Source organism: Lygodium microphyllum, chromosome 10 (assembly GCF_053477565.2).
Source record: "Lygodium microphyllum isolate KBCC chromosome 10, Lygodium_microphyllum_v1.1.10, whole genome shotgun sequence".
Taxonomy (NCBI): Eukaryota; Viridiplantae; Streptophyta; class Polypodiopsida; order Schizaeales; family Lygodiaceae; genus Lygodium; species Lygodium microphyllum.
This window is the reverse complement of record NC_141144.1, coordinates 101,538,778-101,606,625: the sequence shown is the minus strand read 5'-3', so window position 1 is coordinate 101,606,625 and position 67,848 is coordinate 101,538,778. Positions and strand designations below refer to the sequence as shown.

Below are 67,848 nucleotides of genomic sequence, written 5' to 3'. Positions count from 1 at the left end.
GATGGTACCAAAACAGCGGCAGGGAGTCGTGGACGCCACAGGGGCATCGCGAGGTGCGTAAAAGCAAAAACATGTGCATTCACGCGGGAGGCGAGGTACTTGGCCACACAACAAGACAAAGAAAAAGTAATAACACACAAAGTGTACACCGGAACGAAATTCTGTAACAAGGAAAAATGGGCTGGGCGATGAGGGGAAGATGACGGAAAAGCGCAACAGGGTGTCCAAGGCGAAGTCAGGGCAGTCACATGGGCAAAATGCGAAAATCGAGCCCGAAAATACATACGGGAAGTAATATCGGAGAAGCCGTTCGGCAAAACGCAAAGCAAAAAGAATGAAAAATGGGCAAAATAATGTGCCCGACAAACTTATCACATCAATCCACGAGTCCGACCGAGATAGGAGGCAGTCACATGGGAAAACCAAAAAAAGGGCTCGAAAATTAATACGGGAATAACCGAGTACCAGAACGAAGGGCAATAAAAATGATAAATGTCCGGGGGAAGGGGAGTCACAAGGTTGGCACATCAAAACTCATTTTCGAGGGAATGAAGAGGGATTCACATGCGAAAAACACAAAAAGACGCATGAAAACACATTGAAAAATTAATAACTAAAAATCCAGCGGGCAAAATAGGGTGGAGAAAAAAGGAAAAATGTGGGGAAAGGGTGGCTAGACAAGGCTATCAAATTGAATGGGAATTTCGGTGAAAATAGGTCATATTCACATGAAAAAATGAAAAAAATACGCACGAAAAGGTCCCGAAAATCCGTAAAAAGTATTAACCGATGAACCGTGCATTGGAATGACAGGGTGTAAAAAGAAAAAAATATCATATGGAAGGTGCAAGGCAGGGCTATCATGTCAGATTGTTGTTCCAAAGCAAAAAGGATGTGTTCACATGGAAACACTGCCAATGGACGGAAAATGGTTCAAAAATTAACAATGCAAGAACCATCTAGTGGAACAGGGGTTGGTAAAAAGGAAAAATGGTCAGTTTGAAGGGACGAACAGAGTTGAAAGGTTGGAATTGGGGTTCGATGAACATGGGGTGCATTCTTATGAAAAAACTTCAAAACAAGGGATAAATGGAGAGAGAGAATAAACGGCCCCAAGGGTGGGTTGAAAGTGGATGGGTGGGTAGGGAAGGGACCCCCCAGGGTAAAAGCAGGTCATGGCATAGATGCATGATCAAATTGAGGCATATGTAGGGGGTATGCATCATAGATGCATAGGGACATGTCCCCACACTTAAAACCTTAACAAAACAAGGTAAACTGAACATCAGGGAACTAGGACCACACATCAGACCAAGTGCTGATGTCCCCACACTTAACACATAACTTACACTTGCAATCATAAGGATAAGGTTAGAAAAAATTGGCCCGTTTCACGTATGGGTGAAGGAACTGTCACTACTACAGAAGGGTTCGAGTCAGCTTACTGCAGGAGGTTCTATGGCTCGTCGCTCGAGTGTTCAACCAACATGGCAGGGACCATGTAGCAACACCCAAGGAGGTCGCTGGTTGATAAAGCCTGTCGGGGTAGGTGTCATTGATGAAGGATAGTCACTCAACTCACAGGCACTGAGATGGGATGAGAGAACAGTCACTTGCCCCATAACGTACATCACTCAAAGGAATATTGATGGAAACCCAGATCTCCCACCCAGTTTAGGAATCGACAAGGAGGATGGTGCAAAGGGAGTATGCCAGGGTGCACAATTGATGGTGCATTAGTGCGTCCAACCCTGTTTGGCATAGGTATAAGTAGGAAAGCTAGGGAGCCTTATGGTGTAGTGTACAGAATAGGGTGGTGTGTCTGGTGATGATGGCAGAGACCCATCCCATTGGTGCATAGGGAAATGAAAACGTATATGACTCTAATTGTCGTAACGTCCCTCAATCCTTGTAAAATATTACACGGCGCAGTGAACAGAATCTGAGAAAGAGATAGAGAGTACACAACAGATAATAGGAGAATCAATAAATTCTTTAACTTCAAACAACTGATACAAAGATGGCTCTGTCCACCCGTGCGCTTCCACTGTGTGAAGCTTAGATGGCGATCTAGACAGAAGATAGGTGAAGAGCTTAAGGCTAGCTGGAACAACAACTCTGACTGGGTGAAAGATGAGTGAGAGATGGCTGCGAAGGGGTTTAGCTTTTATAGCCCGCGAAGGTCGTTAGGTCGGCCTGCTGACCGACCTATCATATGAGCCTCCACTAGTCGGCCAGGGAATATTCCAAGAAATATTCCCTTTACCATCGGGCCCACTCCATCTAACCCAAAGATTAGACCCACAACAGTCACCTTTTTGCCATTCGGACACATAGACCTCATCTGATATACAAGTCAGGACTCAACCAATGTCCGGGCTCACATTTGGCTTCTTCTCATAATGGGGGCCTTACAACTTTGAGCACCATGGATCATTGGTAGCACCTAATGAGGGTGGGGCATTGATCATATCTAACACCCCCCCTCAATGTCCACCCATAGGTGAACTATCTCCTCGGCCCAATGCCGAGTCTCTGAAGATGAACTTGAAGCAGATCCTTCGTAAGTGCTTTGGTGAAGATATCTGCTCCATTCTCCTCTGTTGGACAGTAGACCAATTCCACTATCCCATCCTCCATCAAATCACGCACATAGTGATACTGGATCTCTATATGTTTGGTGCGTGCATGAAACACTGGATTTTTGGCAATGGCTATGCAACTTTGATTGTCACATCTCAGCACAGTTGGTTCTTCATCCTGCACTCCCATATGCCATAGAATCCTTCTCAACCATATGGCCTCACATGTAGCAAAACAAGCTGCCTTGTACTCTGCTTCGGTAGAAGACAATGCCACTGTTGGTTGCTTCTTACTAATCCAAGAGAAAATTCCTGAACCCAAAGAGAAACAATAACCAGAAACTGACTTCCTGGAATCAATGTCTCCTACCCAATCTGAGTCACAGTTCCCCACAAGAGAAGTTCCGAAACTGTATGTGATACTATAGTCAAGAGTTTTCTTCAAGTATCTGAGCACCCGCATCCCAGCCTTCCAATGACTCTCATGAGGTTTGTTTGAGAACTTGCTCAAAACACCAACAGCAAAACTGATATCTGGTCTGGTGTTACACAAGTAGATCAGACTGCCGACCAACCTCCTATACCTCCCAATGTCTGCTAGTGCTGATGTATCCTCAACGGATAACTTTGCATTCACCTCCATAGGTGTAGCTATCTCCTTGCACTCGGTCATGCCAAATGCCTTCAAGATCTCCCATGCATACTTCTTCTGAGAGATGAAGATCTTTCCTGGCTCTTGCTAGACTTCAATCCCCAAACAATAGTGCAACAAGCCCAAGTCTGTCATTTCAAACTCAGAACTCAAAGCCTTTTGAGTTTGGTTGATCATATCTTCATAGTCACCTGTAATAAGAAGGTTGTCCACATATAGGACAATCACTACAGACTTTTTACCATCCCTGTAAACATACAAGTTAGCATCTGAGGCACATCTTTTGAAGTTTAGGTTTAAAAAAACCTATCTATCCGCTGGTACCATGCTCTGGGGGCTTGTTTCAGCCCATACAATGCCTTCTTCAGCTTACACACTTTGTTCTCAGAATGGGGGGCCTCAAACCCTGGTGGCTGAGCCACGTACACCTCCTCCTTGAGGTCACCATTTAAGAACGCTGACTTAACATCCATTTGGTACACTAGCCACTTCTTGTGGGCAGCCACTGCAAGTACCGTGTGAATAGTGGTCATTCTGGCAGTTGGGGCAAATGACTCTTGAAAATCAAACCCTTCAACTTGTGAAAATCCTTGGGCAACCAGTCTAGCTTTGTACTTTTCTAAGGTACCATCAGCCTTGTATTTTACCTTCTAGATCCACTTGTGCCAATAACCTTCCGCTTCGCTGGTCGATTCACTAGCTTCCAAGTGTCATTCTTCATTATGCTTCATACTCCGCTTGCATAGCAGCCTTCCATGATGGATCTGCAAGTGCTTCTTCTAAGTCAGTTGGCTCCTTTACTTCTCTCATAATCTCAACCATCAAGGCCATATTGACTATGTGAGCAGAAGCCCTCCTTTGCTCCTCTATTCTCTGAGATCTCCTTGGTCCGTCTGCCTTCTCCTCAATAGATGCAGGCATAGGATTATTGTGGTCATAGAGCTGCTTCACCCAGCGCGGCAATGGCTTTTCCGGTGGGGTGATGTCAGGTTGGTGAACTTTTTCCTCATCATCTGAAGATGATGCTTTCTCCTCCTTAAGGATAGGGATAGCTCTCGGGACAGGTTCATAGTGGACTACTTCTTCGCTTGATGATAAAGTGGAAGAACTTGCCTTCTCCTCCTCCACTGTATGCGGCTCCTCCTTGAACACCACATCACGGCTCGCGATGATCTTCTTTGCCTCTTGGTCATATAATTTGTAAGCCTTCTGCTCATCACTATAACCCAAGAAGATACATTTTCTGCTTTTTAGTTGTAACTTGTTTCTCTTCTCATCTGGAACATGTGCATAACATTCACATCCAAAAATTCTGAAATGTGAGACATATGGTTTCTTACCAATGTAAGCCTCATGAGGTGTTTTTCCCTTGAGAGCCTTTGTATAGCTCCGATTTAGAATGTAGACTGCAATATTAACAGCTTCAGTCCAAAAATGGTTAGGCAATCCTTTGCCCTTTAGCATGCATCTTGCCATCTCCACAATGGTGCGATTCCTGCGTTCCACAACACTGTTCTGCTGAGGTGTGTGAGGCGTCATCAATTGACGCTTGATCCCTTTGCTCTTGCAAAAGCCTTCAAACTCCTTTGAGTTGAACTCACCACCACAATCTGTTCTAAATTTCTTCACACTTTTCTCTGTTTCATTCTCAACAAGTATTAGCCATTCTTTAAACTTACCAAAAGCTTGAGCCTTATCACGAAGGAAGTACACCCACATCTTCCTACTGTAGTCGTCGACAATCAACATAAAATAAGAAGATCCCCCCAAGGCCTGTGTAGGCATCTTACCACACAAGTCAGCATGTACCAACTCTAGAGGAGCCTGTGCTCTATTCTTGCTTTCTTGTGGAAATGCCTTTCTCTGTTGCTTGCCCATCATACAAGCTTCACATGGTTCCTTCAATTCAGTTATTGTAGGTAGGTGAGCAACCATACCTTGCTTTTGCGTCTCCTTCAATACTGCAAATCCGATGTGTTCAAACCTTTCATGCCAAAGCTTACTTGTGCCCACTCCATCGGTGGTTGTAAGAGCACTTAGCTCATACAGGTTGTTCCTTCTTTCTCCTTTGCCAACAATTGTGCCAGCACTATCAATAATTTCTACACCTGTCTTCTTGAACCTCACTTCATGACCAAGATCAGTTATGGCAGCAACTGATAAGAGATTTCTCCTAATTTCGGGAACATACAACACATTTGAAAGCTTTTTGACTTCACCATTTGCAGAAAAAAAAGAAATAGTACCTGTGCCCGCAGCAGGGCATTTAGCATCATTTCCAACCGTCACAGTGATGGATTCTTGTAGAGGCTGCATAGAACTGTATAGACCTTTCTTGTTGGTCATGTGACGGGAGGCCCCACTATCCAACACCCATGAGTCAGTGGTAGATTCTTCTTGCGCCGAGGAGCACACTTCCTCAATGGTCGCCATGAATAATTCCAACTCTGCTTCAGTCGTATTGGTTGTCTCTTTCCCTTTACTTTTAAGGGTACCATTCTTTTCATCTGCCTTCTTGACACGACAATCTGCAATTGCATGTCCTTTCTTCTTGTAGTAGAAGCACTCTCCTTGAAACTTCTTCTTGCCGCCCTTCTTCTTTTTGTCACCATCATTTTTGGTGGAGGAAACACCTTTGCCTTTTGCATTGGCAGAGAATGCAGCATCTCCATTGTTGCTTTCTTCTCGGGCTTTCAGCCTCAACTCCTCCTCCATTAATAATGCACAAAACTCCTCAAAATTCAAAGCTTGAGGTCTCACATGAGTATTAAAGGCAGTTACTAGTCCATCAAACTTTTGTGGATAAATCCGAAGACACCTCCGAGCTAGCTCTTCGCTAGTCTTTTGTATCCCAGTGCCAGCCATCTGGTCGCGCAGATTCTTAATCCGAGTGATGAATGCTTCAACCGTCTCTCCTTCAGCAAACTTCTCCGCTGCTAGTTGATTCTCCAAGTTTTGAATCCTTGTTTGGTTTCGTGTTTCATGCTGACTCCTTAGTACATTCCAAGCCTCTGACGCTTTGGTTGTATGCTGAATCAAAGTCAAAACACAGTCAGAACAGCTTGTAACTAAGGCACACAATGCATCTGCATTCCTTCATTTCCAAGCTCATAGAAGATCTGCATTCGGAGGAATCATCACACTAGGATTTGATGGGTCGGGGGTAGGCTGTGGTTCTGCATCAGTCCCCAGCATAGTCTCCAGAAGCTCATAAGAATCAAGGATAGTTGTAATTTTGAACTTCCACAAGGTGTAGTTTGTACCATCTAACTTGCCTTCGCTGAAGGTTGGTGGACGAATCCTCAATGTTTGAATAGCTGGTACAGCAACACCACCTCCTGCACCGCTTCCAGAAGTCGACATAGTTTCTCTTTACTATTGAAGCCTTTGCCTCTTGCACGCTCTCCGATCTCTAGAGCCCCCTGGGCTCTGATACCATGTAAAATATTACACGGCACAGCGAACAGAATCTGAGAAAGAGATAGAGAGTACACAACAGATAATAGGAGAATCAGTAAATTCTTTAACTTCAAACAACTGATACAAAGACGGCTCTGTCCACCCGTGCGCTTCCACTGTGTGAAGCTTAGATGGTGATCTAGACAGAAGATAGGTGAAGAGCTTAAGGCTAGCTGGAACAACAACTCTGACTGGGTGAAAGATGAGTGAGAGATGGCTGCGAAGGGGTTTAGCTTTTATAGCCCGCGAAGGTCGTTAGGTCGGCCTGCTGACCGACCTACCATATGAGTCTCCACTAGTCGGCCAGGAAATATTCCAGGGAATATTCCCTTTACCATCGGGCCCACTCCGTCTACCCCAAAGATTAGACCCACAACAGTCACCTTTTTGCCACCCGGTCACATAGACCTCATCTGATATACAAGTCAGGACTCAACTAATGTCCGGGCTCACATTTGGCTTCTCCTCATAATGGGGGCCTTACAACTTTGAGCACCATGGATCATTGGTAGCACCTAATGAGGGTGGGGCATTGATCATATCTAACAATCCTCACCTCTCAATAAGTGATTTAGGAAACACCAGTCACACTAAACCCCCCCCTCTGTCTCACACTCTGTTGATAGATATAGGAGGGCATCCCATTCCTAAAACCCATTGATGTTATCCTCATAGTCACTTGTGCAGAGGTTGTATGCCTTGTGTGCATTTGATGGTGCAATTGTGCATCCCACTCTATGCCGGCATACGGTTCAAGAAGGAAGGCTATGGACTCTTATAGTGCAATGCATAGGAACATATAGTGCTTTGTGCATTGAGAGGCCCAACCCGTGCATGCAACAATCCATTCCACATAACTCACCTCTCATTTAAATTGAAGGGAAAGGACTGGAGTCACTTACCCCACCCTCTGTCTCACGCTCACTGATAAATATAGAGGGTAGGCCATACTCATAGCCCATCCTATTAGGATGAAAGATCACATCACTCAATTGTTTGTCGATGAAGATCGTATTGTCTATTATTGTCATCAAGATGTTGAAGATGAGGTGTACCCAGGGAGATAGCCCATATATCTGGTATTGTATATTTTCTAGAGATCATGTCGTCTATGTGAGGGAATCACATGTTCTGTGGGGAGTACAAAGACATCACACCAACGGAGGTGGCTTTGGAATTTCTTCTGGAAAGGTATCTGTTGATGATTCAGCTATCCTAAACTATGCAGTGTTTGTTTGTTTGTTTTTTCTCATATAACAGTTTGTTTGTTTTTTTCTTTTCTTTTCTTTCTTTTTCTTTCTTTTCCTACTCCCGAGGGTGTTTCCACATTTTCTTGAAGAATAGGTTGGCATTACATGGACCTAAGTCCTTTTCTCCCATGATCAATCTATTGTTGTTTTTTTTAAAATAAAGAGAATGGTAGAAATACCGTGTCAGAACTATCTTCACCACCACTGCTAGATCAGACAAGAGGAGAACAGAGTAAGGATGGGAGGTGTCTGGAAGGGGCTAGCAAAAGGATGTCGGCTCATAAGGAAGAGTGTAATGGCTATCAATAGCACAAGGAGAAGGGCAGTGCGACTCCCAAAATGGAAAGGATGGGTCGACTGTGATTGTCAAGATCCCCAAGGAGGGAAGTACTTCTTCAAGGGATAGCCATTGATTAGGAATGGATCATCAGAAGCATCAATTGTCTGGACTTGGATGGAGCCATTCGGATTGTGGCAAGTGCCTTATAAGAATCCATCCATCGTTGTTGAAGCTTGCCTGGAAACGTGCCAAATCGGGAATCATAAGAAAGAACTAAGTCACCTTTCTTGAACTCCTTCTGCTTGATGAAGTTGTCATGATAGACCTTTCTACGAGCTTGTGTGGTTTCTATGCACTGTAGGGCCATCCTGCATATCTCATCAAGACACTCCAAGTGCAAGAGATGGTGTTACAAGGACTCAACGGCATCTCCCAAGCGTTCATTGATGGCCACATGCAGAGAGGGTAGCTCAAGTTCAACGAGAAAGATGGCTTCTATTCCATACACTAACTGGAAAAGGAGTTTGTCCTGTAGCTGCCTTATGGTATATTCTTATGCCTAGAGGGCCTCTGTAAGTTGATCATCCCAATCACGGTGATGTGCAGAAATTGTCCTTATCAGGATCGAGCAGAGGATACGATTGGTGACTTCAACTTGGCCATTGGCTCTGGGGGGGTAAGAGGGGGTGGACTTGTGATGGCAGATCTTATATAGTTCTGTCAACTCTTCCATAATCTTGTTAAGGAAGTGCATACCTCGATCACTTATGAGCTCTAGGGGACTGCCAAAATGAGTGATGATGTTCTCGTAGAGGAACAAGGCTACACTATTACCATCGTCCCGCTTCAGAGCTTTAGCTTCACACCACTTTATTATGTAGTCTGTATAGACCAAGATGTATCTACTCTGCTTCCTTCTGGTTGGCGGATCAATGGGGCCCACAAAATTAGTCCCCCACTTCTTGAACAGCTTTAGGGGAAGAATGGATTGCAAGGGCATGGCATTGGATTTGGTAGCCTTTCCCATTCATTGACAAGCATCACACCCTTTGCACTAATCATAAGCATCCTTATGGAGGGTTGGCCACCAATATCCTGCAAGTAAGGCCTTTCTGGCTATCACTTCTCTTGTGAAGTGTCAACCACATGGCTCGTCATGGCATGCTTTCAATACTATGCCGATTTCTTCTCCTACAACACATCTTCGCAAGACTTTGTCATCGCCTTTCTTGTACAGAGCGCCACCTAACAAGGTATAGGGGGATGATTCCAATAGAAGCTTATTCTTCTCACGGCTCGAGATGCTAGGGGAATATTGTTGGATTGCTAGGAGGTTAGCTATGTCTGTGTACCATGGGATAACTGTGTCGACTACAAACAAGGAAGCATCAAGAAGATCTGGATCATCTTGCTCTTCTTCATCATCACTTTGAGGGATTCATGAAAGGTAATCAGCCAGGACATGAGAGCGACCGGGTTTGGTAACCACTTTAAAGTCAAACTATTGAAATAGAAGAAGCCATCTCATCATTCTTCCCTTTACATTGGCCTTGTTCATCAGGAAGGAAAGAGCTTCATGGTCCACATAGAATTTGAAATGTGTCGACAGCAGATAATGTTGGAACTTCTCCAAAGCAAACACCATTGCTAGACACTCAAGCTCTGTCACTGTGTAGTTTTGCACTCTCTGTCGGTTACTTTCCGACTTGCATAATAGATTGGTAGATCTAACTTAGAGGGGGCCTTTTGGGATAAGAATGCACCTAGGCCTTGAATGATGCATCACTGTAAACATGGAACTCCTTCGTCCAATTAGGAGGCTGCAGGATGGGTGCTTCAATCAAACATTGCTTTAGGGTATTGAATGCCTCGTCACTTCAGTAGTCCATGTAAACTCGGCATCTTTTCTTAGGAGTTTATGTAAAGGGGTTGCCTTTTTCCAAAAGTGTGCAATGAACCTTCTGTAATAGCCCACATGGCCAAGGAATCCCCTCAATTGCTTAAGGTTAGTTGGGGCTGTCAAGGTGACTTTTCAATCTTAGTAGGATCTGTTGCTATCCCTTGTTCAGAGACAATGTGGCCCAAGAGAACTTCTGATGAGATGCCAAAAACACATTTTTCAAGGTTTAGATAAATCCCATACTCTCGGCATCTGTCAAAACATTGCTCTAGGTGTCCCCAATGCTCACGGATTAGGCTATAGACACAGAAGTCATCAAGATACACCTCAATGAAATCATGCAGATGGTTTTGGAAATCAGCCATCATCACTCATTGGAAGGTAGCACGAGCATTACAGAGTCCAAACGGCATCACTCTGTAAGCTAGGTTCCCCATTTTGTTGTGAAGGTTGTTTTGGATTGGTCTTCTTCTATGATTTGAACTTGGTTTTATCTGCTGAATCCATCCAAGAGGGAATAGAGCTCATGGCCTACCCCACTGTGTCCAATAGTTGGTCTATGAAAGGGATAGAGAAATGATCCTTCTTTGTCTTCGAATTCAGCTTTTGAAAATCCACAAATATTCGAAGTTTCATGTTCTTTTTGGGTACTACCACAATGGGCGAAACCCATTCACTATTAGCCATGGGGTAAATGAACTCAGCTTCAAGGAGCTTCAATAATTCAGCCTTCATTAGAGTAGAATAATTGGGATTCATGTGCCTCTATCTTTGCTTCACAAGTTTGGCATCAAGCTCTAGATCGATGTAGTATTGGCATACTGTGGGATCAATGCCCTTTAGATCTTTATATGACCATGCAAACACGTCTAAGTTCTCCTTTAGTAGCTCTTGTAGGACCACTAGTTCTTCTTCTGGAAGATTTAGACCCACTTTTAGGTGACATTCAGTACCATCAATATCTAGGAACATCAATTGCCTTTCACCTTCCACTTCACAGATAAATGTCCCACGAATTGCTTTTGGGTAGAGATCTAACTCCTTTAAGGGAGTTGTCTCATCTTATGATGATGCACTATTGTTGTCTTTTAATGGAGGCTTAGCGCGCTCTTTGGGAGGCTGAAAGGGTATCATTGAGGTTTTGAGTTTGGGTTGGGGTTGAGTTACTTCTTGGTTCGAGAATTCATCTTCTAAAGATGCATCCAAGAACATCACATAACAAGAACTTCCTCTGTTTTGTTTAAACTGCAGGACTGGGGGTTGTTGGCAAGGTGCATCATCATCGTCTTCTTTAAGGAAGGGTATCTTTGGACAACAAGAGCCATGGCCAAAGGAAGGCTTATTTTTCTTAATCCATTTCTTATAAAGGCTTTGCGTATGACATGATTCATGGATCAGTCCAAAGGGTACCACAATCATTCTATCACACAAAAAGGGATCTTCTACTTCTGAGGCTTCAGGAATGTTAGAAACGTCTTCCTCATCTCTACCTTCTGTGAGTAGGATAGATCCTTCTAGCTCACCTTCACAATCTTTGTCTACATTATCACTTTCATCCTCTCTATGTCCTTTTTCTACATCTGTGGGTGTTCTGTAAGAGAAGAAGAAGCTCTCTGTTATGTCCTCTGCTTTTGCTTTTGCTTCTGCTTCTGCTTCTATCTCTGTCTTTGACTCTGCAACTGCCATGTAACACGGAGAATAATACATCCATGCTTCTATTTCACTGTCAGAGTTGATTTTAGAAGTCAATTCGGGTTTAGGAAAGAGCTATTTTCCCATGGACAAAGATTTTGCTTCCTTCAATAGTTGGCTTATAGTGCCCACTGTAAGGGACTGTGCCTCTGTTTTCTTGGGAAAGATCTATTTGACAGCCTCTTTGTCTCCTGATGTACCATCTATTACTTCATTGGAGGAGTCTATTATGACTTCAATGGATATAGATCCATTACCTTTTTGCGATCCATACAACTTCAACACCACTTTATTGGGTCCTTTACCTAGGATTAGGGCTCCTTTGAACCAGTCCATCCTTGCTCTTGCTTCAAAAAGCCAAGGTCTTTCCAACAACTGAGGGTATGAGGTCCCGTAGGAATTTGGTTTGACCACAAAATATGTCGGCCAATAGTCTCTTCCCAAAAGGGTTGTTTTTACGTATTGGAGGATGCCCAATGGTTTGATTCTGCTTTGGTCTCTGTCAATCTGATAAGCCACTGTATAGGTTGCATTCCTTGCAAGCCTAAATCCTTCATTATCACATCCATCATTATGTTTACTGATGAGACTCCATCAATCAATGCATCTGCAATAAAGCACCCTTCAATCCACATGCCAATCTCTAGGGTTCCACGATCCAAGAAGGTGTTAGCCACATCTACTTCCTTCACAGATTCTAAGGCTCTGTTGGACTTTGTTCTTGTTGGGGGAGCAATCCTTAGGCCACGTCTTCTTGTCAAGATGCTTTTGAATCTTTTTCGGCAACTAGGAGACATCATCAGCAACTATCGAAAGGTTAGATTTGGTTTAAAGGTGTCTAGGTCTTTGACCAAATCATACTCTTTGATAGGATCCACAGGCTTTTCCAATTGACTAGGAACACTTTTATCTTCCCTTCTTCTTGTAGAAGTGGAAACATCTGTGCTTCTTCTTCATGAGGAGGTACTTTTGCATTCTCTATTTCCTTGACCTTTGGTCATGTCTCTACAACTGTCTCTGTAGCTCTCTATGGCTCTTCCTTACTCTAGATAGCATTGTTCTCTCTTCCCGAGGAAGGTTGAACTTCATAGTCTTGGTAGAAGGAGCGTTCTCTTTTGGAACTATGGATTCTCCTTTCTTTGCACGCGTTATGGTGGCCACTTCCAATTTCAATAAATTAGAAGTAGGTTCTTGGGTCGTTTGTTGGGTATCAAAAGTAGATTTCACAGGGGCTGGACTTGGACAATCTTTTATAGTTTGGCCTTCTCCTTTGCATGGACTGCATAAAGCCTTATAATCTATAGCTAGGGTTTAGACAATTTGGTGAGATATGACCATTTTCTCCACATCTGTAACATTCCACCTCTGATCTCTGACCATCACCAACAGACTGTCGTCCACTATAACTTTGAGAGGGAAAACTCCTTGGACCAAAATTAGGACCAAACTCCCTAGGCTTCGGCCCAATGTCCTGCGTTGTCATTTTGGATTCCAACAAGTTGAATCTTGTGTCTTCATCTTTCTTTCTTCTTTCGTGCATCTCTTTCAGAGAGCAAATATCCTCTATATGGTTCTTCCTCAAATAGTATGAACAGAAGGCTCCAGGAATGGTTGGTTTTTGAGTACATTCGATGGCTAAATGTCATGCTTGATGGCACTTTTCGCACCATGTATTAGAACGCATCACATCTCTCCCACCTCCCGCAGGAGTGGATATATTGGTGGTATTCACCTTCAGCATCTATAGCTGCTCTGTAATCACATCCATAAGCTCTTTCTTGATACTTGTGACTGAGTTGGATAGGTAGTCCTTCAGATTTTTACCTCTTGGAGTACTTGTTGTAGGGTTTTGGGAAGCTTTTGTAATTACTGCATACACTGGTTGGGTTGATCCAAGAGATCCTTTGTTCTAGTTCTGATTCAAACTTAGGGTTGTTGATTCCAGTGGGTAGAATTCCACTACTGTTGAGTCACCATTGGAGGAACTGTTTGAAGCCACTGTTATTGTGGTTAAACCATCATTTGAGGCAGTCGTTTGCGGCCACTGTGGATTAGGTGCATTGTGCTACGGCATTGTTTGCATCTGGGGGTAGGGGTAGGGGACTGTCTCCGAAACTGCATTTGGTGGATATACCATTCTTGGCATAGGAGGAGGTAAGACTCCTCTTCTTGAGGTCATTGAAAACCTTGCTTCAACTTCGTCATACAGTCTTGCAACTTCCACTACAACTTGCAGATTGACTAGTCTTCTCAATTCCACGAATTTGCAAACTTCTGGTTGTAGGTCTCTGAGGAACACTCCTTTCTGGATGCCCTCATCCAAATGATGATTGGTCCATCTCTTCAAGATGGATTCCATTCGTGAGACAAGCTTCTACTCTTTTTCCAAAGGACTCATGAACTCCTCTCGCATCCACTCTTCAAAACAACCTTCACGCCTGAATTTAGTGAGGAAGGCCAACTTCAAGTTGTCCCATGTGCCAAAAGTTCATGCTGCTTGTCTCTCATACCATTGAAATGTCTCACCCTTGAAAATGGAGGGGAATATTGCTAACCAATGCTCGGGGGTTCTGGCATTGTTAGCTACATATGCTACAATTAACTCTGTTACATGAAGGTCAGAGTCTTCATTGTACTCTCCCTTAAAAATTGGCAATGGAACTACATTTGTTGGCATGTCATCAATATTTCCAAGATGAATTTGACTAGGAAGAGGACCTTGAGTCACCATGGGGACTTCTGTTAAGAGCGTTTTCAAGGCGTCAAAGGAGACTTCTGCTGCAAGCTCATTCTCAGCCTTGATTTTTGCCTTCTCTCTTCTCACATACATCTGGACTTGTTCTAGCACTTGTCTCCTTACGGCATAATTCATGATGAGGGGGTTGGCTCCACTAAGTTGTTACTGCTCCACAGAAGGATAACAGAAGGCTTTAGTCTCTGGAGGACTCTCTTGCTAACATTTCTTCTACTTCCTTCTTCTCTATGTCTCTGAATTCAACTTTCAAACCATTGCAGAGGGGAAGATATTCCACTCTGAAGGTATCAAAAGCCATTCTTCTGAGATCGTTGTTGTGCCATCATCATAATAATGCCAGTTTCTTATGGTTTCAATAGTGTATGTTTTTTAAGAATACTCTGTCTACCAACTTCCAATGGGTTGCTAATTGAACAAACAGGAGATTGTCAGTGCACCAGGCATCCCACGTGTCTTGTTGTTGAGCATCCACAAATAAATTCCAACTCTTTTCTTTCTTGTTTTCGTGAACCTCCACTAACCATGACTCTTGAAGCTTCTTCATGATCTCCCACTTGATGATGTCTGAAAAATTTTCAATAAATGCCAAATCTTCCGTGGATGGTCATTCTCTCTATTTCTGCACTTCAGTTTGTTCCCAAACAATTTGCCACCAAGATGCAAGTTTCTGCTACTTCATCAGGAAGAGGAAATAGTCTACCACATAGAGCCTGCATCATGATGGTAATGTGTTTCCGCCATTGTGGAATGAACTTCTTGTAGAAAGTGGCTTTGGTAATGAGAATCTCCAACTCTTCAGTGGAAGAAGGAACTCTGCAAACATCCGTTGAATTCTTCTCTTCTTGGCAATGCCATTTTCTTCATTTTTAGTCTCTTCTGATGCTTGTTGATGGCAAGTTTCCCCGGCTGCGTACCAAAAACATGGAGCCCTAAGAGAGACTGTCAAGAATCACGTGATTGGGGGATTTTCTTAAGTTGCTGTGCCAAACACACATTGTATACACAAGAGGAAGCTCACTCAAGAACACAATAAGAGAGATGGAGGCCAAAACGTTTTCTTGCTGATTTTTTCTTCTTCTTTCACACACTATACAATGTACACAAAGTATAGATAAGATATAACATAAAGGAAAGTTGCCTTCTAAGTCAAACAGTGCATAACCGACTACACGAATCAACTGGTGCTATATCTTTGCCAGTTATAGATAGGTGTAACAAACTAAATATAATAAGTGATAAGTTAGTGGCCATGTAAGTGTCATAATGACACCAATGTGCTAAGTGTAGACATGCGGACCCATCTAGCCAAGCGGTCCATCATCAATGTCCGCACGTGTTGAGCTTGCCATCTTAACAATCCCCCTCAAGCTCAACTCTATCTCTACAACTCCAAGTAAGCTTCGAAACTTTTGAAGCTTTTCTGCACCCAATGCCTTTGTGAAAATATCAGCTATCTAAAGCTGTGTGCTGATATATACCAACTCAATCTCTCCTGCAAGTACCTTTTCTCTCACAAAGTTGTAGTACACCTCAATGTGTTTTGTCCTAGCATGGAGCACTGGATTCCTAGCTAGCTGTATGCTGCTCATGTTGTCACAATGAATGACAACATGACCACCTCCCTACACGTCCAAATCACCTAATAACTTTTGCAGCTATACCACCTCACATGCTGCCATAGCAACACCATTATACTTAGCCTCTGTACTCAACAAAGCAACTGTAGGTTTCTTTTTGCTACTCCATGTAATTGCTTCACTACCAAGGAAAAACATGTATCCACTAGTAGATCTTCTGTCTAACATGATACGAGCCTAATCTGCATCTGTGTATCCAAAGACATGTACATTCTTACCTACCTCATAAAAAAGTCCATAATGTAAAGTGGACTTCACATATCTCAATATACGTCTAACTGCATCCACTGACAAGAACAATAACATAGCTCAAGTCTGGCCTTGTGACAGTCATATAAATCAAACTCCCTACTATCCTCCTGAACATAGTAGGGTCTTCTATCTCATCCCCAATGTCGGCACTTAACTTTACATTTTGCTCCAATGGTACTGAAAGAGGCTTACATGCTGTCATACCATACTTGGATAACATATCCAAGCCATACTGCCTTTGGGATAGCCGTATACCATCATCACATCTAATCACCTCAATACCAAGAAAGTATCTCAGCTCACCCAAATCTTTCATCTCAAACTTCTTCTTCAAGAAGTCCTTAACTTCAGCAATCCCATTGTCACTGTCACCTATAATAAGCAAGTCATCCACATAGATGACTATGATGACCAAACGTGCATCTCCTTTCTTACATAAAGTAAGTGATCAACATTAGAAATACAAAATTCAATATTGACAATATACTTTCCAATCTTGTCAAACCATGCTCTAGGTTCTTGCTTCAACCCATAGAGTGTCTTCTTTAACATGCACACATATGTGGGATGCTCTAAATCCTCATAACCTGTTGGCTACTCCATATACACTGGGTGATTTATTTTAATGAAAGTAACTAATATTGCTTCTTTTTTTAACCAAACTTATAACCTATATTGGCGTCTTCAATCATTTTTCTAATTAAACTAAAGGTTACTAGGGTTAAACCATACATCACTTTTGGCACTGAAAAGACTTTAACTGCCACTTCTTCTTGCAATTCACCATGCAAGAAGGCATTCTTAACATTCATTTGCTACAAACTCCAACCTTTAGCTGTTGCCAAGGCAATCACACATCTAATAGTTGCCATCCTAGCAACTGGACTGAATGTCTCTTCATAATCTATACCATATGTTTGAGCATAGCCTTTTGCAACCAGCGTAGTCTTATATCTACTAACTGAACCATCTGCATTATGCTTGACTTTGTAAACCCACTTATAGCCAATAGCTTTCTTACCCTTAGGTAAGGGTACTAAATCCCAAGTCTTATTGGCTTATTGGCTTCTAATGGTACCCTTAGGTAAGGGTATCATTAGGTAAGGGTACCAAATCCCAAGTCTTATTGGCTTCTAATGCAACCATCTCCTCATCCATTGCTGCATCCCAATGAGCATGACCAACAACATCCTCAAAAAAAGTGGGCTCAACATCCTCAACTAGTTTCACCATATAAGCATAATGGTAAGCTGCATAACCTTCAAAACCAAAATCTTTTAACAGGGTATCTGACCCTGCTAGATCTACGTACCACTGGATCACTCAATGGAGCCTTTACATTACTATGAGCTCTTTGTACACCTGGTGTCCTGATTGAAGGAATACCAAGCTCATCATCCAAACTCTTTGAACTACTAGAATCTCCATCAAATCCCAAATGACTGGTAGATACATCATTACCATCCAGCACTTTCTTCTTGCCTTTGTCCTTCCCTGCAACACTTATAGATCCACTTGAAGATGTGGGGCCACTCAGTCTCCTAGAACAAGGGCTCACTGTAGGTATAGTACTAGATGATGTTTTTGGTCCACTAAGACTCCGTGATTCTTGTTTTTCTTTTTGCATATAGCTATCCTGATCATTATCATCATCTAATACATCACCAGTAGGTGCATACCAACTGCCCATCTCATTGAAGATAACATTTATGCTCACTCTAAACTCACCTGTGATGACAGGGTTATAACAATGATACCCTTTCTACTCTAAAGAGTACCCAATAAAAATACATTTTTCACCCTTTGGATCAAGCTTCTTCCGTAGCTCATCTGGCACATGAACATATGCAACACATCCAAATACCTTCAAGTGCGATACATCGGGCTTCTTGCCAGTAAAGCATTTTTCACGAGTCATCCCATGAACTGCAGTTGTGGGAGTTCTGTTCATAATGTAGACAATAGTATGGACAACCTCAGACTAAAAATGTTCTGGCATATTCTTTTCAGCCATTAATGCCTGTGTGACTTTTGCAATATGCCTATTTTTTCTTTCTGCAACCCCATTTTATTGTGGGATATACATGCAAGTAAATTGCCTCTTTATCCCATGAGTCCTCAAGAAGCCACTAAACTCATTAGAGAGGTACTCTCCCCCTCCATTTGATCTCAAGCACTTCAGTTTTAAGCATGTTTTTGTTTCAACACCAGCCTTAAAAGATTTAAAGTGCTCAAACACATCACTCTTTTCCTTCATGAAGTATACCCATAACTTCCTTGAACAGTCATCAATAAATGTAACAAAGTATTTGCTACCACCAAGAGATACATTTTGTGTAGGCCCCCAAACATCTCTATGCACTACATCAAGTATTTTTCTACTCACTTCTCCGTCATGCGAGAAGAGTTGTCTTGCTTGCTTACCAAACTGGCATGCTTCACAAACTTTATGCAATTTTGCAACTCTAAATGAAGGCAACCCTGTAACTAATCCTTTGGACTGCATTAATTTCAGCCTGCGTACATTTGCATGTCCAATACTTTTATGTCATATTTCAATATCTGCAACTACTCCTTTTCCTTTAGCATACATAGCAGCATCCATTGCAAGAATTCTAGCATCTAAAGTGAACATTTGGCCAACTCTACTTCCTTTTACGACCAACCTGCACTTATCATTAAATCTTCTACAAAACAACCTTTTGCATTGAATCGGACCTGCAACCCCTTCTCTACCATTTGGCCACAACAGACACTAGATTCTTTGTGATTGATGGCACATGTAATACATCTGTCAAACTCTTTGTCTGGCCATCATACAAGGACAAGGGAACCTTTCCAATGTGTAAAATTGGGTGGCATGAATCATTACCCGTCTGCACATAACCTGGATTTTGTAAGTCCTGCATTTCTCCAAACCATTCAACATGACTGGTCATATGATTAGATACACCTGAATCGACATACCATACATCATCATGTATCCCCTTTCCTGTAACTGCATTCATCATATGATGCATAACAAACATGCGCTCATTTTTGTCTTCATTCTGTTGTGAAGATGATGCATAGTTTCCTTACTGCAATTTACCATTGCAAATATCATCCTTCTTAGCATAGCAATGGGCTGCAATATGGCCTATTTTGCCACAATAATGGCAAACAATAGCAGAATTTCTAGAACCTCTATTCTGCCATCCACCTCTTCCTCTGGAGCTCCCCCTACCTCTAAAGTTTCCTCAGCCTCCTAAAACCTGCATTTCACCAAATTGCTAATTAAACCTATTTTGCTGGTTATCACCAACACGTCCCATACCACGGCCTCTCGAAGAGGATCTACCACGTCCCCTTCCTGAACCTGAGTAAAATGCTTGGACATGTTTACCATTTCTTTCAAACAAATCACCCTGCATATTGATCTCTTCGGTAATCATGAGAGAGATTAGCTCATCAAAATTTGGAAATGGCTTCCATACATATACTAAAGTAACCAACGATTCTCATACCTTCTCATTGTTAAGGCCACTCAAAGTGGATGAAACCAAATCATCATCATCAAGCATTACATCAATCGCTACTAAAGCATCTGCAATGCTTCTCACCTTCAACACATACTCATTGACAGACGTTTTCCCTTTCTTCAAGGCATTCAATTCTTGCTTGAGTTGAATCTTTTGTGCCTTTGTATTTATTGAAAACATGTTCTCAAAAATTGTCCAAGCTGCATGTGAAGTTTCTACATTTCTGATATGTCCCAACATCGTATTATTAATGACTGCAGATAGCCAGTACATCACCTTTTTGTCTTTTGCATTCCATTCTTTCCTTGTTTTTAATTCATACGTAGTTGGAGGGATACCCAACTCTGGCTCCTTTTCTTCACATGAAACAAACTCATAAAGGCCATTTCCAATGAGGAAGTTCATCACACAGGACTTCCATGAAGGGTAGTTGTTCTTGTCGAGCCTCTCAATAATGGGATTTCCACTATTCTCTACCATTATCACAAACAAGGATACAACACAACAAGCTAGTCTTCTGCAATCTTTCACAACACGTGCACAATAATACACCAAGCAATATTTTTCATTGATTTCTCTAGTACATGTAATATACAACCTATTTGCAGATAAACCTTATGTTTGCTTCCTACAAACACCTCAAAAATTACAGATTCGAAATTTGCAACTTGTGCACCCACTTTCGGTCAATACAATTGAAATCACAATGTACCCTGAAACTGTTGTCCGCAACCTTACACAAGAAGAGAGATGGAGGCCAAAACGTTTTCTTGCTGATTTTTTCTTCTTCTTTCACACACTATACAATGTACACAAAGTATAGATAAGACACAACATAAAGGAAAGTGGACTTCTAAGTCAAACAATGCATAACTGACTACACTAATCGACTAGCGCTATATATTTGCCAACTGTAGGTAGATGTAACAAACTAAATATAATAAGTAATAAGTCAATGGCCATGTAAGTGTCATAATGACCACCAACATGCTAAGTGTAGACGTGCAGACCCATCTAGCCAAGCGGTCCATCATCAATGTCCGCATGTGTTGAGCTTGCCATCTCAAGAGAGACACCAAGGAAAAGGGATTTCTATTGCAAGAAAATCTATTTTGTAACATCAACAAGCTTTTTTTTCATTCTTTAGAGAACCACAACAAGGAAAAGAACAAATCTTCATGCAGCATCATAGTAGATATCTCCCACGAATTTAACTTCAACAAAATTCATCATTCTCTTCATTTTCTTCATAGAATTCATCAACTAACAAAGAGAACACAAAAGAAACACCGCTATGAATGGAAATAATCACATATAATTCATCTTCATAGTTTTCTCTCATAGTCTCTTATAGATAGATACATTGTTTGGCATAGAATTGGCTATCTCTAACTCTCTCTTTCTCTATCAATCAATAGTACATCATCTCCTCTCTAAAATACTCAATAATCACTCATAATAATCCTTCTTAGGTCTTGGATGCCCCTTCCAAGACCTAAGAAGGATACCCCTTCCAAGAGGTGTGTTTGACATGAAAGGTCACCAGAGCCGCCACAATGACTCTTCATAGCTCAAGACTGTCACTTCACTCCAGTCTTCTTTTGAGTCTTCAGCAGCTACTTCTTCCACTTCCTTGAGCTCTTTTGAACTTACATTCACCTCTTTTCAAGGCTAGAAAACTTTCCCAAAGCCACACATACATTCCACAGAACACTTACAGAGGCATACAGAACAAAACTAAACAAAAACAGAGCAGGAACAGAGGCTTTATAGAAGCTCATCAAAGGGATACAAAAGATCAACAGAAAACATCAGAACCTCATAACTCATACTAAAACCATTCCAAACTATAAAAAACTATTTAATAAGCTTTCAAAATACCTCAACCTTCATCAATCATCAATCCATGCTTCATATAGAAGAAAATTAGAACAAAACAGAAGCTAAACAAGAGGTATCAAAACCAATCAGAACCTCATAAGAACCTATCAAAACATCACATAACCTCATATTTCCACTGAGAACCATCATGAGCTTCCAAAACATAATCAATATAATTTAAAACACTCTCAAACACTTCCAAAACAACTAATCATCACTCAAAATCCATAAAAAATCAACCATTCAAGCCCCAAAAACAACAAAAATCAACGAAAAAATCTAGTCATTTCAACATTCAACAGTATTAAATATCTTTAATCTTTAATGGACGTTAAGTGTCACCTTTTCATTCTTATTCTCTTGGAAATTGCAAAATCTTATATTTTTGAATTTTCGCACCAAAAGATGCCACTCGTTTGTTCCTCGATGTTCATTTTCTGCACCTCTCTTTCCTATAGTTCCATTTCCTTCTTTGTGATATTGTTGCCCCGTTTAGGGTTCCCTACCAAAATGTTTACCCGTACCTCTTCTAGCAATGCAAGTGCAGCCCCACCATGCAAGTATAAACTTACTATTCAATTAGATGCTGTCTATTCATCTTGGAGGAGTATACACTATTGAGCATTGTTGGACAAGGATGAAGCTAACTGGTTGCGATTACAAGGAAAGATGCATGTAGACTTATGGATGAATGGAAATATTTATCCTCCAGACCCTTCTATAGGTAAACATCCTCCTTTTTACAATATTTACAACTTCATAAGGTATGTTGAAGATGGTTGTGATGGGATTCTTGGCTATTGCATGAGGTTATATTCTACATCTTTTACATTTAGAGAACAAATGCATGAAATGAAGGAAGCATTAACATTGGCACAAGAAACTCTAATAGGATTTAGACAAAGAAAAAAACCACTTAAATATAATGGAATTTTGTAGTCGGGTGAAGAAAAGGAGACTAAATCTTGCAAAGAGATGTGTCTCTAATATTTCAAGTATTAATATTCAAGAGAATGATGAGAGGATTAAGCTTATTAAAGAAACTAAAGAAGGACATTATAAGGATTATAAATCACCTGAAAATGTAGACTTGAGAAGCCAAACTCTGAAAGAGTTAGTGAAAGATTTAAAAGGAACAGTTAAACCAAATGCAATAGTGGAGACATGTGATAGTAAGGGTATCAGTCGTAGAAGTTATCGTGCTCTCTCTAAATTGTGGTTTACAAATCTTAAATGTCAAAATAAGTGCATTTGGTTTGCCTTGGCCTCTTGCAGTTTCAATTGCTAGGATAGCTATGAATTGTAGGATTCCAGATGATTTTGGGGAGTATATCCATATAGAAGGATTTATGCCCTATGAAAAACATTAAACAAATGCACTTTCTGAATACAACACATTTAATAATATTTGGATTGATTTTAAAAGATCCCAGATTGGAATGGTCCATATGTATAAATTTACTGTCCAAGAATGTGGTGGTATTTTGAAGTTTGCACTAAAATTGGATGAAGCACAAATTCAAAAGGGACAAAAGATAGAAAGAGTCAGCATCTGTATCATGAACAGGGCATTAGATTACAGTACCGGTAGGGGGAAATAACAATAGTTTAAGATACAATCCGAGATGGAGCTTTGGTGGATTGGTGTGGCCCAAATACCAACTGAAAGTCATGAAATCTTGAAATGATTATTCTCTCATACATGTATTCTTGATATTATAAAGTCTCAAAGTGAAGGTGAAATGTTGATAGTTGATGGTGTTGGTAGTTTTAATGTTGAACGGCATATGAGTGGTGCTGACTTAAAAACTATCAAGTGTATGTTTGGAGTAAATAATGGGGCCAATGAAAAATATCCTTGTATTTATTGCATGGAGAGTTTGGGATCCAAAGAATGGAGTACTTTGTGGCCAGCAAGAAGAGCGCTGACTCGAAACTCTATAGATTTGAGCAAGTTCAAAACATGGATGGTTTATGGCATCTTATTCTCTCAATCTCTCTAAGGAACATTCATATTTGTACATTACATGCAAATATGAGAATAATTGATAAGTTGCTTAGATTGCATCTTGACTATGCATATTCAATAAAACCAGTATCTTTGTCAGATGACTGCATTGATAAATGTGAGGCTTTACTGTCAAAAATGGGTTTTCATGGAGGTCAAGTTCACCTGAGAAAGGATTCAATAGCCTCAGGGAAAACAAGAGAGGTCTTAACATATGTCTCTATGGGGGGTGCAAAAGCTAGACGAATTCTAAGAAATCATACTGGTAAACAAATGAATGCATTGTGGGAGTACTGGAGAGAGTTGTGTGCAATCATAACAAATGTGGCTAGCACACCACGAATTGCATTCCTACGAATGGAGGTTTGGAGACACCTTGACATATTTTAAAAAATTCTTAGGGAACAAAAGATAACATCTAACTATTTGGAAGAGTATAAACATTCAATTGTGAATCTTTTTCAAGCAATTAAGGAAGCTTGGGGAGAAAAGGATATTACTTTCTACTTGGTAAGATAGACATAAATTTGAACCTTTTTGCTTTGAAAACAAGGTTTAATGATTTAAATCGATTATTGCTTGTTGGGTTGTCACATCATATTCTTCTTATTCATGAACCTTATTTTGTGGAAGAGCAAGGGCCCCTAGCAACTTACAGTAGCCAAGGTATGGAGAAATCTCACTACCAAGCACGCATGTGTTTCTTTTAGAGCAATAGACATGGAGGAGGAACAACAAAAACCAATGCCCTTCAAAAGTTATTCAATTGGTTTTTTCGAAGACAACTTTAAAGATGGAGAACACAATAAATGTGGTGGAATCTAAAATATCGATACTATTTTCAAAATATTATATACATGGCTAGCTTTTAAGATCCTTTACATCCTCGTCCTCCTCAGGCATTTTTCCTCTATAACGTAAAAACTTTCTTCTCTTGTATCCAGCTATGGATTTGATATCTATTTTGTTTGCTGCTAAAACATAAGAGGAGTATGCAAGCAAGTATCCAGCCCTGGAGTTAGAGAAGCCGGGACCATAACCAAATATATCGGATTAACCTTGCTTAAACATAGGGAAAAAGCATTTGATACATCTATAAACTTATCATCATACATTTGAGTATCTAATTTAAGTAAGTCCTCCTTGGAATCATTTTCAACATCCACTATGCCTTTTGCAGCTAAGATGCCTCTGCAAGAACTGCCAAGCAATAATCTTCTCTCAAATTGAAAAGAATTTGGAGATCATATAATAATATGTACTCCTTGTCTTTAATTAGGAAAGTAGGCAAAGATGGAACGATAAGGCTTGATGGAGTGTCAAATGGCTCATCAACCTCTATAGTGGTCTCTTCAATTACTATCTCTGCTTTGAATTCAGCAACATCCAGGTCCTTTGCAACTAATGCTTTCATATGGGTGTCTAGTTGCTCCTCAACATCAACTTCATCTACTCTCTCTTTAAGAAGGCAACAACTAGATAATTTTGAGGTTTCTTTATGCTTTTCATCAGATTTTAAAGGGTATTTCACAAGGACGATTACAATGAATGTAGTAGACTTAAGCATAATCTTGCATTTTTTTGGGTGTAAAGAGCATAACTCGGATGCATAAAATCTATCAAGAGAATGATAACCACATTTCTTGGTAAACAAGGACTTCTCAATGCCTGACCTTCCAACAAGGGTGTGAACATACTCCTTGGAATCCAACTGAACAACAGGATATGCCAACTCTTCAAACTTTGCAAAATCTTCCTTGCAAAAATCATTTGAGAAATTAAGAACTTAATCAAGGTCCCACTATGGATTGAAAATCTCGCTAGCTATTGGATAGAAAGCAATGTCAATATTGTTTTCTACGAGAAAATCCAAAAGCTTCTCAGAGGCTTGTAATTTGAGACAGTCCTAGGATCCTCACAGGAGACTTTGAAGCCTTGCTTGTAACTTCAGTTGTCATTGACATATGAGATGCTATTGAAACATTTAAGGCAATTGACTCCTTTTTCATTGTGGGCTCAAGGACTCTTTTCCTCTTCATAGATGTGGAGGCAGACATGTGTGACATCTCTGTACCAGACATCTTCTTGAGGTACACTAGCTCTACTTTAGACTGCTTGCCTATACGACGTGAGTATCAATGTATAAGCCTTTTAAAGTGCAGCTCTCACTTTGTGTTGGACGAGTAAGGAATACAACATGAATAGAAGCATTTAGGAATCTCTCAAATCTAGCATCGTACCATTTCGGCGAGGGTACGAAAATGCCTTTATCGCTCCCTGTGGAAAGACTGGTGAATACGACGCAATAAGAAGAAAATCAAAACCTTTTTATTTACCTTTTCACACTATTTTGGCAAATTTTACCTTGCAGTTGGACTTTGGGAATGTGCCGAGGCGTGTTGTGGAGGATGACTTTGACGGAAAGGATATGGAAGTTGACTTGAAGGCTGTGGGGTCTGAGATATTGTGGTTTAGCACCAGTAGGCCATTGTCATGATGTTATGAGAACACAGTGTGAAAAAGTATGGAATGCATCATCCAACTTCTTTATTGATCTAGAGAGTCAATGTGATTTGAGTCATTAGTATTAGTGTGAGTTGCATGGATTATCCAAAAATACTAGATTTTTTAATAATTTTAGCCTATATTTGATATTATTTATTATAAAAATTCGAAAAAGTTAAAAAAGCTTCTAGATTAGGATGGCATGCAAAAAGCAAGTTACTTTTTCAACCAGTTAGGGGATTTTCACAAAAAAGACAGATTGACGAAATCGTGCACGTCGCGATCGCTGTAAACAAGCTGAAAACTGCAGATTGAACAGAAAAAAGGAGTGATCGGGGAGATCCATGAGTAGGTGTCCTGAGGTTTTACCCCCCTTTCGGAGCCAACAGAGCCATCAGATTCGGGTTTCGCATAGCAGAGAAAGAGCGGATTTTTCTTATCCACGTTTTTGGTCTACGAAGGAGCTCCAAGAGAACTAATGCCTGGAGATTGCTTCTGAGTAGTGCAAAGATTCCAGGTTCTTTCAATACATATTGATTCAATTCATTGTGATTTGTTTTTATCATGTTTACCACTTGGATATTCTCTATCTTCTCTTCCATCTCCTATCTCTACTTCCTTCTACTTCTGATCCCCGGTGGATTCGACCTTTTGACAAAAACCCCTCCGACATTGGTGAACCCGACGTGAAAGGTCGACACAGAATAAGGAAAGATAAAATGGGAGAACCTTCGAATACAATCTCCAATGATGTTTTGCAACAATTGGTGCAAAATATGAATATGCTTATGCAGGTACAACAACAACAACAAGTGATGCAAGCTTTAGCTCAAACAGAAAGTGTTGTGATAAATGCTTTGCAAGTAGTTGAGTGTGAGGTGAAGTTATTCAATGGCAAAAATGTATCTGCATATGTACATACCTATGCTCAGAAGATGGAATTCTTTGGAGTGGCTCAATCTCCATGGAGCCCGTATTTTGTACGTGTTACTGTTCATGAACTAAAAGCACGGATTACTGAATTATACTTGCAAGATGCATACTGGGTAGCCTTCAAGAAGACACTCAGGGAAGAATTTTACATTGAGGACACCAGTTTGATTACGCGCAAGACTTTTCAGGAGTGGGTTATACAACCCAATAAGGGTCTTGTGGTACAGAATTGTTAAGAGAATTTGAAAGTCGATTTGAGCAATTGGATCTTGCAGAACAGCAAGCTCTTGCAAATCAAAAAATTTAATTGTTTCTAAAGGCAGCTGATCCTGAGCTTCAAGAGAAGCTTGATGATTTGCTGGAGGATCAAACTACAGAGACAGGTTTGAAAATAGAGTGGAGATATGTCAAGGAAGTTGTTACTATGCTTGTGAAGAAGCATAGAAGAAGAGAAAGATTGCATGTCTCTAGCTTGCCCACTGTTACGGGTAAGATAATTGAAGTATCCAGTAAGCCACCCGCTTCTGTGGCTAACCCTATGGCTGCACCTGCTATTGTTCCCTCTATTAAGGAAGATTTCTTAGATGAATTGGTCAAAGGGATGCGGGATCTTCAATTGAAGGTTGCAAAATTGGATGAAAAAGGACAAGAGGAAAGGGGACGGGCAACAGTCCCTAAGCCTGGAAAAAGATGTATGTGGTGTGACAGTTTGCAGCACGAGAGAAAGGATTGTGCTGCCTATCAGGAGGCCTTGGCACGACAGATTATCTTTTGGAAAGATGGCAAGATCCATGCACAAGATGTTGAGATTCAGCAACAATCACACTCACTGACAGCCTCTTTGTATGGAGCTTCAGGGCCAAGGACATGCAGGCTTACCTATCCCATATGCACAGTGGTGCCTACTGCAGTTTCCTACTTTCCTATAAAGCATTGTACTTGCTTCCTTTTCTTAATGCAATGATAGTACTCTTTTCTTTCTGGTAAAGTGTGTGTGTCATTGTCCACAGACAAGATTGTGTTTATGAGTTCAAGTCTCAATCTTGAAACCTAATTCACTTGTGTGACAGTCAGTGTCTAAGTCTATGATTACATGAGTCTTCTTCCCATCTTTGAACCACCATATCCGTGCTCTAGATCCATGTATTTTCACATGGTATCAGAGCACAGTCTAGCTCATTTCACTCCTCTCTCAGCTCCTCTTCACTCAGGTCAGCTCAAGTCCAGCTCAGTCCCAACTAATGAGCTCATTTCTAAACTCTATCTCCACTTGACCTTGTGGCAACCATAGCCAAACCTGCACCCTGCCTCCTTGGAGCTTCTTGATCTCCCTCCACAGTCAATATCTTAACCCACTTTCTTCTGGAGATACATTCATTGACTTAGGGCGCTGCCTCCTGCCACTTCAAACACCAACATTGACCAACCATAGCTCTAGCATTGCTCAGATTTGTGATCGTTGCCATATCTGCGCTCCTGTCTATTCGTACGATCTGATCTCGTCATACACAGTGCCATTCTTCCTGCGACCATAGGGCAAAGGAAGCTTACTATCTAAGCTATCTTCTCACTAGAGGGATCATAAAAAAATCGGGTGTACGCGTTGCAATCTGAGGAAAACCAGTTAGGTCTAGAAGCCCTAGCTCAGGGAAGCCATAGCCATCTTCAACATGAAGCTCTTGAAATTCTTCATTTTCTCTCTCCTGTCACTTAAGTGAGTCCACTGCCACTCTGATATGACTAAATACTAAAGTCCCAGCATCAAATCAAGGAGGGGAGATCTTGAAGAATTTGCCAAATTTGGAAGACTCAAGGAAGAAGATACAAACATAGTGTCCATTGATACTCATCTAGTGCTCTTAGCACTTGTGTCTTGTGACACAACCAACTCTTTTGTTGCTGCAATCTAAGAATTTTGGAGCTGATTTGCTACTGATCTTGCATTCTCAACATGGGAAAAGACTCTCCAAATGCTCGATTCAAAGGAGTCAAGTTTCACACCTGGCAAACCCGCATCAAGCTCATCCTAATGAAGAAGGGTCTCTGGGCAATCACAAATGGCAAAGAAAAGAAACCTCGAGATGCGGACCTTGCAGTTACTTGGTAGAAGAATGATGACAAAGCACAAGCCATCATTAAGTTGGAATTGGATGACAGCTACATCCATCATGTGGATGCCTATGACACATCCCATGACACTTGGGACAAATTGGATACCTTATTTGGTGCATAGTCAAAGTCGTCTAAGTATGGTCTATTGATTGAATTTTTCCTACTTGACATGAAGCCTCATACATCCCTGGCATCCCATCTGAACTACATGGAAAGCCTGCTTACTCAACTTGCAGGGATAAAGCTAAAAATGGATGAAGATATTTGTATTGGTGTCTTGTTAAAAAGTCTGCCTCCTGCCTATGATAATGTATCAACCACTCTAACCAATATGCCTGATCCTCAACTTGTTGATATTAAAGCCTCTCTGCTAGAGGAAGAAAAGAAACTTAAAAGCAAAGAAGAGCCTAGCACTTCAAAGGATGAACAAATGTTATATGTAAACAACAAATGCAAAGGTAAAAAGGAACCGCTCTTCTGTGACTTCTGCAAAAGGACCGGACACATTGAGAAGTTATGTCATGCGAGGTCCCAAAAGGCCTATCTTGCAGCTGTGAAAGAAGAAGAAGACCATGGACCAAAAGATGAAGATGAAGATGAAGATGAAGACCACCAGGATCGGAAGGACAAGCCTCATCAGTCCTTCTACTCTCATTACTCTGATAGACTGTTTTAAAAGCCTTGTATTTCCTTGCCCTAATGCTTCTTGTCATAAACTTTGTAAACTCCTCATGTAACCTGGCACTACAGTCCCTGTACACTTTGTGAGGCCCCTGTTACAGCCTCTGGATGTCCATCATGTTTTGGTGCCTACACTTAGCCTTTTCTGCGACAGCCTCTGGTGTCTACCATGTTTGTGGTGTGCCCACACTTTGCATGTGGTTCTCATTACAGCCTCTACAAAATTTGTGCCTTTCTAGTTGTGATTGAGGAGGGGTGTTGAGATTCAACAATCACACTCACTGACAGCCTCTTTGTATGGAGCTTCAGGGCCAAGGACATGCAGGCTTACCTATCCCATATGCATAGTGGTGCCTACTGCAGTTTCCTACTTTCCTATCAAATATTGTACTTGCTTCCTTTTCTTAATGCAATGATAGTACTCTTTTCTTTCTAGTAAAGTGTGTGTGTCATTGTCCACAGACAAGATTGTGTTTATGAGTTCAAGTCTCAATCTTGAAACCTAATTCACTTGTGTGACAGTTAGTGTCTAAGTCTATGTCTACATGAGTCTTCTTCCCGTCTTTGAACCACCATAGCCATGCTCTAGATCCATGTATTTTCACACAAGAAATGAGATTGCCTCTTGCTTTGAATTTTGGAAAGGGAGGTATGCAGAAGTTGTTGGAAGACTAGGCTGTCTGAAATGCTTATGCAGCAGTACAAGCTTCTACTTTTGGTCTACAATTGGATAGAATGCATGGCCAAGTGATGGTTGGTCCAAAGGCTGAAATATGGACACATGCTTTACATGCAGCTGAAAAGAGAAAGGTCACCGATAGTGAAATGTCTCATGCAGGGCAAGACATTCGTGGCATAACTGGTTGGGAATCATCGGTAGATGCATATTCAGTGTATGCATATTTAGCAAAGGTACAAAACACGGATGTACTTGTGGAAGAAAAACAAAAAAGAGATGAATATATTGTAGGGACATCTAAAAGAATGACAAGAAGAAGTGTGGATCAGCCTAAAGCTGCAAATCAGCCACCTCTCGAGCATGTTATGGAAGAGGTTAGTCAGAAGCAAAAACAGGATAACAAACAAGAGGGCAAAAAGAAGGGCAAGCAGCCAGGATATAAGTTGCAATCTGACATTGAGACAGCCACAGATCTAAAGAAGGTTCTTGAAAAACGGATCTTAAACAGTCGGGTGGAATTTACATTGGGAGAGGTGCTTGCCGTTGCCAAGCGCGAATTTCATGATGAGATCATTGACATAATTAAAAGGAAGCGTCAGTTTCTCGGTGATACCACTAGTGCATTGCTGCAATTTGAAGAGTAAACTGGATTGTTGGGTATTCGGGCTAAATATGAGCATGAAGTAAGTACTGGATTATCTATGCAAGATGCTACTAATCAGTGGACAGCATGTGGAAAAGAGAAGAAAGTGACTGAAGCAACAATATGGAGAAGAGACTCTAGGATTTATTCCTTGAAGTCACCACACAAGAAATCATTGGGCTAGAGCTACCACTGAAACGGTAGTGAAAATAGGGGAGCGTGAAACTCCTTGTGTTGCTTTACTTGACCATGGGTCTGAGATAAATGTCATTGAGCGGGGACTATATGAAAATGGTGCATGGCCTATGGACACTAATCATGGTTGGCGTATGAGGGCTGCAAATAATTCTTCAGGGGAGTTCTATGCTGCATGTCCTAATGTAAAAGTGACGATTGGTGATGTACAAGAAGAGCAACACTTCTTTGTGCAAGATAATTCCTCATATGCAATGATTTTGGGACAGCCCTATATTACGAGTGTGCTTATGGAAACAAAGGTGCTTGATGATGGTTCTACTTATGCAAGAGTCAGAAGCAAGGATGGGAGAAAAGCAGTCCAATTCCTTACTGTTTGTGTTAATCACCCTAGAAATCGTGATACGCTTTGAGAGTCTCCTTTGGTTCCAAATGCAAGGGAATTCAAAGACCTGGATTTTCATTAAGCACTGCTGTAATGCGGGGCTACAATAGTGCTACTTAGAGGGTGTACTTGCCTCTTGATGAAATGAAGCATGTATTTACTATTGGTAATTCTGAGTTTACAGCAAACAGTTCATGTTGGTTTAAGCCTATAGAAGCTATGTGTAGGGCTGAACACATATCTATGAAACGGGCTATTAAGAAACTAAGAGCATTGGGGATGTTAGCTGAAAATGATGGCATTTCAGGCATCTTTTATGGGCTAAATATTAATGACACTATGGCTGAAATTTCAGCAACTATACATGCAAAAAATGAGGCTAAAAACAAAGTGTTGTCAATATGTTCTTTGGATATGTATGATGTTATAGCATTGTTTGCTCAACAAGAAGGATTACAATGGGATGAAGCACTTGTGGAGACAAAGTATAAGGCAGTTGACAAAAAGCTGAAACCAATTGCTTTGCCACTTCCACCAAAGAGTGAGGGTATGTATGAAAAAGTGTCAAGGCAGCCAAGCTTACGGGATCCTAAAGATATAGGTCATCAGTTTACATCTGAAACATTACAAGAATTGAAAGTCGGTGCAGAAGGGTTTCTTATGCGTGCTGCGAGAAACTGTTTTATGCATATGTTGGCTAGACATGGGAAGGCATTTGCATTTCAACCAAGTGAAATAGGCTGTGTGGATCCAAATGTTGTCTCTCCTATGGTCATATTTACTGTGCCACATATACCATGGAACTTGAGGCCTATTCCAGTGCCTAAATCTTACTTGCCAAAGCTAATGGATTTGCTAAATGAAAAGATTCGCATGAAGATCTTGGAGCCTTCTTCAGTCCTGTACTCAAATCGTTGGTTTACTGTGCCCAAAAAGACTGGGGCTTTGAGATTTATTCAAGATATGCAACAGGTCAATAAAGTGACCATAAGAAATGTGGGTGCAGGTCTTGTGGTTGATGAATTTGCAGAGGCTTTTGCAAGGAGAGCGATCTATTCTTTGGGTGATCTTTACTTGGGTTATGATCAGTTTCAGCTTGCAATTGAAAGCAAGGATATCACAACCATGAAAACTCCTTTAGGGTTAGTACGGATGTGTACTCTCCCACAGGGTGAAACAAACTCAGTGGCACACATGACAAATGCTATGAATAAGGTACTCGGGGATTTTATACCACAATTGACTATGCCCTTCTTGGATGATGTTCCAATCAAAGGGTGTGCAGTGGATGAAAAGAATGAAGAGATGGATGCTCATGGATGCAAACAATTTGTTGCAGACCATATTGTGGATTGTGAGAGGATTTTGACACGTCTAAAAGAGGTGCATAAGTCTGTCTTTGGGGTTGAAGAGGTTTTGATTGTTGGGCATATGTGTGGGCCTTATGGGCGAAGGCCATCACCAGTAAAAATAGATAGGATTGATAGAATGCAAGATGTATGCACGAATGTATCAGAGGTGCGTAGATTCTTGGGTGCATGTGTGTTCTATTTGATATGGATTCTTCACTTTGCACATGTAGCCGATGCTTTTTATCAGCTTCTAAGGAAAGGTCAAATTTTTCATTGGGAAAGGAAGCATCAGAAAGCAATGAAGAAATTGAAGCAACTTTTAAAATCTACTCCTACGTTGAGAAAAGCTGACTATTCACATGGAAAGCCTATCATTATTACTGTTGATACAAGCCCAATCAGGATTGGATGGGCAATTGGGCAAGATGATGAGGAAGGGCAAAGATATGCAATACGCTTTGGTGCAAAAGTATCGACTGAACGACAGAGAAGATATCCACAGGTAAAAAGAGAATTATGGAGAATTGTGATAGCCCTTAAATGTGATAAGGAGTATTTTATGGGTGCTCATGTAGTCATTGAGACTGGTTGTTTGCCGGTATTGGGTATGATTACTAGTTGTGCTACCCCGGACATTGCTATGCTCTGGTGGATTGCATACATCAAATCTTTGAACCCTAAATTTCAACATATTGCAGGAAGAGATAACCCAATGGCAGACATGTTATCTCAAGCACGTTATGAGAATGAAGATGGGATGATGGATGAGAAGGAAGAAGATGACTTTCTTATGGCTGAAAATGATGTTGCAAGAGTGAATTTAGCAATGCAAGGTGTTGCTACAACATTAACAGAAGCTTGGACAACAAAGAGAAGACACTTTAGATGTTTTGCATCTTGTGTAGAAGTGTTTCTGGAAGACAAATATGCAGGAGAGTGGCTGAGAATTGGTCAATATCTCAGTACATTAACAAAGAGAGATGAATGATCAGATGAGGATTTTAAGAAGATAAAGAGGAAAGCCTATGGATTTTTCTTAAAAGATGGATACTTATGGAAACATGCTAAAAAGAAACAGGGTATGCCATTGCGAGTTTTGGGTGACAGAGCTTCACAAGTAAAAGTAATGCAAGAATTTCATGAAAGCTTGTGGGATGGTCATAGAGGTGTTTGGGGTACTTTTACAAAAATCAAAGAAAGATATTGGTGGCAGGGTATGTATAAGGATGTTGCTCACTTTGTGGAAATATGTACGACATGTCAAATGTATTCAACTGTGAGACATCGGGATGGATTGCAATCCACATATCCATTGTCTCTTCATTTTAAGTGGGTGGTGGATTTGGTCACAATGCCTATAGGTCTTTGGCAAATGAGGTATCTTGTGCTTGCTCGTGAAGACTTGACTAATCAAGTGGAAGGGAGAGCTCTACGTACTAAGACGACAAATGCCGTATGTACTTTTCTCTTAGAAGAGATATTTTGTCGATATGGCTGTGTGGGAAAAATTACAGCAGATAGGGGTGAGTTGGATGCAGATGAAGCTCATGATTTCTTTCATGGTTGGGGATAAATCTTGCTTTAACTTTAGCCTATAACCCTGAAGAAAATGGCAAAAGTGAAAGAGGTCATCCACCTATTATGAAGGCATTGGCAAAAGCATATGGAGAGAAGATAAAAGAGTGGCCACGATTACTCCCTTATACTTTGTGGGCTGACATACCAACTAATAGTGATGTTACAGGATATATGCCTGCAGAATTGATGTATAATCAAAAACCTATCATACCGATAGAAGAGATGACAGTCACATGGAGTGTGTTACCTTGGGAGGAGGAGTTGAATCAAGAGGAGTTGTTGGCCTTATGCATTAGACAATTGGAAAGAAAGTCAGAAGACATAGAGGCAACAACTACAAAGTTAAGGGCAGCAAGGATACCGAACAAGAAATGGTTTGACAAAAGACATAGACTGAGACCAAGAACCATACAAGATGGGGATTGGGTATTGGTTTATGATAGTAGTTTAGATAACCAGCATAGTGCCATGCGTAAAGTTTCCAAAAGATGGTTTGGACCCTATGTGGTAAGACATGTGTTTGATAATGCTACTTATGCATTAAATGAGCTAGATGGGACAGCCATAAAACTTCTGGTAGTAGGGAAAAGAATCATATTATTCAAAAGGTGGGAATCTACTACCTATGAGTTGCCAGAATTGGAAGAAAATAGTAGCCATGATATAGGGGCTAGCCAGGAAGATATGGAAGAAGAAGAAGTAAAGGATATGGTTGCTGAGGATGAGGACTCAGAATCCGGTGACAACTAGGATTTTGGCACATATCGGAGGATGTGCAAGTTCAGAGGGGGTGGATGTCGTGATGTTATGAGGTCACAGTGTGAAAAAGTATGGAATGCATCATCATCCGACTTCTTTATTGATCTAGAGAGTCAATGTGATCTGAGTCATTAGTATTAGTGTGAGTTGCATGGATTATCCAAAAATACTAGATTTTTGGATCATTTTAACCTATATTTGATATTATTTATTGTAAAAATCCGAAAAAGTTAAAAAAGCTTCTAGATTAGGATGGCATGCAAAAAGCAAGTTGCTTTTTCAGCCAGTTAGGGGATTTTCACAAGGGTGGGTGCTTTCCTCTTGGTTTTCAAGGCACTCTATTTTGGAGTCTTGTATGATACATGGGCACTTGGCGGTGGGGATGTGAGAAAGATTACAAATCTCACTTTAAGCCCAAGTGTAAAAAGACAGATTGACAAATCGCGCGCGTCGCGATCGCTGTAAACAGACTGAAAACTACAGATTAAACTAAAAAAAGAAGGAGTGATCGGGGAGATCCGTGATCAGGCGTCCTAGGGTTTTACCCTCTTTCGGAGCCAACGAAGTCATCAGATTCAGGTTTCGGGCAGCAGAGAAAGAGCGGATTTTTCTGATCCACATTTTTAGTCTGCGAAGGAGCTCCAGGAGAACTAATGCCTGGAGATTGCTTTTGAGTAGTGCAAAGATTCCAGGTTCTTTCAATACATATTGATTCAATTCATTGTGATTTTTTTTTGTTGTGTTTACCACTTGGGTATTCTCTATCTTCTCTTCCATTTCCTATCTATACTTCCTTCTACTTCTGATCCCCGGTGGATTCGACCTTTCGACAAAAACCCCTCCGACACCGTGTTGACTCTATGTCGTAGTGGTCTTATTGACGTGCAAGTTGGGAACACAGAGTATGAACAGAGTGGGTGACGGAGTACGGACGCAAGGGGTGACGCGGAGGTTGGGAACGCGATTATGGATGGAGGGGGTGTCGGTGATGAAGAAGAAGACAGGTTTGGGTTGGAGCTAAGGGGAGAAGGAGATGGAGATGGAGATGGATAGTTCAAATGGGTTCATTAGAGCCGCACGTGGAAGGAGAAGGAGATGAAGATGGAGATGGAGTCGGAAACATTCGACACACAAGGAAATGGGTAAGAAAAGTGCTTGAATAAATTTGGATGGCCTTAAATAAGCACGAGGGGGGGAGAAGGAACACGAACATCAGCACCCGCGAGTATATAAAAACTCTCAGTTGGCACGAACACAAATTCACACCTTACATCACGACTATTGCAAAGCAAAGGAAGCGAAAAACGAGGCATCAACAGAAAAAATGCAAGGCGAAAAAAAGGAAAAGGTGCCCTACAAGAGAGTAGACCTGAAAGAAATCTAAAAGCATGGGAACAACCACCAAGAGTACAAGATGCAACCATGGAAGCCACAAAGTAAGAAGGCACACCTTTAAGTATAAAGGCACGACCAAAACCTCTGTAAAAGAGCGGAGAGCTCTCACCCACCGTGCAATTTGTAAAGGTAGATGGGCAGTAGAAAGGAAGCTAGGAAGATAGGAGAACAATGGAAAAAAGGGCCTAGGGGATGACCACCAAGGGAAAGAGGGCTTTGTATATAAGGTTCAAAAAGTGAATGAGAGATCATTCTTGCCGTGTGGTAGAAAGCTTTTTCTTCTTCTTCTCTTCTCTTTTCTCCTTGCTTGTGCTTAAGTGAGGGAGTATGAAAGAGTGAGGGAGTGAGTGTGTGAGAGTGAGGGATCGAAGAGAAGAAGCTCCCCATCTCCTCCCTTCATCTTCTTCTCTTCTCTTCTCTTCTCTTGTCTCGTGCAGCTATGGAGGATGGAGCTTGACGAAGAGGGAATGAGGTTGCTTGAGCTTGCCTCAAGGATCATGGAGCTACCGATGTGCAAGAGAGAGGAAGGTACTTGATTGAGCATCAAGATAAGCTCACTATAACCCATGGGTAGGGATAGCACGTCAGCTATGTGAGAGGTAGCCATGGCCACTCGGCTTGAAATGCTTGACCAATAAGTGGTCCCTAGGTCTCGGGGGTTGGAGCTAGAGAGCTCTCTTCATTTTGGTTCTATTGTGCTGGGACCAAGGGATTCAAGCTTGAGCGCTTGCGCTCTCCGAATCGAGCATTGAAGTAGGGTTTTTCCCGAACCGGTGCTTAAGGTAGATAGGTAGGAAGCGAGAAGGGGGTGTCTTCAACACCAAATACAAAACGACATGGCCCATTGGCAAAAAAAGTGTTGGAAGAAATCACCATAGCTTTGCCAGAAATTAAAGAAATTTTACAAACTAATTGCCAAAGAGTAGAATTTAGAGAGAAGAGTGCATGAGAGACCAATTGGGTACAATCATCCCCCCATGCATATATTGATTTAAGTTTATTCTTTTAATGCTCAAAATATAAAAGAATGTCAAAAATAGGCTATACATTTCTCTTCCTTGCATGGCTCATCCTTCCCAATTTTTTTCTCCAAGTGTCTTGTTTTTTTTCCCTAAAGATAAGATCTAAACCATCAACCCTAATCTAATCAAAATGTACATCCATAAAATAATAATATCCAAGCTTTTATAAATTAGCTCGCAAACAGTCACAAGCACTTGTATGCATGCAATCATCACACTAAAGCACGTGTATCCATGAAATAATTATGCACTACCTAAGCGCCCACTAAATATTCCTTGCGCACCATAAGTGTTCTTTGACAAAACAATATATTCTTTTAATAATTTACTACACCAAACACAAATCACATTAGTCCCTATCATTTAACTACCAAGTATGAGCAACCAGTGTCATAGATAGACAACGCACAACAAGCTATGGTCACACAACAACTAAACAATATTTAAAAATCCATTTAAAAAAATTTAATTGACATTTAATTTTTCCATAATTATTCGTGTATTTTTTATAGCATGTCAGGAGGTTAAAAAGCAACTTTCCTCAATTGAATAAAATATTTCACAAGTAAATGCAAGGATGGCCAACCACGTGAGAGTGCTCTCTCAATGTAGCAAATCTACACTACAATAATAAGAAGAATAAAAAGATTGATGTATTACTTCAATGTGGTGAATCTGTACATATCCTTAAAAGAAAATAAGATAGCCATGGATTTTCATAAGTCACTACCTCATTGTAATGAATCTATGACCTTTGGACTGTTAATATGATTGTGAATGGTAAACAATGATTAAAGAATCATAAGGAGGGGATAAGGATAATTTATGAATCCAATGGGATTCCTTGACTCAATGATATCTATATTTAACTAAATATTGATGATACTAATTATCAATTCTTATAGTGGTTAAGCCATGGTCTATTATCTTTTCAGAAACTCAAATCTTAGTATTCTTATCATTAAATTTAATGGCTTGATGTTTCTTATTAGCTTGAATAGTGTTTGGGACTGAGATTGTTTAATATGTTTAGTGGCATCGTCTAAAATTTTCTTATGATTAGAAGCCAAAGCATCAACAATAGGATTATCAAAAGCGATAGTAGTCATAGGAGTGGGCAATTTCTTGCCATAGACAATCTCGAAAGGTGCTCGACCAATAACAAAGTGAGGTGTATTATTATAAGCAAATTGTAAGATGGGAAAATATTGATCTCAATTATTAGGTTGGTCAATTGTGTAAGATGAAAGGAGTAGGATAGTGTTGTTAGTAGCCTCGGTCTAGCCATTGCTTTCGGGATGGAAAGCAAAAGTGAAGTCCATTTTAGGATCTAAGTTCTTGAATAAAGCAATCCAAAAATGATTACAAAAGCAATGGTCACAACTAGATAGAAGATTTTGGAAAAAACCATGGTGTGGAAAGATAATGCTAATGAAAAGCTTGGTAGCTTGAGGAGCAATTTAAGTCCTTTTGCATGGAATAAAATAGGCTTGTTTGCTAAACCTATCAACAATGGCCCAAATCATATCATTATGGGCGAAAGTAGTTGGTAAACCAGTGATGAAATCCATGGAAATCCACAGACCATTAATAATGGGTAAAGGCATGAGTAAACCAAATGTTATACCATGATGATATTTAACTCTTTGATAGATAATACATTCAAATACAACTTGAGCTACATTGTCTTTTAAGTTAGGCCAATAGAAAAATTCTTTACAAGCAATTAAGGTAGATTGAATACCTCAATGGTTCATATAGAGCAGGTACACTCTATTTCAATCATAGCCAAGATCCTAAATGGTGTAGATACACTCTATTTCTTTTGAAACTACAAGAATCCATTAACAAATGTATAATCATTGAAGATAAAAAGGTTAAAGTTATGCCATACATTGCAAAAATCAAGATTAGAAGAATAAGTAGAAATCATAGAATCAAAAGGCATTACAACAAATTCACAATATCCAAATTGTGTGCAAAAATCAATTTTAACAATATTAATAGTATCCATTTTAATTTGGTGGTATCTAGATTTTAAATCAATTTTGCTAAATATTGAAGCTCCCTTTAATTTATCTAACAAATCATTAACATAGGGTATCGAATATCAATTTTTAATAGTGACTTTGTTAAGTGTCCTATAGTCAATGCACATGTGGTATGTTTTATTTTTCTTTTCCACGTGAAGTACAGTTGATCCAAAAGGTGATGAGCTAGGACAGATGCATTCTTTGTCTTGAAGTTCAGTGACTTACCATTGAATTTCTTTTTGGAAAAGTGGCCTATACCTATAAGGTGCCTTATGCAAAGGAGAAACTCTAGGAAAAAGTTCTATCTTATGGTCTAACTCTCCTTGAGAAAGTGGCACTTGAGGTGGATAGTAGTCACTGGCAAAACAATCCCTATAGGTAGCCAGAAAATACTTTTTTGATGGTGTAAGAAGTGCAATCTCGGGATTTTCAACCTCAATAATATAAATCATACATGCTTTGCTTTGTTTCCTAAGGACACGCTTGGCATGAGTGTGTGAAATCAAGGGAACTAACTTTAAGTTAGTGTTGCCATGAAAAGTGATATACTCTCTTTGAAAAAGGTTATTGAATGAATGTGGTGGTCAATGTTTGGGTTGTACTGATGGCAAAAAGGCATACCTAATATGATGTTAGAAGACTCTAAAGACGTCACAAGAAAATTATGTTTTTCTTTATAAAAATCCATGGTTATTTTGAGAACTTTAATTGCACGAGTTCCATTATATCTTATTTCTTAAAAAGTAGATTTTACCTTATACAATGATGGGGTCGTTTTTAAATTCGGTCTTCTAATTAGTTTCTTTGAAATAAAATTGTGCGAACTATCGTCATCATGCAAGATAACCACATCAGAATCTTGAACAGTAGCTTTCATCTTTAATAAAGCATGAGGAGAAACATGTGTATCGTCCTTAGCTTTAATTGTTTCCTCTTATTGAAGAGAGTCAGTGGTCTAATTAGGAGCATAATTTGGCACTTCTTCTATGTTCTGTAGTTGGGTAGTGATGTTATTGTTGGTACTTTTGTTGTTGGTGTGGCGGTTGGGTAGTTTAACCTAACAATTTACACAAAGACAGCCAAGATGACCACAATGGTCACAAGTCAATTTAAACTTCTTACATTGTATATTGAGATTTGCATTTTGAAACTTTACCTTGGGTGCTTCAACTTGTTGGTACATAGTGCCATTCAAGGCTCAGTCATCCTCAATGAATAATAAGCTTGTTGTAAGACTATGTGGATGTATAAATCCACAAAGGAAGGTGGCACGTGAAAAAGCTCTACAAATAATACGATTCTTTGAAATATCCTTATGCAAAGTATTTGTAAAGAGGCAAGAGGTCAATAACAAATGGCTATGAAATATCTTAACAAAGAACCCTTCACGGATGAATTTTGGGATGAAGAAGGAGAAATATGTGTGGGAACAATCTTTAAACTAAACCACAAGATAGAATCCTTATGTGCAAACAAAGCCATACCAATTGATTTATTGTCCACCCTTTGTTGCCAGGAACAATGATTGAAGAAGCCTTATTGTGTGATGAAAACAATACTCATGTACCCTTGCACAAGAACAATGCTTAGGAAGGCAATTGTGTTGAAGGCTTAATATTTTTAAGACTTAGTGGAAAGAGGGGATGTGATCTGATGTGCCTCCACCTGCCCCCCCCAACGGGGCCCTTACTCCAATCATGTAAAGTGGCCATTGGCAAAAAGGAAAAACCCCTAAAAGCTTATAATAAGCTTGACTAAGCTTAATAAAAAGAAAATTTATAGTTTTTAGTAGCACAAAATGCAGGCGTTGAATGCTTGATGTAGCATGTTTTTCGAAGCTTGACATGGATTATCCAAAGCCGTGATGATGGCCATGGCTAGTAGATTAAGGATAGAAATAATAATAGTGATTTTAGTGTGATTAAAATAATGATTGCAGATCTTGTGGAAGAACCACCTTAGTGTAGTAAAGAACTTTGATGAATAGATTTGAATAGAACGGGCCTTGAGAAAGAAAAGGCCTTGTGAAAAAAAAGGCTTCAACTAGATCTATTGCACTTACACATGGGAAAGAACAAAAGTGAATTCTCCCATGCTTTAGGCCATAAACTAGCATACAGTATCTTGATTTCATAGTTGTTTGAGTGATGGTTGATGGTGGATGGGGAGAAGACCTTGAAAGTAATGCAAAACCAATCTCATTGAGCTCTCATACCAATGTTGGAAGAAATCACCATAGCTTTGAATCGAGAGAGAAGTTTATTTAATTTTATTACCTTAATTCTTGAAATACACAAGACATCCCAAAAATAGGCCCTACATTTCTCTTCCTTGTATGGCTCATCTTTCCAAAGTGTCTTGTTTTTTCACTAAAGATAAGATCTAAAATATCAATTCTAATCTAATCTAAATATACATCCATAAAATAAGAATTTCCAAGCTTTTATAAATTAGCTTGCAAATAGCCACAAACACTTGTGTGCAAACAATCATCACATTAAAGCACGTGTATCCATCAAATAATTCCGCACTATACTCGAGCACCTACTAAATATTCCTTGCCCACCATAATAAGTGCTCTTCATCGAAATAATCTCTTCTTTTAATCATCTATTATGCCAAACACAATCACATTAGTTCCTTCCATTTAATTACCAAGCATGAGCAACCAACATCATACACATGCATATACATGACAACAAGCTATGGTTATGCAACAATTAAACAATATTGAAAAATCCATGAAAATAATTTTAATCATCATATTATTTTTCCATAATTATTATCGTGATAACAAAAAGAGAGAGGCTAATGATATAATGCGGCGACATGCATTTGCTTTCTATATGAGGTAGCTGCACCCTTGACTCATTGACTAAGTTCACAAATAGATTTGATTGATGTTAGCAATGTGTTTTTAGAAATCATATTTTTTAATACATTCACATTCAATTAGACTTTGGAATTGCAATGCATAGTTTTATTTATTTAGCACCTTACTCTATTTGCTATCGACTTTTGTTTTAAAAATGTGCTCCCAACATAAGCTTTTTGCAGGGGGAAATAAACTGTCATCATATAAGCCTTGCACAATCCACATAGCATAATGTTGTTTTAGTTACAACTATTTGATTAAAAAAAATGAAAATTGAATATCATTTGAACATTGTATTCAAGATAAAAGAAAAGGTGAAGACTCAAAAAAAGCTAGGATGGTCAAAACAAAACATAGTGAGCCAAGCAATTCCTTTGGATTTCTACATTGAAAGATATTCCTATACACAATTGAGAAAACCCAGGTTGCACAAAGTTTCAATAAACATGTTGTATGGACTCATCTCCCTCAATCCAAATATTATACAATGCACAACATGTCACTATGCACTCTAATAGCATGCCAAATGTATCTTTATGTTTCTAATAAATAGTGTTGGATTCAAAGAAACAGGATAGTAGCACAAAAAATAGAACTTGTTTCAACAGACAAATGCTACATCAATGTAAGACCACACATGATTTTTCTAACATGATGATGTCACTTGTAGTTGGACCGAGTTTCTCACCCAAGCACAATAATTGCAGCTTCAAATGTTCCTTTGATATTCACAAGGGTTTTTTAAATTGATCTTTGATTTGCTTACCTAACGACATGTCATTGTATTCTTGATTTCGTGACAATGTGTTTGATTTGCACAAACCTAATATCAATACCGTAGAAAGAACCTAACATGAGAGATAGATTAGTGTAGAATTGAACGATGACACAGGAATTGTCTAAAACAAGGATTTTAGTTGCAACTTGACATTCTACCTCCCCAAGCAACAACAATTGTAGCTTTTTTTTATATTAGCATGTTTTGCAAGAACCCTTTCACAGGATTGACTTATCTATCTAAAAGCATGTCAATTTTTATTTTTGTTTTGAAAAAATAGTGTTTGATTTGTAGGAACATCAGTGTAGTGCAACTGAGATAAGGTTACACAACATATTCTAAAGTTGACATGAGCACACGAGCATAAAAAGATAAACAATAGGTATGTATTTCCATATCATTAATGCATTTTCATGTCATTACGATTCCATTGATTGAAGCATACAAAAGATGTCAAATATTGCAGTAACAATTCAATCATGCTAGTTATTGAAGACTGTGCAATTGATTACAAGTATTGCAACCCATTCCCTTTTTCCAACTCCACAATGTGTTTTCGAAGAATGCTAGGTTCCTATCGAGATTTGAGCTTTTCAACCGTTTGAATGGATGCACACAAGTGCTTAATTGTCAACAATGATTCCCATGAAATTGCATTTGCAAGACAACCAAATTGCACATGATTGCAATGACAATGTGGGCAAATGAGTGCAATGTAGGCAAAGATGGAGCTGCTCTAGTTAGAGTACTTAGCCCTAAACCGCAGACTTTGCATCCAAGAGAGGTGCATACTCATGACTCACTCTTTGCATGTAGAACACTAATTTACTTTGAGGATATGTACAATGAAACCAACCATCGATACTAAGCATGTCCAATTGTTTGTCCTAGATGAAGTGGGTGCAAATTGTCTATGACGGAAGGCATTATTGGAAGCAATGTGTGCATTGTTTCAAGCCCATTACAGAGATTGTAGGCCGTCACAGGTATATGCTCCGCCTAAATTGAATCTGGATTCAACATTCAATGTTTGCACCCTTTTATACTCTCTAAGAGATGATTTGTGCAAGTCATGAGTGCTTGCACTTTATCTTTGCACATTGAAAGCAGAGATAGACCTGATGTTCATGAGAAACATCAGTTGCATCACTTGTAAATATGCTTAGTGCATTGTATTTAGCATCCATTTGAGAGGAGAAGATTAGTCTATGTTAATGTTGCATTCAACTTAGAGGGACAAGAGCACATTGCATTTGCCAAACCCACTAGCAAAGACTTTATCATTCAAATGCTCCTCATGGAGAGCATAAATAAATGGTGCCTTAGCCCTTTCAAAGGAAATGCTTTGTGGGGAGGGGAGGAGGGGTTTTGAATTTTTTTGAAATATTAAAAAAAGGGTGATCACTTTTTTGTGTGGAAAAGCTTCCAACTCTAAACTAATTGCAAAACTGTTTTTGGCAAAAAAACCTCATGGGAATAGCTCTTTGATTTTAAATGCAAAAACCAAAAGCAAATGTCAAAAGCACCAAAGTGAGAGTAAAATCGAAAAAGAAAAATCTAGAAATTTGAGTTTAATGTTTGAAAATATTTGAGAAAATAGGAATAAGAACTCCTAATAATTCAAAAAGAAAGAGGAAAATATAAATAATAAGCCCTCTAATCAGCATCTCATTATAATGAAAAAAAATTGCATTATTACATGTGTAGCTATGTGATATGTTGTAATTATATTTTTTGTTTTTTGTTTTTGGGTTAAAGATGGAAAACATAAGTGTACACCCAAAATTGAATAAAGGCTTATCAAGAAAAGCTTAAATGTTTGTAAGCTTTTAGGCTTTTCAAGTTTGTAAACTACAAAAGCTTTAAAAAGCTTAAAGAAAAGCTTTGAACATTATGAAGCCTTAAGCCTATATAAAAAGGGGAGGGTTAAGCAGTATGGGCCATTTTTTTCATTACGAAATTCATCTCTTATTCGAGGAGAGAGGGAGATCATACACAAGTGTTGGAGACACGTACGTCAATTCCTCGGTCACATCGCATTTGCAAGCTAAAAGATTAGATTCAAATCTTCGTCATTTGTTCTTTTTAGGATTAGTTTAAATAAATTTGTCATTCATCTTTTTGGTATATTAAGGTTAGATTCAAATCTTCGTCATTCGTTCTTTTTAAGATTAGTAAATAGTAGTGAAATGAAAATGAAAGAAAACGATATTTTGAACGTATGGCGAAAACGAAAGCTTAACGAACTTTCGAACGTACTGAAAAAAACGAAAATGTAAAATTTCATTAAACTAGACATTTTGAATAGATAGGGGAATGGCACATTCTCCCATAATTATTTAATTACAAAGAGATTTGTGTCAACTCTTCAGCATGCTATATAACACGTTTTCTCATTTCATTTAGTTTTTTAAAAGGTTTTGCAATATTGTTATTGTTTATTGATCTCATTTATTTATTTTATTAGAATTACTATTAAGAAGAAAAAAATCATCATCCTTGCATGTTGAAAAAAATAAACTATCTTACAAAAAAGAAACTATAAAGTATAGCATGTTTTTTCATGAACAAGTGTACTGCAGTTTTGTGATAAAAACATTACGAAGAAACAAAGTCACGAGGCATCCTTCAGGACTTTTAGAAAAAGGAAAACTACAGCTTCTAGAAAAACATCACTAAAATCGTTTGTTGCAACTTGGTATGACATAGAACTATTCTAAATCATCTTGGGTGACAAAATGTGAAAGTATAATTGGAAGACTAACAATGTGCGCATCCTATGGTATAGTCACAATGTCCATCTACATAATAAATATAAATTACAATGGCTTTCTTATGCACTATTCTCATTCTTGCATACCAACAACACAGAGTTAACATGATGATAACTAAATGTCGACCATGTCCTGTGAAGAAATAGATAAACAAATATGTGGTGTCACTCTTATTAGACTATACAAAACGAATACTCAACGCAAACTGTCATAGCTTCAACTATTGAGCATCATTGATACATCCATCTCGGTTTGCAAAATGACAAGAGCGATTGAGAATGGAACCTTGGACCATCGATTTATTCTCGATAACCCTCTAGTCTCTTGGAATGATAGATTGCTTTCACAACCATCTACTATAATTGACTTGACTACATTCAATACTGCGGATGTGTTTGCTTTTAACATGCTACATAATCCACTGATCCAAAAGTATATGGCTATAGGAGAATATCCACATCCAAGGATAGGGTTTTGCATCCTCAACATGTAATCTATCAAAAAGACTATAGAGCTCCATCGTGAAAGCTTTCCATTTGACCCAATGCTCTGAGCAGATCATGAGAATGAAAGATGCTACAGTTTGCTCGAAAATATAGTCGAGCCAAGTCGATTGACAGGTATACCAAAGAGCCAATCAGCCACGAATTCACATGCATTATATTACAGAATAATAACCGTCTCGTCAAAAGAACAACGACATTCAGGACACATAGATTGCTTGCAAGAACCTCACCTTGCCTAGATATTACCTTAGAAAATACAGTATTTCCGTTCTTATTCCCACTTGGCCATGGTACCTACAACCAAAAGAAATGCGAACATTCAAAATCACGATCGGTGACTCAAACTACATATGCATACATATTCTCCTTTTGACATCTTTGATGTATTTAAACAACGCAAATACTTATCTACAAACGTGCTTTGCTTCGAAACATGACGCATGTCAAAACACCCTTGGTAAAATTGCTATATAACAAACATAAAAGAGCTTCATATAGATCTTCAAAAATCCTCGAGAGCTGGACATGCCAACCTAGTTGCACTTTCCAACAAAAATCAAAATTTTCCCAATTTGTCTTTTGGACGGCGGAGCCAGCAGAATACTTCAAAATCTCTGGTTTTTAGGATGTACGGCAATGCACGTCTTTAGCTGCACTGCGCGGAGAGAGAGAGAGAGAGAGAGAGAGATTATAGCTTCCTTTTAGACGTAAGGGCGACGGCTCCATTGATTCTTCTCTGATCGCAGCCCTGAGGCATTTTCGTCCCTCCTGCGGCAAATGGAGATGGAGGTGCTAGGCATGAACTTCACCTGCATCCTCCTCTCCCTCCAACGTCTTGAGCTGCCTCCCCTGCACGATTGCCTCTTGCCTTTCGTTTCGAAGGCCATCGGGTACACCATAGTCGCTGCTTCAACGGTCGTCAAAGTCCCCCAGGCAAGGTCTCCCATTCCCTCTCCTTCTCCAGTCCATGTGCTTGTCTTTTCCCCCTTCCTTCTTCTCTTTTCTTTTCTTATAAAAAAAAAACCCCCTTTTTACTTCCTTTGATTAAAGGCTTGGTGTCTCCCCCTTAATGTCTCGTGTTGCTGTTGCAGATCTATCTCATCCTCAAGAATCGCAGCGTGAAGGGCCTCAGCCCCGCATCTTTCGAACTTGAGGCAGTCGGCTACACCATTGCTCTGGCATACTGCGTTCACAAAAAGCTCCCATTTTCGACTTATGGAGAGCTTCCTTTCCTGCTTATACAAGGTATCCCCTTGATTACAACATTTCTTTTGACTGTATCATTGATAGATGCGTTTCATTTTCTGCCAGTTATCAAATTGTGGTCACAGGTGCTTTTAGATGTCTGTTGAATCTATCATTGGTAAATGACTTTGGTTATTTGCCAATTGTCGAATTGTGACTACACATGGTTGGGATGTACGTTGAATTTATCATTTGCAAACGACTTTGATTTTCTGCTAATTCTCAAATCGTCATCGTGCATGGTTTTGAATGTGGCATGCAGCCATCATCCTTGTGGCACTTATTTATGGCCATAGCCCATCGTTAGGAGTCAGCAGTTGGATGAAGGCTGGCTTGTATCCCTTCTTCACTCAACACACTTCTTCTGCTTTCATGTTCACCAATTTTGGTTACAAAATCTTATGCTGTTCTTTGTATTATAAGATTTTTGAGGTTGACTTATCTTGAACTTTAAAACAGATATTGTACTTTAGCTCCAACTGTTCTCGCCGGCAACATTGATCCTGTCCTGTTTGAAGCACTTTATGTGAGCCAATCCTGTTTCTTTTCTTCTACAGCTAGTTAGATGTCTTGCTTGTGTCTGGATCATAAGTTTAAAGTCCCTCAAAATAACTGATGTGCATATAAATTTGCACTGGCTGTGTGGCTCTCTGCAGGCATCTCAACATGCGATCTTTTTCTTTTCAAGAGTGCCACAAATCTATAAGAACTTTCGGGTGAGGAAAAGCATTCAGTCTCAGCAGCAAGTGTCCTTGTGTAGTTCCTTTTCTATGAATTGCTGCCTCTGTTTCCTGCAAATAGATGCATTCATTGCAAATTTATGTTATGCACTGTTTTGGCCATCCAATGTTGGGTTTGAGGTACCTGATACAATGTTATAGAAGCATTTTGTGTTTTCACACACAAGCTGTACATGTTTGTTGCTGGTTAACTTCTAGTTGTGATGCATCCTTGTCATGTCTTCCATGTCATGCGTGCTGATATACTTTGTTCTTTGAAGTGTACTGTAGTTAGTGACACGATAAGAAAGCCTTTATAGGGTTAATGTGGATGTGTTAAGATGGTTCATATGGTGCATGTAGACACAAAACCATGGGAGATGATGGGGATAGTATAGTGTGGTCCATTGACGTACATGCTTGGCTTGTAGGGTGGTTACAACGAACCGGTGGTTGGAATGGTTACTTCCTAGTGTGGTTATACTTGATTGGAAAACTAAGTGAAATTGTTGCACAAGAAAACATGCACAATGAGAGGCGCACTCACTTGGACACTCCTGTAAGGAAAGGAAATGTTTGCAACATGATAAGCTCCATTACCAACCAACCAAGGCCTCTTAGAAGACGAGGCAACCACTAAAGAAGGCTCCTCCAATTGAACAATATGAAGGAACACTGACTCATGGGTAACGATTGGAGTAGAGGTAGAAGGCTCGGATGTTTTAGCTCCATCCTTCACTCTTGGACGAAGGTGAGGATACTTCTTTCAACATTTCTCCTCTGGATGTGTCCCCTTCCCACAGTATGGGCATTTAGGCTTCTCCGAACCGGAGTCAAAGGCTGAAAAACTCTCAGGTCTTGTAGCCTTCGACTTTCCCTTCTTCTTTTTTCCTCCTCTCGAACCTACAATAAAAGCTTTGTTGGAGGTGGATCTTGTTAGAGCTGGACATTCCTTGGACAGGCAGGAGCAGCAGGAGTAGCTGGTTTAGTAGATACAGTAGGCGACAGGTGCAGGAGTGCCACGTGGCAGCTGACATGGCACAATCGCCAATTGCAACACTTGCATTATTTTTTGTGTTTTTCTTGGCCTATTTGTAGGCTCTCATTTCAGCAGTCTTGCTTGGGTGGCTTTCACAAATTTCAGGTTGTAGACCGCGGAGACTGCTCTCGGGGTTGATAGAGACCGAGATCTTGGAGGTGGAGACATACACAAATATTTTCTCTACACGTGTATATTTCTGCATCCTTATACGGCATTCCTCGTTGTAGATTTTTTGCGTTTCACACACACACACTCTCTCTCTCTCTCTCTCTCTCTCTCCCCTCTGTTCACTGTCTTGGCCATTTGCTTCCACATTGCTTCGTTTTGACATGGTATCAGAGCATTGAAGGATTACCTAGGGTGGACCCATCTGAAGAGGAGATTTTAGCGCGACACAAGGCTGCGTTTTCAGCATTCAAGTGCGAGCAGGAGGGCTGCGCATTAGAACAAGGCTGAGGTGAGTGTGAGTGTGCGAGAAAGGAGAAGATTTGTTGAAGTTGTTGCTAGTTTTTGCTGTTAGAGAAGGAAGAAGGTTGCATTTTGGCCTTCAAGTGTAGATTTTTACCTTTCATTGCCTCTGCTAGGTGAAGGAGCGGGACGAGTGACCCAAAGCCCTAGCAAGCTGTATTTTCATAGTCAGAGGGGGTTGCTCTTTGTATTTTGTGTAGGCATTGTAGGCGAAGATGTCTTCTGAGGCCGAGATAGAGTTTCAGGCGATCATGGACCGTCTTACCGGCTCTTCCATCAGATCAAAAGCTTGATGGCGAGAATTACTACATATGGCAGGTCATGATGCTTGGTATTTTGGAGTCCTATGATTTGGCGGAGCTTGTTACGAAGGCTATTCATCGTCCTTCTTTGCGAGACGAGTCTAGACTTTCTTCGAGTGATAAGGTGGAGTTGGCAAAGGCTCAGTCAAACGCATTTGGATAAACTTGATGCTCACATTTGCTCGTTTTTATTTCTTTCATGTACTGTTATTTCTCATATTGAGCATTTGACTATGGCTTAGGAGATATGGTTGGAGCTTGATTACATGTACAATTGGATGACCGTCATGAAGCGAGTTTCTTTGGAAGTGTAGATGCGGACCATGAGTATCAACAAGTCATCTTCTATACGGGAGCATATTGACAAGTTGAGGCAGTTTCAGATACAGGCTTAAAGCACAAGGAAGGTGATCACTTCTGAAGACATGGCGATAACTCTTCTTTCACAGTTACCGCCTCGTTTCAGTGGTTTCTATTCCGCCTCGATTGCTTCATGGCGGTCTGAGACTCTTCGGTGGGAAGAGTTGGGTCTTATGGTCTTGGACCAAGAGGAGTAATTGAAAGGTACGAATGCTTCGAAATCTGAGGCCTTGGTTGGTTAGTCCTCTCAGAAGAAGGGCAAGGACCAAAAGAAGAAGGAGGAGGATAAATCTAAGAAGGACAAAGAAAAGGAGTCTACTTGTCACATTTGTGGCAAAATAGGTCACTGGAAGAAGGATTGTCCTGACAAGGAGAAGAAGGAGAAGGAGAAGAAGAAGAAATCTTCAAAGGATTCTAGAGTGGTGGCTTTTTCCGCATCAATTGCTTTCCTCCACTCGAAGATGGTTGAGGATTCGACCTTGACGGCTCCTAATACTATATTGACGGTCCCATTCACTTGGAAGTGGATTGTTGACAGTGGTGCCTCTTGGTACGACTCCTTCAGCAGGTGTTGCTCATTTGTGGTCTTTGCACGGTCAAATTCTCATTGGTGATAATTCGTCTATTCTTATACAGGGATGGGAAAACATGCATCTTATTCTAGATGGATGAGGTGGTGCCCATTCATCCAAGGTTCTTTATGCGCCGGCCTTGGGATACCATCTACTTTCGGTGCATAAGATTTGTGCCCTCGGCCTTTTGGTCGAATTTGATGAGGATTCTTTTCAGATTCTTGATTTGGATTGAGACAGGTTTTTTCTTTAGGTTATGAGAAGAATGGACTCTACAAGTTGTGGTCTTCTTTTGCCTTGACTTTTCTTCTTATCTCTCAAACTCAATCCAAGCTTTGGCATGCTCGGTTTGGGCACCTTAATTTTGATTACCTTCGGAAGGCGTCAAAGGGACAGCTTGTTTGAGGTTTGCCAGATATTGTGGTGAGCTAGCAGCCTTGTGTGTCATGCATCTGTGGGAAGTAGACTTGTGATGTTGTTTCCAACAAGGCTTCGAGGTGGTCTTCCGCACCCTTGGAGCTTGTTTCTACCGATCTTTGTGGACTGATGAGGACGGAGTCCCTTTGATGGAGCTTGTATTTTATGCTAATTGTGGATGATTATAGCAAGATGACATGGGCTTATTTCTTGAAGTTGAAGTTGGAGGCTTTCTCCAGCTTTAAGGATTGATTGCCCTTTGAGGAGAACCAAAGCTGAAGACCTTATGATTGGATAAGGGCGAAGAATTCGTTTCTAATGAGTTTACTCGTTTTTGTGCAGATCATGGCATTCACTAGGAGTTTGCCAATACAAATACCCCTGAGGAGAATGACATCTTGGAGCGGAAGAATCACAATGTGATCCAAATGGCTTGTACCATGATGGAACATTGTCAAACACCTCAATGTCTATGGGCAGAGACTGTGGCTATCGCAGTTCACATCCTTAATCGTGCCCCTACTTTCGCTGTTGTTGGTATGACTCCATATGAGGCGTACTTTGGGTCTAAGCCAGATATTTCTTATTTCAGGGTTTTTGGGTGTGATGCCTGTGTTCACATCTCGAAAACATAGCGTGACAAATTTGAAGCGGCTTCCAAAAGACAGGTGTTTGTGGGTTATAGCTCGCAATCTCAAGGCTATCAATTGTATGATCCTGTTAAGCGGCATGTCTACACGAATCGTAATCTTCTGTTTGTGGAAGTTCCTGCCTCAGAGGGAGGTGAGGAACACCCTGTTCTTAGAGATCCCGATGATAGTTGGGCGCTAGCAATTGTTTCTCTAGAGCTTGTTCCTCTTGAGGACTCTCCTTCGGATGAGGAGCTTAGTTCTCAGCCATGGATTCACCGATTGCTCCCCTGCTGTCGATGGACCTTCTAGAAACTTTAGCAGATGGAGAGCAATGAGGTGAGATCCGGCCTCCTCTTCGTTGGGCTCGTGACACTCTTGGTGATGTAGGGATTGAGGGAGTCCTTGTGAGTGGTACCGTAGGATGGCCCGCGACGTTCTTAGAGGAACCAAGCACATCACACTAAGCTTGTTTACACTAATTACTGTTTGATGACTCGTGTCATCCAGCATCGAGAGCCCACTTCCGTGAAGGAGGCTTTACAGTATGATCATTGGTGGAAAGCAATGGAGTGGGAGTTGGAGTCGATTGAGAGGAATGGCACTTGGTATCTCGTGCCGAAGCCTTCTCATAATAAGATCATTGGAGTCAAATGGGTCTTCAAGACCAAGTACCGTAGTGATGGCACATTGGACAAGCATAAGGCCTACCTTGTTGCTAAAGGTTTTGCACAATGCCCAAGCATTGATTTTCATGATACTTTTGCCCCTATAGCTTGGATGGCCACTATGCACGTAGTTTTTGCCTTGGCTAGCCATAGGAGATGGCCGTTCTATCGATTGGATGTAAAGTTTGCCTTCTTGAATGGGGAGTTGAAGGAGGAGATCTATGTTGAGCAACCTCCCAGCTTTGGTTCTTCTGATGGTAAGCTATATAGGTTGCGGAAGGCTCTTTATGGCCTTAAGCAAGCTACGGTGCTTGGAATGAGAAGATTGACTTGTTCCTCTAGGAGTAATTAGGGTATCGGCGTTCCAAAGCTGACCCCTAGTTGTATGTACACACCTCAGGTGGAGGTTGTGTGTTGTTTGTCCTTTATGTGGACATCTTGGTTGTGACAGGTGACCATACTTAGATGGTCGAGCAGACGAAGGCGGCACTTCATGAGAAGTTTGAGATGATGGATATGGGAATTCTTCACTACATTGATAGCAAGTGACATCTTGCTGTTTGCCCTTGCTTTTGCCTCACAAGAAAGTTGATGTAGAGGGTCCGCCTAGGGAAGAAATACAGCTACTTGCATAAGCCGCCACCTTCAAGAAGAAAGCTATGTTTTCAGCAAAACGCTGATGTGGCAAAGCCACTTGGCAATCTGGGGTGGTCTCCTCCATGAGAAATCAGCTCCGCATCTCTCTTAGGCAATGATAACATGTGAGAGAGTGCAACAGAAAGAAATGGCAAGAAAAGAAAAATGAAATCTGCATTGAATAAGAAATAATGTTGATACAAATAGGAAAGCGGAAGGAGATTGATTAGTCCTTGCATGCCAAAATATGACCAACCAGCATTTAATGGTGGTAAAAATGCCAGAAACGCTCAAAAAAATCTCGAAAATAGTGGACAATGGTTGGCAAGTGAGGGAAATTGACAAATGCAGAAATTGCCCAGGAAAAGCTCACAAAATCTCGATTGGAGGAGAAAATGCATTGAAAGGCAATGAATTGAGCTCTCTAGAATGAACTACGTCCTCTGTCAAAACAAGTGATAGACAGGTCAAAGTTTCTTAAGTCCTCATCCAACTCAGATTGTGGCTCACAGGAAGGAAATAACAAGGCATGACAAACATGATTGCTAACAATTAAAGACTAGGACATTGCAAGGTTTGTTACTACCCCCTGGAAACTCTAGATAATAAACTCATGAAGCCAAAATAATGTGGCAATCTTCATTGCTTTGGAAGTTCATCTTATTGCATTATATCTTTGATATGCCAATATAACTATTTGTGATATAGTGTTGACTTAAAGTCTTAGCTTGAGTACATGCCTTAGCATGTTGATGAAGACATGCCTAAAAAACTTAGATCCATCCATAGTATCTCGAAATGGTGTTTTAGAACTTTGAAATGGAAATGTTGTTTTAGATGGAAACATTTTGGAAACTTTGAAACGTGTTTCTGGATCCATTTTTCTTTTTATTTTCTGTGCAAAAAAAAAGTTTTTGTTCGGGGGTAGGGGTCTTGAACTTTAACCACCCGTGTTTCGGCTTTTGCTTGACATGAAATGTGTTTTAGTTCTTAGCTTTCCATTCTAGCCATCAAATTATACTTTTATTGCGTGTGTTTGTATGCCTATTTCTCCTCATTAAAGCAAATTTCTAGAACATGAAGGCTTGGAGTTTTGTGTAAATTTGAGTAAATGGTGTTATATGCATTGATATGTTGAAGTACCTATGCTAGGATTTAATACCAAAATCGGAAACTCCTACCCCATTTTTAAAATTGGTTGAAACTTTGTTTTTTTGCGTTTCCATTCCCCCATTTCCAAAACTCCCATGTACTATGGATTCATATGATCTTTAGGTTTTTAGGATGATTCATAGTAAATCCTTAGTACCACATGAGATCATCAAAGTAGATCTTTCATCCCCCCTCTATCCTAGTGGAGGCTTTTGTTAAAAGTTAGTGCAACAAAGAAAGCGTAGAAGATTGCTGAAATAGATTGCATAACATGAGAGGAGAAAACACAAGAACAGAGGAACACTACAAAGAGAGAATTGAGAGACATGCTCTGAAAATGGAATCCATATACCAAACATGAGACAGTTGCATACAACAATGAGTCACCAGCTGTGTGGCACTAGCACCAGGTCCCTCTCTCTAATAGAACCTGCTTTGGAAGTTTGCAAAAGTGATCAATGAATGTGGAGGGAGCCCAACAATTAATCGGCAAAAATATGCCTAAATCTGGATTAAGTTGGTCAATGTTAAAACAATCATAAATGCTGGTTGGCCATATAATAATGGCATAAAATCACAAAAATAGGCTCCAAAAAAATGCATAATATATGCTCATGTGCCCATCCCACTAAATTGCATTTAGACTCACCCATGAGCTGACCAATCTACCAATACCCACTCTTAGATTATGGGTGATTTGATACAATAAATGATACGATGATAATGACTTACCATAGTCCATTCAACAAAGACCATTAGAGTAGGACCATGGATACCCAAGCAGTGAGTGGCTAGCCCACCACCAAGGTGCCTTGTAGAAAACATGATGTCGATGTGGATTGTACTAGCTCTTGAAATAGAGAATAATCATAGCAGCTCTCTATGTTTGTCAATAATGCCTCGCAGTAGCACGTGTAACTATCTTGTCAGCAATGCCTCTAAACATACATGACCATGGATTCCTTGCCTTCAGCTAGACCACTAAAGTATCCCATCACATGAGCTCGGACTAGGAGCCAATCCGACTCTTTGTCATAAAACAGCCCATCATGAATTTGGATGTCAATTCTAACTCTAGGATTTCAAAACTTGCCAAAGTTCAAACGATGTGTCAAGGAATACCCCTTTCTGGATCCTGTGCACCTATATACTTGTATAGATGAGGCTCATCTACCCCACTTCACCACTCTCTTTGTGGCATTGGAGAGTTGTGAGGAATGACCTCATCATGTGTACTAGAAAGTAGCAGATGACCTCTTCCATGCCTTGGCTAGAGGATTCAAGTTGGAGCTAGAAGAGGATGGATGATCCATTGGAAGAGTCCATATCCTGCTTCTTCTTCTTCTCCTTCTTCTTCCTTGAAGCCACTTACTCCTTATAGTCCTTGTAGGAATGCCCCTTCTTATCATAGTGATAGCACTGGGCCTTCAATGACTTCTTCTTGTCACCCCTTTTTGGAGCCACAAATGCCTCATCATGGCCACCATATTGAGATGGAGCTTCCCTTGTAATCTCAATGATGCTTCACACTCAAGCAACATTGAGAATTGATTGGCATTGATGATGTTTGGGCCCAAAAGTATTGGCTACTCCAAACTATGGAGAGAGCTTATAGACCACAATCCCCATCAGACGAGCCTCTGAAAGTGTGGATTGCATGTGCCAAAATTGATCTTGTTTTTGTGTAGCACGAAGCAAGAAGGACTAAACTGTATCCTTAGGCTCAAACTTCATTTGTTGGAGTTGTCCATAGAGGTTCATTGCATGCATAGTCGATGGAGCCTCATACAACATTTGTAGCTTCTCCCACACTAGTGAAGCTATTCTACAAGAGGTGACCACCAGTAGAACCTCTTTAGAAATGCATTGGAGAAGAGTGGAGTACGTACAGGCATCATCGTAATCCCATGTAAGCATAGCCTCTTCATGGTTGACAAGGTCCCAATCATTTGGAAGAGGAGTGGGAGGTTGGGGCCGCTGAATAGCTCCTGAAACTATGTACCATAATTGCTTTTGCACAAACCATGCTTTCATGAGCTTCTCCCACACTAGTGAAGCTATTCCACAAGAGGTGACCACTGGTAGAACCTCTTTAGAAATGCATTGGAGAAGAGTGGAGTACGTACAGGCATCATCGTAATCCCATGTAAGCATAGCCTCTTCATGGTTGACAAGGTCCCAATCATTTGGAAGAGGAGTGGGAGGTTGGGGCTGCTGAATAACTCCTGAAACTATGCACCATAATCGCTTTTGCACAAACCATGCTTTCATGACAGCACTTTAAATGAGATAATTAGGGCCATGAAGTTTATCATCAATAGAGCAGTAGGGAGGTGCCACTTGGAGAGGAGAAGAGGAGCAGAGAAAAGAAGAGAATGAAAGAGAGAGTACATCTGGAACACAACACAGACTGCACTGGCATGAGTTCTCACGCACTGTTAAGGACAGATGATCACAAAATGATTGCTGCATCAAAGAGAACCTGGTCAAAAACAACCAACAGAGCTTGGAAAAAACAGTTGCCCAGCTTGCAAGAGAGAAACTCTGGAATCACTGATGCTGGACAGCAAAACACAACTAATAGGAGTATTAAAATGCAGCAGTCACTGAATAAAATAATGCAGAAAATACAAAATGCAGACACTGACTGGAAACTGCAGGCTGTAGGTTAGAAAACACTGGGTTCAAACGGCTAGAACAGGCCAATTTGGAGCAGAAATTGGTTGTCCAGGCAGCAGCAGACGGAGGCTGATCAGCATCAGCAGTTGACAGACCTGCAATGGCAGAAAACAGCACTCTATTATAAAACATGGACGCTTGATATCATGTTAGAAGTGGGTGTAGCGAAGGAAGCATAGAAGACTGCTGAAATAGACTGCACAACACAAGAGAGGAAAGAGAGAGCACAAGAACAGAGGAATGCTGAAACGAGAGAACTTAAGAGAGATGCTCACAAAATGGAAAAGGAAGATTGCTTTTGTAGGTGCCCGAAGTACTATGGGATTAGGAAGAGATACCATTGCTGCATCAGTGTGCCATAGCATCCCACTTCACATTGGGGGCTCTCAAGGTAGACTTATACATGAAGGTCATTAAGACACCCAGACTACTTGGAAGCACGACCGCATTTGTTCATATGATGCACATATTGCTTTGATCCAGGCAAAGTATCATTCATTACATCATAGTGCTATCGAGGAGAGAGTACAAAGTTTAGTGAGTGTGTGATAGGCAGAGAGCACAAGACACACCGTCACCATGCCCCCAAGGCACAAATGGATTAGATTCAGGCACAGCATCATAGAGCTGTGGAGGAGAGAATACAGAGCAGACAGGGCAAAGAAGATGTGAGAGCCCTGCTTGCCCCTTGCCCCATGTACAACATCTTACATCCTGTCATACCCCCCAGATGGAGCTACTGGTAGATTGGTTCATCCTCCATGGTTGTGCTCTTTCAGCATGCTAGACAAGTGTCACCATCCTCACCTACTTATGCCGCTCTCAGATATGACACTGATTCTTCTAGAAGAACAGCCTATGGAACATTACCAGGATCCTGAATTAACGGAACAAATTATTTATTGTCGTAAACTCAATATTGTGTGCATTTATGCTTTTGTAAACTGAAATCTTGTGTGCCCAGTCTTTTATCACTCAACCCCAGAGTCATACGGTGCTTGGCTTGTGACTGGCCACAAAGTGGCTGGTAAGAATAAATTTAAAAAGAAGGCTGTAACTACCAAGCTGTTTGAATGCCAAAAAGCCCTTTATAGTGTTTTTAGGTTCTCTTGGGTGGTCAGAACTCTGGTGCTGCTATTTGGCAAAGATCAGTCATGTGAAGCTCAAAATGCTAAATAGTGGATAAAGTCAGCTTGCTGAGAGTGTGCAATAAATGCTTAAGAGGAATCTCATTACCTGTTGAGTCCACTGTTGGCCATGTTGTTGCAAGAAACTCTTGTAACAAGATTGAGCTGAAGTAAGACAATAAAATCTATATACTCTGTATTATGTAACGAAGAGGACTGGTACAGTTTATCAAGCAAGTGTTCCAAAAGCATAGAAGAATAGTACACGAGACTGATCCACTAGAGCTCACGAGTACCAAGAAATGTGTTACTGTGTTTCACCAGCCAATGTCTACAATAAAGTAAGCACGTGCTTATTTATGCCATGCCTTAAGCTGTGCCTCTTTAACCATTAGTTCAGGGGGGATATTAACAATAAGAAGGTTTTCAATTGTTGGTTCCTGTGCAGATTGAATCCATGTATAGGCATGGGTTGACAAATTGCTGCTATCTTGCCTGCGCTATGGTAAAAACATTTGACAAAAGGGCCCTGCCATTTGATAACTGAGGTGCCCTTTTCCCCACTGGTGAAGTGTGTGCTTGTTTTATAACGTTGAAGGACTTGAAGGAAAAATTAAGCAAGGCAAGTAGATTTACAGAATCAAACGTGACTCATGGAAGATGAGCAGATGATGCAACACCATCTTCAACTGGCAACTTGTGTAGCTTTACAGGCTTGCCTTTCTTTTACCTTTGCTTTCAGTCAGAACTGTGACATTGAAGGCACCGTCAACTAATCGGTCCCCTAAGCTTCTTGCCAATGCAGTCAGGTTCTGGTCCTTCCACCCCAACACGTTTAAAGATGCAATGATAAATGGGCAGCTTTCATAGTTCTCAGTTGTTGCCCATTGTGGGCTTGTAAATCCTGTTTTTGTAAGTTGTTTGCAGTGAGTAAGATAGGTGGTGGCTCAGCAATCATTTTCCCAATGTATGTTTTGCTGAGCTGTTCTGAGTGCTATAGCAGTGTGTTCAATTGGGGCTAAATTTTACTTGTGAGCAAATATACTTTACTGGGGGGTTGCAAGAAACATATTGCTGTTAATACTTAATTTTTCGACTGGCATGCTGCAGCTTTAGTTTCTGAACCTATTCACGAAGTTATACTATTATGCATTCAAGTGTGCATGTAATCACAAAGATTCATTTAACTTTGGTGCAGTGAATTTGTCAAATATTATTGAAGTAGTTTTGTCCATCATTCTAACAGTGGTATTGATCAAGTATAGCTACTCAATTCGATGCCATTTTGCAGAACAAAAGCACAGGACAATTAAGCTTCCTGACAAACTTCATGAATGTTGGAGGCTCAATAGGTTTGAAGCATCTGCCCTATTGAGGCAACAGATTCAAATTACTCAGCTTTTATTTTATTTTAATGTAAATTATGCAGTAATATCAGACTGCGAAAATGTATTTGGTAACGTCACAGATTAAGGTGAATGATATTTATTGTTCATTTTGCAGCAAGGTTATTTACCAGCATTCAAGAAAAAGCTCCAATGTCTAGTATCCTTTTTAAGCTTGAAATGCTGAAACATGAAGATTTTGTCTGTTAATCACAATTTGTGTATCCTTGACAGTTGTGCAGTGGTGGCTGGAAGTGGACTTGGAGTTATTACCAATGGAATATTGGTCTTGCAAATCTTGTTATACAAGGGCAATGCACTTCAAAAAGAAAAAAGGCAGTAATGCAGCCGTTGGTTACACAGGTTTAAACAGCTTCAAAGTTGTGTCAACAGATTGGACCTTCTTCTACTTGACACTGGCTCCTGAGGGGTGCCAGTTCTAATCATTATTCAATTGGTTCAATCGATGAAAAGTATTGGCATTGGCATTTTTCAATCAAGTTTTGCATGCTATTTGATGTTGGGAGCACAAACTTTAGAGGATTTAGGAGGGCTAATTAGCTTCTTTTTTCTTTTGGGTGAGACTAGTGTATACCTCTGTATAGCCTTAATTGTCATGTTCTGGTGCACATGAATATCCTTAAACCAGCCGTAATCAGTTAGCCTTCATCACAGTACATCAAATTAATCATCTTTGAGCACATATTCGTATTGATAATATCGGCAACTTTGTTCTGAATATAATTGACTTGCAAGATATTTAATTTTAAAGCAATGTTCTAGAGTCTCTAAATGATCAGAAGTGAAAATATTAGAATAAATAAGCTGCTAATAGCGTCAGCTAACCTTAATTCACATAAGAGCAAATCTTAAGCAATGGTCAAGAAAAATTCTTCAAGGAAGCATCTCACAAATAAGGTGCACGAAAGAAACCACAGCAAGATTTATTGGCAAGAGGAGAATGCAGCACAAATGGTAATGACCCAATTGACCCAAGGTAGGTGTGGTTGTACTCATCCATGAGTTATAAAGATAATGATTAACCCACAAAGTGGATATTGAAAGTCATTAAGCTCTTTTTTGAACTATACAGTTATATATTTGTGAAAACAAGTTTTAAGCTTGTGCATGCTGGAGCATGGTAACTAGTTTCCAAAAAGTTAGATGTAAAGTTTCAGACATTCTCTTGTCAAGTGTGGGTTTAGGAATGGTGAGTGGGTGACTACTTGATAATCTAAACCTACTCCCAATCATGTTTAGAGGGCTCAATTATGATTCCTCTTCAATGTTATTGGATGCTATTGATGCCTACTTCCCACCTTGTCATAGTTTCTCAATTTAGAAGGCAATGGTAAACTTCCAAAGAAAAGTTCCCACAAGTAGCCTATGCGTTGTGACTTATAATACAATAGAAATAAGTATTCACGCATGCATAATAAATGGATCACTCAAATCACTTGAGAAACAATCTCTATAGTATCTTTTGTGTGGCTCTATGCTAAACATGCCTCTAAACATCTTGATATTGTGTTGCAATTGAATAGGTTTAAGTTATAGAATGTGACGCTTCTAAAGTTTTATGGCCTTATATGTAGGGACAAACACAATGGCGAAATACATTTTGTATATGATGATGATATAGTTTTGAGGGTGGAGACATTATGAAAGTTTTGGATGCATGGTATTTGGTTTCTAAAGCCAAGATTCTTGATCCTTTATTGTGTTTAGTCACATGCATTCATGGTATGTGGGCTAAGAATTGAAATTGTAGAGAAAGGCATCATACTATGTGGAAACATGTATAAAGGTCAATGAAACCTTTGTAGAGACCAATGAGCACAAGATGATAACACCATACAAGCAACATTGGATTGATGCATTTGACAAGTATGATAGATTGTTTTGGTGATGCTTGCACCAATATGTGATGTAATCTTCAAGTTGTGAGGTGAACTTTGGAGAAAGTAGATGCTCGAGAAATGCATGTGCTCAATCCACTCTTCTTGCATCTCCCTAATGATGCTTTAATGAATGTATAGGCTATAAGCTATTGAATGGAAAATAAGAGAATGGAAGCCTATGTGATATTCAATGCAAAATATCATTGCAAAAGATTCTATGAAATATTCAAATAAGGGGAAGAAGATTATGATGGAGCTATTGCAACGAGGATTACTACCAAAAAATATTTGCAATCTTCAAGATGAGTTGTTGGCATCATGTAAACCTGATCTATCTTCTTGAATTCACGAGAGAGAGAGAGAGAGAGAGAGAGAGAGAGAGAGAGAGAGAGAGATTAACGTCATCTAAAATGCCTCAAAGGTACATAGGACAAAACAATATACCTTGAGATTTCATATACAATCCGCTTTGGGGTGCCATTGGCACAAATGGGGACGAACTACTAAGCTTAGGAGACTTACTATAAGTGAATGATCTTAAGTAGCCTAAGCCCTAGGCTTGTTGAACTCCTTTGTGATGGCTTTGCCACCTTGATAAATTGCATATTTCTCATATTTTCTAGTTTTCTTCATCTTGGCAATTTGACTTAGTCGTGCTTTGAGTTGTGCTGGTGCAAGCTCATCAGCGGTCCACATTTTGTTTCCCTTGAAATAACTTGATTGCTTGTGTTTCAACTTTATCTTTTATATCTTTTGACTCTAAAGTTTCTTGGTTATTTCCTTATTAGGTGATGTGCCATGGTGTTTGAGGCATAGTAATACCCAATGTCCATCAACATCAACTGCGTACTTTTATTCTTTCTAGACCATAATATCTTTGAAAAATAGGAATATCATAGAATCTACCAATGATGAAGCTTCTAGCTGACTATAAATACATCATAGATTCAAGGCCTTCTAAAAGGCAAAGAAAAAAGTTATGCATACTTTTCACTCCATGAATATAATCATGTTTTAATGGATCTTAGGAGGATGGCTGCAATGACACATACTTATAACATGACTCTAGATAGTACATAGGGGAGACCTATCATGAAATGCAAGGGATTTATCATTTCAAGACAAAGCTTCAAGTCTTCAATACAAGAACAAATTATGGTGGATAGATATAGCATGTGTCTAATGAGAGCCATAGGACTCTAAAATAGCTTTTTTATTGTATAGAAATCCCAACCATTGTTGGATCACAAGAGAAAGGAGAGCACATTGAGATAGAAGGCAATGGATCATTTGAAGTGGAATGGCATCTAATTGCGTGACTTGAATGCCTTGAAGTGTATGCTTGGGATCTTGGTGGTAGTAACAAGGGAAAATCCATGTTGTTATTGTATGGGTGGAATGACCTCATTGAGTTGGTCTAGTACAAAAATCCTAGATGTAGCCTTATCAAGGGACAAAGTGAAAAGTGAAATGATGATCCTAACCATTGGAGGAAAGGAAAACAAAGAGGTAACTCTAAGGTAATATTACAAAATCCAGATCACGAGACTATCTTGTGAAATTCATTAGAAAGAGTACATATTTTGATATTACATTTATATTATGCTTACTCTATCAAGCTTGCATCACCTTTAGAAATATATATTAAATGTGAAAAACTTCTTTCAAGAATGGGATTTCATGGGGGCCATATGCAACTTTAGGAGACACAACGATATGAAAAATTAGGCAATGTGTTAAGCTTTATATTGATGGCAAGGAAAAAATACATAAGATTTCTCTCCAAATTTGATAATGTTAATGTACATTTGGATATATTGGAAAGAACTATGCGAATGTACAACTAATATAGCTAGTGATCCTATGATAGCAAATGAACACGTGAACTTAATAACATTGTCAGATCATGTAGGGTTGAAGGTCTATCATAGGGGTAAGAGAGAAAAGGGTGTAGGGAGATTGAGAGATATAAAACAAAGAGAATTTAGAATTTGGAAGATTTAACAGAGATAGATAGAGGTGAAGTTGAGTGACTTCAGCTTAGCAGAGCAATCAATCTACAATATATCTGATAGATCTTATACATATGCCCAAGATAAAGGCACATGCACACTTGGGACGATGGCCCAACACAAATTGAGACTATGGCTCAGTATACACACCGATACATGAATAATTTCTACTACATATAGTCCAAAAGTTGTAGGTAGTACCTCAAAATCTCATGCATACATCAATATGTTGATGGAACATGATAGGTGGCACCACCATAGTTGATATACATAAATCAGAATGCATAAATCCTTGTGAATATCCTTTACGGGCCTACAGAAGCGCTTTAGCCATGTAATTATAGTTTTATTATAGTAGTAAAACATGGTATAGATGTTGCCCTAAATCCAAGAAAAACTCTATCTTTAATGCCTACACTATATCTACCTAAGGTAAATATCAAGAATCAAGTGGCAGAAATCAAGAGAAGCCTTGTTTGAGCATCAAATCTTCATTTTTAGCACGCTGCCCTGTTCTTGACTTTTATTCATAGCCCAAAATAGTCCACCTAAAGAGCATAAACACATCAAAACTCCTCTTTGATGAACAAGGAAGGTTTCTATGATGTTTGGGACTAAAAATCAAGTGAGAGATCACCTCAAAGGCCCTATAAGAGATGAAGATATTCAAGGATGGTTTGTTGCCTTCTCTTCCCCTATTCAAAAATAGTCCCAATACACTCCTATCTCCTCTTCAATGCATGAGCTTCCACCCCACTAACTTTCTTTGGCTCTTTTCCCCACCTTCCATTGTGTCCTCTCCTAGTTAGCATGCCATCACCTTCACCTTTATGGCCACGTGGGATAGCAACCACCCAATTGGTCCAATTGGCGCCCCTAAATTTGTGTCGAATGGTCTTCTTGATCTCATGCTTCATTCTCCACCACATAGTCCACAAAATAAGTCACTTAAGTGATTGCTAATAACTACTCAAAGCCACATGGTCATTAATTCCCAAGACTCCACTTGACTAACTCCTATTGTCATGACAATGAGCAAGGTAGAGACATCTACTAATGAAGAAGTCTGTCCCTTACCATTTTGTAAACAAAGCATGAACTCTTTCACAAGATAGAGCATACCTTCACTCTCCATGTCGAAAATCCCATGACATCAACCCCCTCCGAACCTGCATGTCCTCCAGAGGGGCCACACAAATAACCCATTAGGATAAAAAAACCAAACACCTATCATCTTTATGTTTCAAGTCCAACCACTCCCATTCGAAATGCAAGACATCAAGAGCGCAAACATCCCTGGCAATGATAGCTCTTGTAACATTCCAATACTTGTGAATCCATTGAGCATCCCAAGTTCATATGTCAGTTCATTTTCAATTGCATCTTCAATGTCTGCCACTTGCTCTTCCTTATCTCAATCAATCTGCTCATCTTTTACTAGGCTCACTGATGGATAGGTCTCTTTTTCATTTCTCTTTTTGTATATCCTGATCCTTTTCCCTTTTCTAAGTACCCACATGTCAACCTTATGCAACTCTAGCAAAGCATGTGTCACACATTGTAGATTACATCCATTAGACTTAGTCTCTTCTTGACTAGGAAATTGTCCTACTATAGGACCACCCTATAAAAAAATGCTTGTATCATCCAACCGTAACTCAGATTACCAAGGCTTAAAAAATAAAACGTAGCCCTACTCATGATCTACAACTTTTTTGAAGACACTAGGACCAATTTTTAAGGGATTAACCTCTTTTTTTTTTTTGCAGCCTGCAATTGTTCTTTGCAGCATGCAGTCTTTGCCAGATATCACCCTTTGCGACCCTGTAACTTCTACATACAACCTAGATGCCAACCAAACTTTGTAGAGGCCTTCATGAGGTATCCAAGCCCATTCTGGATGCATCGGTCACGATTAATGCACTTCTAATTAAACCATTTTCAACATTTGCAAATCCTCCATGCTTGTCCATTGTAGTGTTTTACAGCCATTTTGGTCACTTGGGTCTCTCAACCTACACCTCTGGCATATGTCAAAGTATTAGTGTTCAGTAGATTCAAAGCCTTACTCATCCATATCCATGTCATCCTCCTCTTCTTCTTCCACATTATCAAGGTCAATACTTGTATCCAACTCATCTTCATATGTTGTACACTCCCTTCACGTAAAAGACCAGCTATAGGAATGCACAATGCTGTCCCATCCAATTCAGTAAGTGAATAGGTAGCATTGTCAAATATCTATTTTACCACATATGGACCAAACCATTGCTTAGATATTTTTCAACTCACACTATGCCGATTTTCCAAGCTACTTTCATAAATCAACACCCAATCACCTTCCTGTATGGCTCTTGACCGGAGTCTATATCTCTTATCAAATCGTTTCATATTCTAAAGCATGGTTGCCTTTAACTTCTCCTCTGCTGTCCTAATGTCTTTTGGCCTTCTTTCCAATTACCTTATGTGTAAAACCAGTAACTTCTCTCTATTCAACCGCGCTTTGCAAGAAGGTATCACACTCCATGTAAGAGCCATCTCTTCTATTGGCATGATGGGCTTTTGACCATACATCAATTCAGTTGGCATATATCACTGATAGCATTACGAGTTTTCTATCAACCCACAAAGCATATGGAAGCAACTGTGGCCACTCTTTCATCTTCCCTCCACATGACTTGGCCAAGGCCTTAATGATAGGCAGATGTCCATGTTCACTTTTGCCATTGCCTTCTGGATTATAGGCTGAAGTAAGAGCCATCTTTATCCCCAAGAGAGAGAAGAACTCTCATGCTTTATCTACATCCAATTCACCCATCTACTGTAATTTTACCAACACACCCATACCGACAAAAAATCTCTTCCAAGAGAAATGTAGACATTGGCTATTAATAATCTTTATTTGAAGTGCCTTTTCTTTTACTTGATTCGTTAAGTCTTCACATGCAATCACAAGGTATCGAATCTGCCATAAACCTGTAGGCACAATAACCAAATCCACTACCCATTTAAAATGAAGAGACAACGAATAAGTTGGTTGTAACCCATCTTGATGCCTCATTGACAAATACATTTGATAGGTAGCACAAGATTCCACAAAGTGAGCAATGTTTGCATACATCCCTTGCCATCAATATCTTTCTTTAATTTTCTCAAGGTACCCCATGCACCTCTATGATTGACAAGCCCACAACCTTTCATGGAACTCCTGCATAACCTGTACATGTGTGGCTTGATCTCCAAGAACTAGCTTCCATAAATATCCATCCTTCAAGAAGAAACCATGTGTCTTTCTCTTGATCCTCTTGACCTCCTCTCCTAACCATTCTTCCCTTTTGGAAAGAGTATTATTGGCCTATTCTCAGTCATTACCCTTTATATTTCCCTTCTAGAAACACCTCCATATCTAAAATATAGCACTAAGATGTTTTCTTCCTATTGTACCTACTTTTTCCATGGC

At 40.0% G+C, this 67,848-nt stretch overlaps 1 protein-coding gene across 2 annotated transcripts; it reads left to right on the top strand.

The window, feature by feature from the left end:
* The first annotated feature begins 47,607 nt into the window (after positions 1 to 47,607).
* On the top strand, positions 47,608 to 60,948 carry LOC148030358 (mannose-P-dolichol utilization defect 1 protein homolog 2-like). Of its 2 annotated transcripts, XM_087686676.1 has the most exons (8): positions 47,619 to 48,007; positions 48,166 to 48,319; positions 48,582 to 48,654; positions 48,779 to 48,845; positions 48,976 to 49,035; positions 60,382 to 60,442; positions 60,594 to 60,635; positions 60,718 to 60,948. In XM_087686676.1, the coding sequence occupies exons 1-8, from the start codon at positions 47,852 to 47,854 to the stop codon at positions 60,816 to 60,818; spliced, it is 714 nt and encodes a 237-aa protein (XP_087542802.1). In that variant the 5' UTR covers positions 47,619 to 47,851; the 3' UTR covers positions 60,819 to 60,948. The 2 variants fall into 2 exon arrangements, with proteins under 2 accessions (XP_087542803.1, XP_087542802.1); XM_087686677.1 differs by lacking the exons at positions 60,382 to 60,442; positions 60,594 to 60,635; positions 60,718 to 60,948 and adding an exon at positions 59,539 to 59,899 and having other exon boundaries at positions 47,608 to 48,007.
* Positions 60,949 to 67,848: the final 6,900 nt, after the last annotated feature.

What these genes read in the sequence shown, in the direction of transcription:
- LOC148030358 (XM_087686676.1), top strand. Translation starts at nt 47,852, where the DNA reads ATGGAGATGGAGGTGCTAGGCATGAACTTCACCTGCATCCTCCTCTCC. An exon ending in TCCTGTTTGAAGCACTTTAT is followed by an intron (nt 48,846 to 48,975) that starts GTGAGCCAATCC and finishes GGCTCTCTGCAG; the next exon opens with GCATCTCAACATGCGATCTT. An exon ending in GAATGTTGGAGGCTCAATAG is followed by an intron (nt 60,443 to 60,593) that starts GTTTGAAGCATC and finishes TTCATTTTGCAG; the next exon opens with CAAGGTTATTTACCAGCATT.